The 72,089-nt window shown below is 42.8% G+C and overlaps 2 protein-coding genes and 2 pseudogenes across 3 annotated transcripts; 3 read left to right on the plus strand and 1 right to left on the minus strand.

The window, feature by feature from the left end:
- Positions 1-227: 227 nt before the first annotated feature.
- LOC102915620 (cytochrome P450 4F4) lies at positions 228-14,612 on the plus strand. Of its 2 annotated transcripts, XM_006991287.4 has the most exons (13): positions 228-428; positions 633-831; positions 2,529-2,673; positions 4,278-4,331; positions 4,423-4,550; positions 6,389-6,510; positions 8,545-8,815; positions 10,824-10,890; positions 11,085-11,214; positions 13,097-13,230; positions 13,320-13,384; positions 13,540-13,622; positions 14,013-14,612. In XM_006991287.4, the coding sequence occupies exons 2-13, from the start codon at positions 634-636 to the stop codon at positions 14,182-14,184; spliced, it is 1,569 nt and encodes a 522-aa protein (XP_006991349.2). In that variant the 5' UTR covers positions 228-428; position 633; the 3' UTR covers positions 14,185-14,612. The 2 variants fall into 2 exon arrangements, with proteins under 2 accessions (XP_006991349.2, XP_042122878.2); XM_042266944.2 differs by lacking the exons at positions 228-428; positions 633-831 and adding an exon at positions 975-1,109.
- Positions 14,613-20,050: 5,438 nt separating this feature from the next.
- On the plus strand, positions 20,051-30,905 carry LOC102924486 (olfactory receptor 10H2-like; annotated as a pseudogene).
- A 31,239-nt stretch (positions 30,906-62,144) lies between these two features.
- LOC102915931 (small ribosomal subunit protein uS10-like) lies at positions 62,145-62,744 on the plus strand (annotated as a pseudogene).
- Positions 62,745-68,119: 5,375 nt separating this feature from the next.
- LOC102924804 (olfactory receptor 10H2-like) lies at positions 68,120-69,118 on the minus strand. Its single transcript, XM_006991308.4, has one exon. It carries the CDS (start codon positions 69,116-69,118, stop codon positions 68,168-68,170), a length of 951 nt encoding a protein of 316 aa, XP_006991370.1. The 3' UTR covers positions 68,120-68,167.
- Positions 69,119-72,089: the final 2,971 nt, after the last annotated feature.

Below are 72,089 nucleotides of genomic sequence, written 5' to 3' on the forward strand. Positions count from 1 at the left end.
CTTACAATCTTGCTCACCCCCAAATCTCACCCTCCCCCCACCGTGAGAGAAGGGCCAAGTCCTAAGGATCTGGCATCCATGCTGTTTGTCCCTGAATTAATTCCACTCTGTAGCCTGCTGACCAACCCCCCTCCCCTTGGCCGTCAGCCCAGGAGGGGAGGCGGCAGATGAGCCGGTGAAGGATTGGCTGACACAGCTGAGCCTGGCCTCCCATCACCTCCTCCAGGGCAGAAGCCTGGAACAAAGAAGCCAGCTCTAGAGAAGGGAGAACTGTGGGAAACACACTGTTCCCGAGAGGAGGTGCCAGGCTAAGGGAGGCAGAGTTAGGGTCCTGTGCCGGGTTAGAGAGAGCTCTGAGCTCTCTAGGTACTCCTTAGGTAGCCAGCTGTCTGAAGCCCCAAAGCCACAGTGACCCTGTTCGCTTCCAGGTAACAGCCCCTGGCAGCCTCGCTCTGATTCAGCTATTTGGGGACTCCTGTCGCTCTTCTTCTTCTTACTGCCCCCCCCCCCCTCCGCGTGGACCAATCCTCCTGCCGACAGCTTTCATTCTCCCTACCCCTGTCTACCATCCCCGAGGACCCCATGCCTCTTCCCGGTCTCTGATTCTCACTCTCTGTCCATCTGCCCCACAGAATGCCACAGTTGGATCTGTCCTGGTTGGGATTGAGCCTGGAGGCATCCTCACCGTGGCCGCTTGTGCTGCTCATCGGAGCTTCCTGGCTCTTGGCCCGGGTCCTGACTCAGACCTATACCTTCTATGGCACATATCAACATCTTTGTGGTTTCCCTCAGCCCCCCAAACGGAACTGGTTCTTGGGTCACCTGGGCATGGTGAGTGTGGCAGCAGATTGTGGGTCTCCTATTGAGGAGTGAATGCACCAGGAATGGGGTTCAGCGGGACAGAGGCCTGAGTCCTCCAGTGTCCTCTAGCTTTTCTCTTCTTCCTGTCTGCCACCCTTCGTTAGCTCTGGATTCATTTCTGCTCTGTTTCTCTTGAACACTGGTGGACACTGAGGGGCTTCCAGGGCGCATCATACAGAGTGAGGACCCCTGGTGTTCCCACATTGTCTGCTGGTGGACTTGGGGCCTCCTGAGAAGTCCCATCCAAGGTCAGTGCCATTTTTTCTGTCAGCCCATCTCTGGGTTTCTGTGTTTTGCTGAGGGTGATCTTTGGTATCCCTCTCCCACCACACACGGAGCAAGAGAACTATGGACTGTCTTCCTGCCTCCTGCTCCTGAAGCATTTTTTTTTTTATGCTTGCGGTTCTCCCCTCAGATGGACCAGTGAGTCCTGTTGCCTGAGCGAGATAAAAGCTGTCCACCCCCGACCACATGCTTCCCTTTGACTCCACCCCTTGGACGTTGGCCAAGCCTATACTCTCCTTTGCGTGACTTGGTCTTGGTTGCTTCATTTGCAAATAGCAAAGCTCACAAAATACATACATACATGTTAGTGACATCACTCACAGGATGATGTCAAAATACTACACATAGGAATTCTTCAGGTCCATGATGATCTTATAGGACCAGGGTCACACACATATGCAGTATGTCAGTGATAAGAACACCATTATGCAGCATGATTTTATTCGTACAGTTATGCAAATTATTTATGTGAATCTATAAATATATACATAACTGATATATAAGCTCTATACAACACATTATGTATATAACATTATGCCATACATCACTATATACATATATACGCATATATGTATGTATGTATGTATACACACACACACACACACACACACACACACACACACACACATATATATATATATATCTCCACATGAGAGTGAGGGTAGAGAGAGGGGGGTACATTGTGTTATCATCATTGGTTTATAGAATTATGGATTCTGAGCATGCTACAGTATGTCATCTGCAAAGTGGAGACTGGGTAGCCAGACTGTAATTAATTCAATCTGAGAGATCAAAGGCTTGGCATCCTGTGTATGGGGGATCCTTGGGGGAGGAGCCAACCTGTGGGATGAGGTAGAGTCCAAAGATCAAGGACCTGTACTGTGATGTCTGTGGGCAAAAGAAGAAGGGTGCACCAGTCTGGAAACGAGAGTGAATTTTCCCTTCCTCTATCTATTGTTCTACACCAGCAGTTCTCAACCTGTGGGTTGAGATCCCCTTGGGGGAGTCACATATCAGATATCCTGCATATCAGATATTTACATTACGAATCATAACACTAGCAAAATTACAGTTATGAAGTAGCAACAAAGATAATTTTATGGTTAGGGTTTACCACAACATGAAGAACTGTATGAAAGGGTCACAGCATTGGGAAGGTTGAGAACCATTGATCTATATGGTTCTTTAGTCGGATGGTGCCGCCCACCCTGTGGAGGGTGGGTCATCCTGACCAAGACTACTGATTCACACATCAATGCCTTCTGGAAACACTATCACAGAGATATCCGTGTCGTATCAGCTGCCTGAGCATCTCATAAGCATAATGCACTTGACTCCTGACAAATCACCCCAGGAAGTGACTGCTCCTGTCTTGCTTATAGATCACTCCCACTGAGCAGGGTCTGAAGGAGGTGACTAAGCTGGTGGCCACCTACCCCCAGGGCTTCAGGACATGGATGGGTCCCATCCTCCCCATCATCACTCTGTGTCACCCTGACATCATTCGATCTGTCCTCAATGCCTCAGGTACTTGGGGGAAGCTGGTAGTGGTGTGGCTATGGGAAACGGAGGGCTTCTAGTCTTCACATTCATGCTTCTGTGTGATTCCTGAAGGAGCCCCGTCATGCTTTCTCTTGGCTTTCTCTACTTTTCACTGAAGTTGTCAGGATGAAGCCCAGGCAAGGCTCAGCACAGAGGCTGAGAGAGTGCTGGACAGAATTCTCAGGGCTCATTCTGGCCCCCTGTCTTCGTAATTTTTTACTTGGAAAGCCTAGAGAAGGTGGGACCCCTTTCTTTTCATCTCCATTCAGAGCTAAGAGGAAGGTATCCTGTGCACCCATGGCATGGTGTGCAACACTGGGGGTGGGTGGAGACCTGGCAGGTGGTTATCTACATCCTCCACCAAACCGCAAGAGGCTCCTGTTTCTGATCCAGGTGGACTTTGGACTAGACTGTTTGCCCACTGCTAAGATCTCTGTGCTCCCTCCAGCGGGTGCACATGACCGGAGTGCAGCAGATGGGCTCTGGTGATTCCCCTGCCTCTGCCTCCTCACCTGTATTTCAGTATGAAACTTGACTGATGTGGCCATCTCCAGATTACACCTGGTGGAGCAGCTCTTTTTGTTGTTATTGTTAGCACAATTTAAATGAGGGAAAGGTTGATTTTGATGTGTGGGTCAGAGTCCATCATGATAAAAGAGAGATAGACACATAACCATGGAGAGAAGGAGGGAGGACATGGGGGAGGAGGGAACGCAAGTCAATATATTTCAAAGGGACTACTCAAAGGACCTTTCTCCAGTTAAGCCCTGCTTCCGAAGATTTCTAGAATCTCCCAAAATAGAGGCAGCATCTGAGGACTAAATCTTTCAAAATACAAGCTGGTTGGGGTGTTTCATACTGTCCCAGGTATGAACCAAGTGTAGTCATGGATATGGCCCTATCTGGGCTCACACAGAGCTATGGACTCTTGGAGCACATTTGTTTCTTGCCTGAGCGGTTGTTTGAAATTACCTTTTTTCCCTGTTCAAAACACCAAGGTGTTTGGGAGGTTATTTGGCGTTCATCACCTAGAGTCCCACTGAAATAGAAATATGGCTGAGATTTCTTGTTTGAGGCAGGTCTGATGTCTCATTGTACCACACTGATGCCATATCTATGAAACTGCTGTGACTATTTTAAAATCTTGTCTGGGACCTGCCTGTGGAGCATACTGAGATGTATCAGACCATCTCTGTCCATTTTACAGCAGATGGTGTCATTTGGGGCAGGTCATGTGTATTTCAGCTATGTTAGCCCATATTACCCCATATATGTCCACGACTATGTCAGGAGATGGTACAGCATGCTGGGGTGGACAGCTATGCTAGGTCTGTAGAATGTTGTGCTGCTCTTGAAGGGCAGACTTGGTAGACTATGTTGAAGCCAAGTGAAGGGATGGTGAGTTGAGTTGATGCTGTCTTATCTTGTATCCTGTTTCCTCCATCTCCTCTCTGCTTCCTATATCCATTTCTCTAACCCTGTCATTCTGGGCTTGGGGCAGACTTGCACATACCTCGCTGAGGCCCCCACACTCTGCAAGTTCATTTCCTAGTCTCTCCATGGCTCCTGATCATCCTTGTTCATATCAGTTGCGGTTGCCCTAAAGGAAGTAATCTTCTACACTTTCCTGAAACCCTGGCTGGGTGAGTAGCTACAGATGAAGGGCCTAAGAATATCCTCGGGGGTGGGGGTGGGGATATGCTACCATTGCTTACTGCCATGCTGCTCTACCAGGGGACGGGCTCTTGCTGAGTGCTGGTGACAAGTGGAGCCGCCACCGTCGCATGCTGACACCCGCCTTCCATTTCAACATTCTGAAGCCCTATATGAAGATTTTCAATGACAGCACCAACATCATGCACGTGAGTCCCTGGAACCCAGCTTATCAGGAAAAAGGGCTCAGATAGATGTGGTCCATACTCTAAAGGGTGATGCTGGGACCATGTTTTATTTTATTTTCCTCTCCATTTTGTGTCCAAGAAAATCCTATAGAGCCATATCTTCCCACACAGTGCTTATAAAGAGTTAGTTTCTATTTTTAGAGATGGTTGCCTTGGAAACTAGATATAGATAAGACTATATCGACACTGCCGATAAGGAGCAGGGCCCTGCCACACACACCAGTTTGGAAACAATGAGGTCTGATGTTGCTAATAAGGGTGTAGGTCACGGAGCTGGTTCTTCTGGACAGGGTTTGGGTCACTCATGGCATATGATAAGCCATGGGTCAGCTTTCCTGATACCAGCATAATTCTCTGATGTTTGGGACTTGACCAAGCTAATTTAGTGTGGTCTCAGAAAGACAGACTGGACTCTTGTCTCTAAGCTTCTCTCTCTTCAGAAGGCATCCTGGGTTTCTTCCTATGGCACACATTTCTGTAGGAGAGAATCTGGAAGTCAGCTGAAGCTTGGGTTTCATTGAGGTTATAGCTCCTTCCGTTTTCCTAACCTATATTAGTCAAAGTCATAAATCTAACACAAAGCAAAGAGTGGTAGAGTAAGCTCAACTTTCTCATAGACATTGCTGAAAACTCACATTCCACTGGGTTGAGGAACAAGACAGGCACAGGGGTGAGTCACATGAAGGGCCAGCAGTTTTCTTCTCTACTTGTCAGCTGACTGCTCAGCTTGTTTACTTGTGGATTCTGCCAGACCACACAGATCCGTGTTTAAACACAAAAGGCAGTCACTCACTCACTGTGCATCATCTCGGCTTCTGTTCTTTCTTGAAAGCATCTAAATTCCATGGGTGGGCTTCAACAGATGCAACCCATGACCTACATTGTGTTGCTTAGTTTTAGGGAATTTGCTTTTATAACAAGGTGGAATGAGTCCGATATTTGCCCAAGGAGAGACATCACTGGATCTCTCAAGGGTTTCTGCAAGTATCTATGAAATATTCCAGGTTAAGAATTGGAATGAGCTGTGGGAGTGGTGACACATGCCTTTAATCCCAGCACTCAGGAGGCAGAGGCAGGCAGATCTCTGAGTTCAAGGCCAGCCTAGTCTACAAAGAAAGTTTTAGGACAGCTAGGGTTTTTACACAGAGAAACCCTGTCTTGAAAAACCAAAAAGAAAAAAGAGTATTGATATGATTTATGTTTGGAATACTTAGTAAGAGTGCTTAGAAAACATGGAGGTCAGCCATGCTTGACATAGAGATAGCTGTAAGTCCAATTTATGATACTCAAGAAATAATACCATTTATTGCATTCATAACATGTTCTGGAACTGAGGGTTATGACCCAATTCCATAATTAATGCTGCAAATTTAATTTTCAACAAGCCTGTGAGATAGAGGTTACTTTTTTCTTGTTAGGGATGAACCTGAAGTTTGGAAGCATAAAGGAATTTTTCCACTCTGTCCAGGTAGTAATTGATCTAGAAATAGCGGCACATGGGCTCCATCGTGGTTTATCAGACACAGTCAAGACATGGCAAGTGAGACAGAGGGCAGTGAGCTGACTGAGGGTTCACAGGGCATGGGAGTCAGAGATGAGGCTTAAACTCAGGGCTCCCAATCTTCAGCCTTGGATCTGCATAACAGTATTGCTCCCACTCAAGTCTGGTTATTCTCGGGGTTAAGCGTCTGGAGCAGAGACTTGGGAGGCTGATTTAGGGTATCCATTCCTGTGGCTGTGATTGGGCAGAGTCTCAAGGATCTGAGACCCAGTTATGATACTGTTTCTTTTCTGTAAAGGCCAAATGGCAGCGCCTGGCCTCAGGGGGCAGCGCCCGTCTGGACATGTTTGAGAACATCAGCCTGATGACCTTGGACAGTCTGCAGAAATGTGTCTTCAGCTTCGATAGCAACTGCCAGGAGTGAGTTCCCCCACTAGCCTGAGAACCTAGATTATGGACCTAAGGGAGGAGATACAAGAGTGATGGCTGGCCAGTTGGAAAAGAGGGGGCTCCCTGGAGGAGGTGATTTAGAGCAAGATCAGGGATGCAGATGTAAATCATGTAAATCTGGCCTGGAGGAGGCACCTTAGACCTGAGATCACCAGGTTAACGCTTCTGAATTAGGTACTTTTTTTCATTGCTACACAAAGTAACTAGTAAAAAGCCATTTAAGGAAGGGTTTATTTCAGCTCACAGTTTGAGGGAAACTCCATCGTGGTGAGGAAGGTCAGCAGCAGGCTGGCCACACTGTGTCTGTAGTCAGGAAGCAAAGAGTAATGAACCCTTATGCTCAATTAGTTTTCTCTTTTTTCGTGTTGTCTGAAACGCCCTTTTCATTGTAGATATGAAAAAGGGCAGAGAACAGTAGCCATCCCATATCCTGAATGCTATGCTGTCTTGAAATTTTCTTCACTGGAAAGGTCTACCACCTTTTAATTCAGTCCCAAGCAAGTTCTTAGGACATGGGGAGAAAGAAGCCAAATTTGTTGCCAGAAAAGCATCAAGAATGGGCTAGTTCCTGACAGAGCTCCCCCCCCACACACACACCAAAAAACCCCACATGATCTAGGTCTCTATCTGCATTTCTTTTTGATATTCTGGTCTACCAAACTCCCATTAGAATTTTCCTTTAAGCTCTTCTTACAGAATTTAAGGGCTTTTCTGGTTCATCATTTCAGATTCTTCTATGTTTCTTCTACAAACAAGTTTCAAAGGCCCAAGAACCACATATTCAGGATTATTACAGTTACGATCCCACTTCTGGCACCAATTTACATATTACGTGTCTTTCTTGTTGACACAACAAAACATGAAGAAGGAAGGATTTGTTTTGGGTTAAAGTTGAAGGGAAGTACACCAGTGTGGGGAAGTCACAGGTACAGGAGTGTGAGACTGACGGCCACATTGCATCCACAGTCAAGAAGCAGAGAGCAATGAACAGTTATGCTCAGCTAACACTTTCCTTTCTATGTTATCTGAAAGCCCCAGGCATGGCGTAATGTTCCCTTATTAAGGCGGGTATTACCACCTCAGTTAACCCAGTCTAGAGAATCCAGATGTGCTCAGAAATTTGTCTACAAGGTGAATCTAGATCTTGTCAAGTTGACAATCAGTATACAACAACATAGTGGCTAAACCATAAGGACACGAAAGCCGGACAAAGGTTGGAATTTTCTCCTATAGTTTCTACCAAGGGTATTTGTACTTGTAGTCACTTCTGTTTCTGTGACAACATTTCTGAGGGTATTGACTTAATCAGAAGATGCGTTTATTGTGCTTCCTAGTTTCAGAGACTTTTGTTGATGGTTCTTTGACTTTGTTGTTTTGGTGGGAGCATGTGTTAGGGAAAATGTTTACTTCACAGCAGTTGGGAAATGAAGAGAGACAGGAAAGGGTCAGGGTATTAACATCCTCTCCAAGGCACACTTAAAATGGCCTAGCGAGCCTCTATTAAGCCCTATCTCTTAATGGTTCTGTTACTTTCTAATAGCCCCAAAGATGGACATTTCGGAGACAGCCCCAAACCACAGTAAATGGACATGATCATATCAGAGCTCTGTAGACACTGACTGACTTGTCAAAACAAGGTTGAATTGTCACTGAATGCAGAGACCCTGTAGAAGAGACTGGGTAACTGGAAGAAAATGAGATCTTAACTAGTTGAAAGTGTTTGGAATCAGGTGGGTCAGAACTAGGTTTAGGTCAAGAGAGAAAAGGGATGGGTGATGTCTGTGCTGCAGTCCAGATGCCTTGACACACTGAGGCTCATGAGGATGGGATAGAGAGATAAGAGTCCTGAGTCAAATCTCACGACAATGGCAGCCACGTATTTGTGTGGCTGTTTCTGACTACTGTGTATCCTTTTGGCAAGGTTCCTATTTGTTGCTGAGAGGTGCTTCTTGGGCTTCAGTTGCATTGAGTTGTTTTGCTTCTCTTCATGCTCTGCTCATGCAGGAAGCCCAGTGAGTATATTTCTGCCATCTTGGAACTCAGTGCTTTAGTGTCCAAACGGTACCAGCAGCTGCTTCTGCACCTAGACTCACTTTATCAGCTCACCCCTAACGGGATGCGCTTCCATAAGGCTTGCCGCCTGGTGCATGACTTCACAGATGCCATCATCCAGGATCGACGACGTACTCTCCCCAGTAAGGATATTGATAATGTCCTCAAGGCCAAGGCCAAGTCCAAGACTTTGGACTTCATTGATGTGCTGCTGCTGACCAAGGTGGGTTCTCAAGAGGTAGAATGGAGTTGTTTAAACTTGATTCACTGAGCGTGATGGTGCACACCTTTGATTCCAGTACTTTAGAAGCAGTGGCAGGAAGATCATTGTGGCCAGCCTAGTATATATATTGAATTCCAGGCCAGTCAGGGCTACATGGTGAAACCCTATGTCAAAATAATTATTAGTTAACTTATTGAATAGCTATTTTTGTATTTGCAAGGGTAATTTTTAGATAGAGTCTCACTAAACAGCCCTGGATGACTTTAATCTCATATTCTTTCTGCACTCACCTTGCACATTCTGGAATTACAGATGTATGCTACATCACTTAGGTCTAGTTAGCATTTTAGAGATCAGTCTCATCGTGTTTCTAATGAATGGATTCGCCTGTCCCAAATTTCCAAGTCATGGGACTACATGCTTGTACCACATTCTTGACTTTAAGTGGTAGGATAAATAATGGTATCAAATATGGGATCAAAGACAGTTCAGATTTGGGGCTTGATGTAGAGATACCTATGGGCCATGGAAGGCATGTGAGTAAAAGAAAGACAAGCCAGAAAGAAATGTTAGAGAGAGAACACCAGAGCCCAGTCATCACATCCCTGCTAGATCTGAAACTGAAGGATCTAAGGCTTCACTCTATTTATAACTTAATATGTTATTGAGAAATATACAGATATCTATATCTGGATGTGTGCCTAGAACTATGCACTTGCATGGCCAGGGCAGCCCATCTGTCATCCTCTACAACAACAGCAGCAAGACTAGGATTCTAAGAATGGCTTCCTATCCCCAGCTCCTCCCTTCTCAGGTGATGTCATGATTTTATCTGTGTGTCCAGATAAACCAGATAGGTTTTCCATCACAGGAGAAAGACCCATACACTATGAGTCTTGCAAGTTTCACAGCAGAGATGGCACATCCATGTCTTCTTTGTTTCAGGGAGAATGAATAGATGGAAAATATTATGAATAGTATGAATAGATGAAAAATAGATGGAGAGAGAGCTAGACATCAGGAAGTGAATGGGGAGAAGGACGTGGAGATAAGGAGAGGAGAGGGGAATGTAGGGAAGAAGCAATGTTGGGAGAGTAAGAGATCAAAAGACAAATGAGCAGGAGAGGACATTTTTAATTAATTCTTGAGTGTGCAAACTAACTCGTTTCATTATGGCATTTTCATGAACATAAAATTTTGCACTTTGAGAGAGGACTTTATTCTGGAATGTAAGCAGGTTTTCTCCAATCACAGGTAAATTCTACAGGTATGCAAGCCTAAGAGCCTCCAGAGGAGATAAGATACATTTTCTGTGTGTAGCACCCAAGAATGGAACAAACGAAGACAGTAGGGATTGGGGTGCAGGATAAAACAGTCAGGGGGAAAACATGTGAAAAATATTTGAAAGTGAAAAGAGAAAGAGGAGAAGTCTAGTCACGGGTCATGTGTAAGAAGACATCATCTGCGTTCACACGTTGTCATATTGTTACTGTTTCTCCCGTAGTCCAACCCTTCCTGTCCCAAAGTGTGCAGTGTTGTCCTTGCCGACAAGGCAGACACTATTCCTATCAAACAGTAGTGGAAGAATTGACAGAAAGTGTTCCACTCCCCTCCTGGGAGAAGATCCATACAGTGTCTTGAGGGTAATGTTTGTTCTCCAGTTTCAAAGGAATGCTGCTGCTGTGCAAGCATCCTATACACAGGATTCCTTGTTCCTTTGTTTCCTAGAAATCACTTATCATAGAGACACTGGGAAATAGCCAGTGGTCACCGTTTCCTCCAACCGGGAGAAGCACACACACACACACACACACACACACACACACACACACACACACACACGAGGTGGGACAGTCAAGAACTGTACCTGGGGCAGGGAGGGGAGGGACCGGTGATGATGATCAAGAGATGCAGAGGCCTGGTGGGCTTGGTGTATGGATCTGAGAGAGCTGTCAGGTTAGGCATAGACTCAGAACTGTTGTGGTCTGGTCTCTTGCCTTGTCTCCAGGATGAAGATGGAAAGGAGCTGTCAGATGAGGACATCCGAGCAGAGGCTGACACCTTCATGTTTGAGGGTGAGGGTCCCACTGTGGGACTACAGAGGGAGCAGAAGTCTCCATTCCAGGGACGTGTTGTATGGACCCTGAAATCCCACTATCATCCATCTTCCCCTTTCCTCATTCTTCTGGGGGTACCTCCTGTCTGGCTGCTGCCCACTTTGTGGTGCTAAAGTAGCTCTGAGATCCCAGCTCACCTGTCTGCCCCTCAGGCCATGACACCACAGCTAGTGGACTCTCCTGGATCCTGTACAACCTGGCCAGGCACCCAGAATATCAGGAGCGCTGCCGGCAGGAGGTGCAGGAGCTGCTGAGGGGCCGAGAGTCTCCAGAAATTGAGTGGTGAGCGCAGGTCCTGGTATGTTACTAGGTCCTTCTCCTGGCTCCGCTCCTCAGGTGGCGGAGGGGATCTTTTTGCTGACTCTTCCGTTATTGCTTGGTGAGTTAGTATCTACCTCATTAACAAGAGGAAGTTTTGTGCTTTGGGACAGAAAGATTTGAACTTCCAAGAGAGTTCCTGACAATATAACAGTGTGTAAGGGCAGATGATGCCACTTTGCAGATATTCATTGTATACAAACTTTCCTTCCTCTTTCTTCCTTGTCTCATGTAACATTTGTTTTCAATGTCTCCCTTCCCGGACGGTTTGCTCTTCCATTCCCTATTTCCTGCCAGAATAGGAATTCATAAGTGACACACGGGGGCAAAAGTCACTGTCCGTGTGCTGTGCAATCTGTTGCATCATCCATGCCTCCATCCAGCAAATCCTCCCATAATGTCTTCCCATGGCAATTTTACGGGCAGCTCTCCTGTGCTAAGGATACAGCTGAGGGAAGTGATGTCAGGAGCTCCAGGCCTGATGGGAGACCAGTCCTGCATCAGGACACACTGGCAGGGGTGAGGTTTAGAGTAAGAGAAGCAAGGCTGGGGTAAAGAATGAGTTTCAATCTAGAACCCTGAATGAGGATAAGGAGATATCTGGTTGGGACTGAGGTCAGGGCTGTGGATCCGAGGGAGGAGAAGAAGAGTTGGTGGGAAAGAACAGAGACAAGAGGAGTAGTGGTGTCTGACTTTTCTTGGGGAGATGTGAACAAATGTCTATTTGCCCTCCTGGACAAGAGACCAAAGAAATGAATCCATGAAAGGCCAATTTAGTGAAACAGTGAGTTTATTAGAATTTCTCACATCAGTATGGAGAGGGGTTATTTACAGATGTATCCCTGAAATGCCACGCTAATGTGGGTGAGGATTCAAAAAAAGCTACATCCTTAGAGCCCCTAGAGAGTCTCTGTCCAGCAGTTATTACCTTTTATTTAACCTTGAGGATCTTTTAGGTTTCAGGAATTTCCTAAGACTTGTGAATTGTTCACACTTTGAGCCTTGTAAGTCTTTTGGAGCTCCCCCTCAGATGGAACATTTTAGTTTGGACAAATTTGTTACACAATGAGGAGTAGGAAAGAGGAGAAATATTAACGAAAAGTTGTGTGAGAAAAGGAGAGGGAGAGTGTAGGAGAAAGAAGGAAGAGTGATGAGGATAAGGAAGAGGAGAAAAAAGAAGTAGGAGAATGAAAGGAAGGAGGAGGGAAGAGGGAAGCTATGAAAAGAGAGGACAGAAAGTTTGCATGTGAGGGAGCAGAGTGGGAACAGAGATAAAAAAGAAGACAGTGTGGAGGGAAGGGACAGAGGATAGGCGGATGCGAGGGAGGGAAGGAGAGACTCAAATAGAGGCAGCAGAAACAGAGAAGGGTGGTAAAGAATGTCAAACACGCCGGGCGGTGGTGGCGCACGCCTTTAATCCCAGCACTCGGGAGGCAGAGCCAGGTGGATCTCTGTGAGTTCGAGGCCAGCCTGGACTACCAAGTGAGTCCCAGGAAAGGCGCAAAGCTACACAGAGAAACCCTGTCTCGAAAAACCAAAAAAAAAAAAAAAAAAAAAGGATGTCAAACACTATGTCTTTGTTGTCTCTTACTTAGTGTGTTTTGATTTTGCCCTTACCAAAATATTCACTTTTTAAACAATTTTGAGTTCCTTTTTATGGTTGACATTTATATGTGTTTACTCAGAAAAAGCTTCTGAAGATACCTGGCTGAAGTCTCTCCAGTACTTTCCTACTTCTCTTCTTTCCATGGGAATGTTTTAACACCGTGGGGAAAGGTTACGTGGGCAACACAGGGGCCGGCAGCCTCTGTTTCGCTCCGGGATAATTGTGTCACGTGTTCCTCAGGGACGACCTGGCCCAGCTGCCCTTCCTGACCATGTGCATCAAGGAGAGTCTGCGGCTGCATCCCCCGGTCACGGTGATCTCCCGCTGCTGCACCCAGGACATTTCCCTCCCAGATGGCCGGGTCATCCCGAAAGGTGCCCACAGGACAGGGAAGAAGGGTCCTGGGCACACGGCCAGGTTTATTCAGCAGCAGGCTCACACTCCTGCCCCCACTTCACCACAGGTGTCGTCTGCATCATCAATATTTTCGCGACCCATCACAACCCAACTGTGTGGCCTGATCCCGAGGTGCTGTAACCGCTCTCCCCATTCTTTTGCGTCATCACAATGATCCTAGCGGAAGGAGCAGGTTTTGGCTGGGGAAATCAGACCTTCCCTTCCCTACCACACACGGGGCTCTGTCTCTGGCTGTGCTGGGAGATGCCACTCACTGTCTCTTTCAGGTCTATGACCCCTTCCGCTTTGACCCAGAGAACATCAAGGACAGATCACCTCTGGCTTTTATTCCCTTCTCCGCTGGGCCCAGGTGAGGCCAGAGGGCTTGAAGTGATGGGGCAAAAGTTTAGGAAAGATGGAGAAGGTGGAAGTTGGGACAGTCAGGATCTGGGTCTCCTTCCTGCATCTTCGCAGGTTAAGCAAAGATGTGCGGTACCGGGGTTGGGAAAGTCCAAGAACTGCAACCCTGTGCTCATGCGCCTCCCAGCTCATGGTTTCAGTTGGGCTCTGAGGTCTGACTGAGGTTCATGGGATACAGAATGTGGATGTATATGAGGGATCCCGAATAAATTAGTTCCCCTTGGGTGCCCCTCCAGGTGGCTGGCCAGGTGGGGAAGGTACCTAGGCAAGGTTTCAGTGATAGGTGGGTCCTGAATGGGATATAGGACACAGTCAGAGTCCCCACCCCGCCCTCCCGCAGGAACTGCATAGGACAGACTTTCGCCATGAACGAGATGAAGGTGGCGCTGGCGCTCACCCTGCTGCGCTTCCGCGTCCTGCCGGACCACAAGGAGCCACGCAGGCAGCCGGAGTTGATCCTGCGCGCAGAGGGCGGGCTGTGGCTGCGGGTGGAGCCGCTGAGCGCCCAGTGACCCCTGCGCTTGGGCGGACCATCGCACCCATCCACCTACCTCTGCGGATCCCAGAATAAACAGAGCTGTGCGGGAGGCTCGCCGAACACCAGCCGGGGGGCGCTGGAGGACAATGGGGAATCAGCAGTTGGGGTTTGGGAGCGAGTCGGGGCTGAAGTCCTTGGGCGAAGATCATCGACTTCCTCGACTGTTCACAGGCCCCTGCATTGTCCCCCAGCCTAGCAGGACTTACTCTCCTGGACAATAGAGAGCTAAGGGGAAGTGTCTGGGCGGGATGGAGGCCAGGCTGGAGCTCAGGAGACATTTTAAATTGAGGTACATTTCCATTGCCTTGATCTCCGTTCTAATCTCAAAACTTTACTCATTTTGGGATTCTTCAGTGTTTCTGTGAAAACTAAATTTCTAGGTTTATTAAACCTAAGAAGCCAGGCATTTGTTACTGGGTTTTATTTTTTGTTTGTTTGTTTGTATTTTGAATAGGAGTCTCACTACACTGCCCTGGGTGCTCTCAGATTCCTACTCTTTTTTTTTTTTTTTTTTGCTTTTGACTGTTAATGCCTCATTTTATTTTATTTTTTCTATCATTTCCTTTGTTTTTTTTTATTTTTCCTTTATCGTTTATTGACAATAGATTTTTTTTTCACACAATATATTCTGATTATGGTTTCCCTTCCCCCTACTCCTCCCCATCTTCCCTCCCATCCAGTTCCACACCCTTTCTATCTCTGAATAAAATATAATAAATAATATAAATATAATATAATAAAATAAAGTAAATAAGATGAAACAAAATCAAATTGGAATAGGACAAACAACCAAATAAGAAAAAGAGTCAAAGAAATAGCACAAGAAACACACACACACACACACACACACACACACACACACACACACACACAGGAATCCCATGAAAACGTAAACCCAGAAGCCATAATATTTATACAAAGGACCTGTAAGGTGAAAAAATGCCCTGACTTAGCATTATGGAACAAAGAACCTCCAATGTTCTGTGGTGTTCCTTTGGTATTGGCCATCTACTGCTGAACCTGGGCCTTGCCTTTAAGAGGAGTTTGTTTCTCCAGTGAAACTAAACTCCCAGTCTTCAAGGGACCTCTGTCCTAGCCTTCCAAACAGTTGGAACTGTAACCTATAGGACAGTGTACTGGGCTAGCCCTAACTGCTATGCATCATTGAGGACAAAGGGCTTGGGGAGATGGGTGGTTGTTTTGAGACTTTTCTGGGGGAGTTTCACCCCAGGTAGAGCACCAAAGAGACCAATGAACCTGCACAAGCCTAGCAGAGTGAGCTAGTGAGTTTGTTGACACTACTTACACAGTGTAGACAAAGGGTTCCTTACAGAAGCAAAGGCAGCTACATCACAGAAAAACCCTCCTAACTTTGGACAACTTATGAAAGCTGCATCCTGGCACTCCCTGAATGACTTACAAAGTCTTAAGTCTCTCTCTGGCACTCCTTACTACTTATATAACCTTGTGAATCTTGTAATTTTCAGGGATTTCCTGAGATTTGTAAGGTGTTTACTTTCTAAACCTTGTAAGTTTTGTTTTCTTCTTAAGTCTTACGCCTTTTTTTAGACTCTAATGTTTGGTTTAAAGGAAACACTCTTCAGTGCTATATTTATACCTGGGCTGCTCCCTCTGTGGCTATAGGGGTCTTAAGACCTTCAGGTCACAGAGTATCAAAAATTATTATGGTCCAGCCTTAATAATCTTCTTCCCAGAGGCCCAGAAGAGAATCTACGAACAGTGGGAATGATTTTTGGGAAAAAGAATCTGAGTACACCAAGCTCTTAGTCCATAGATTTATTCTTCTCCATCTCCTCTAAGTCTCTTAGGTTTTTATTTATAAACCCAAGCAATAGTAATCCTCCCCCTCAAGCCAGGTCACCAGGCTTGAAATCTTACAGGGTCATAAAGGCAAATATAAGTTTTCCTCAGGTAGTGACTTTCTTTTACAGGCTTTCTTTTATAACCCCAAAAGGGAGTGGCTAAGGAGGAGGTCAACAGAGAGCTATGATCAGTTAATATACCAAAAGGGAATTTGTATGCTCAATCTACATTCCTAAAATGTTAGGAGTCTATAATATTAGTATAAATACCACCAAGGCTGTATAAGAAAGGAGGGTCTGAGCTTAATTTGTACAAGAAATAAAGATATGCACTTAGCTGTCCCCTAGGTGGTGTCTCCGGAAGTGTGTTTACCTTAAGTCAGGTGACTGTTTGCCATTATGGCCTAGGATACTTGAGAAGTATATCAGATAAATACACTGTTAGGGGTTCTTGGAAGTATACATTGCAAACAAGAAAACCGTTGCAGGAACTGGCTAATATATATAAAAAAAGCTAAAATATCACCAAGACTTCTTAAGCCATGGCTTGACCTTTGGAAAAGTCCTTGACCTTTCCAAGTCGTAGCTTTTGTGATAGTAGCTGAATTCCATTACATTTTCCTGTGGCTTGCAGCAACACAGTTCAAATCTTCCAGGTGATAACATATTGGTGGATAATTGGGATTATTGTTAGCTATAATAAGGAAGATAGTTCAGTGGTTAAACATACTGACTGCTGAGGGAGTTCTCACAGGTGTCCAGGCAGGGAATCAAACTGGTGAAGAGATGAGAATGAAAACTCAGCTCACATTGGCTTTGTCAACCTGCATCAGACTTGGGAAGTCTGATGCCAGGCAGTTCATTGTTGGCATATTTAAACACAATACAATTCAGGAAAACGTTTCCAGGCCACAGTCATTCCCATTCCAGGTTTCCAGGCAATGATTATTCCAATTCCAGGTGCACAATAAATTTTAAGGTATGACTACATAGAAACTTCTTTACAAAGTACATATGACCATGAAGATGGGTTCTATAGCTAAAAGGCCTAGAATCCAGTTTGGTCTCTGACTGATAGATAGCATAAAGGTCAGCAAGCTATAAAATAGATGTGACATCTCCCCTGAGGATGGGTTTAAATGGGAGCTAAAGATAACAGTCTAGGGAGGGAGAGTCTGGGATAAACATCCTGAGGAATTTGGATGAGGCCTGCCTGTATAGCAAAAGGTCACCAGGTCATTAACAAAATCCACTCCAACCTTCTGGGTGGGAAAACGGGTATTTTATATCCTCCAATGAGACCCCCATATGTTTAACATTCCTGGTTCCCTAGTTGTCTGTGGGCAAAGGACCTTTGTGCCCCCAACAAACTGCTAACGCAGAGTGCCCAGGTTCAGTTTCCAGCACTCACATGACAGCTCATAACTCTCTATAATTCCAGCTCCAAGGGCTCTGACTCTTCTGGAATCTGAAGGCACTATATGCATGTAATGTACATACATATCTCAACCCAGTCTAGACACCAAACAGGATTTCATGTGGGTCAGTGGAATCCAACTGACTCATGGAGAAGTATGTACTAGGCATTGACTAAGCCATTCATCTGTAATAATAATCCTCATTTCCATTTATCTCCTACATAGCTAAGTACCACACCATGCTCTTGTCCCTTCACTGAATGGGGTGGGCAATTGCTATTATCTTCACTTTACCGACTAGAGCCTCAATGTCTTAGGTACTTGTGATTTGACTGACCATGTAGACCTTAACAGTGGTTCTTGTAGATGTTAGCCATGAGCCAGTGTACTCAACTCTTCCAGTGGACAATGCCCCTTGCCCTTGATATTCAGTTGTCCTAGTTTCCCTAAGGGACCACCTTACTTCACAGTCGTACCTATGACCCTTTATATTTCCTAACTGAATCTATCATCTCCCCATCCTATGAAATCTTAGACTCTTCATGATGGCACCATCCAATGCTACCATTTTGGGTATCACTCATTTCATATGCTTACTTCCTACACCCTAAATCCTTCTCACTTCTTCATCTCATCTGCTGCCAGATAATTCAACTTTGGGGTCAGTTTCTTCCCTCACAGGCTTCTCTCTTAGCTGTTGCTGTGATGTCTTGTTAATCCCAGAGATGTGAGGAGAAAGACCATTGACCCAAATCATCATGACCAAATTAATTAAAGCAAGCATTTTTACTCATATACACAGGCTGCCTTCCCCCTAAGACAGGGTTCAAGAGATCAGCATTGGACATGGGTAAGATAATATTTTTATAGCTCAGGGATAGGGGGTTTCCAAATGGGGGATTTGGCAGGCAAATAGACAGAGTTACAATAATATAACAAGTTAATAATAATGACTTTCTGAAACAGACATGATTGCAAGATGGTTATAAGGCAGTCATAACAACAGGTGGTCATAATAACCTTTTGAAATAAAGACATGGCTGCCATTTCCCGGAACATGCAGTAGAGGATCATCTGTAGTTAAGGCTATAGATGGAGCATAGCCAAATCTTTGAGAAGCAGAGATTTAATCATAAGCAGGAATGAACCTAGTTTGTCTTTACTATAGGATGGCTTTCAAATCAAAGATGGAGGCAGGCTGGTTCATTGGTCTTCCTAATACACACATCCTTAATTGAAGAATTATAGTGCAGGTGTTGCATTTGGGGGAGGTTTGTCCTCTAATTAGACTGTCTTGTCTTATCACAGATTAATAACCTCACTTCTTTATTGCAGCTCTTTTGAGGTACTTGCGATTGCCTTTCTTTTGATCGTCTTTTGCTCACACTTCCTTCACTATTCACATCAGCGCCCGGGGATGGGGTGCGAGGCAGGGGAGACAAAGAGCACAAGACATTTCTAAGCTATAGACATTTCAGCAGAGTGTTTGGCATCATTGTTTCTAGAACACCTTCAATATCGCAAAGGACAGTAGGCAGATCCTCACTTGGAATTCTCATAGTGACAATGCCATGTCTGGTTTTTGGTTTTCTTTTCTTTTTATGACTCATTGAGTTTTATTAAGGTTGCCTTTGTGAGAATGGGTATGGAGTCATTTATTTATTAGAGCGTGGGTAACTAATCATTGACTACACTATGGAAGACCAATGAACACACTGGAAGAAATGTTCTTGAATGCTGTGTGTTGCAGCCTTTAGTATAGGAATCCACCTTGTTGTAAATCCCTAATCTGATTATTGTAATAATGTCTGACTACTGATCTGTGTTTAAGATCCTGAAGATAACTCAGGGTGTGGCTCAGTAGTAAAGTGTTTGCCAGAATTCTGTGTCCTGAGTTCCATCCCTAACACCACAAAATAAAAGAAAAACATACAGAGAAACACTTCTCAGCCAGGTCTCTTTTTTAACAGCCCCAAGAGAATCCAGCTGAAGTGATGCCATGGCATCCATGTGCCAGGCAGTTACCATGTTTTGTAAGAACCTGCCTTCTCCAGATCTGCTTGGAAACTTTTCATGCCCATCAGTCAAAGCCCCTGGGCTTCTGCCCTGGAGGACACATCAGAAATGAACAAAGTTCAATTGTTTTCACTGGCTTTAAACAGCCAAATGGGACATCTTCTTGCAAACTGCCAAACTTCCCTGCCATAACAGTCCCCAGGAAACCAATTCCAAGTTTTGCCAAAGCTCACTGCAGGGGGATTTTCAGTGACACCTGGGGCCTCATTAAAAGTTGACAGGCAATTCCAGTCTCCACTTCATTTGCACAAATTGCAGAGCCTCTGAGGACCAGCCACAGAGATGCAGGCATCTGAGGCTGATGCATACACAGCCCCAGGCTAAGATGGAGAAACCACCCTGGAGCAATGATGGTTCCCTGGTGGTTTTTCTGCTTAGTTTCAAGCCTAAACTTGAGTGTCTGGTTAGCAAGCAAGACCTAGAGTTAAGAACTGGTGGTGGCTCTCTGTTTCCCCAGGACACAAAAGTCCCAGAGACCCAAGCAGCCAGCTGCTCCAGAAAGCACTGTGACACTCTGCAGAGCATGACCTCCATGAGCAACCAACCCATGCTCCTGGCACACAGGGATGTCCTGCAGGGCTCTGACACCTCTTCCTCCACTGTGGTGCTCAACACCTTATCATGTACATGACTCATTCAGCGATATCCTTCTTACCCCATTAAACCCGCAGTCCTAAGGGGACAGGAACACACTGGGCTTCTTCAAAGATGTGCTCTCTCTGCCTCCGTAGATACCTTGCTCAGTAACTATTGGGGGGGAAACAAGCAAAAGACTGGAGACACAGCCCACTAGGAGAGTTCTTCTCTAGCAGGTACAAGGCTCTGGGTTTAATCCCAGGCATGACAAACACAGCACGTAACAAAGCAAAACAAAAACCCCACCAAGTGGCCGGCCAGAAGACAAAGGAGGTAAAGGCATTTGCTGCCTAATGACATGGGTTCTGTGACCTGAGTTCAATCCCAGGTAACCACCTGGTGGAAGGAGAGACCCAAACCCTGTAAGTTGCCCTCTGACCTTCACACACATGTGGCATGGGAGCCCCCCACATACTTGCACACACTCACACATAAAATAAATGAATGAATACATAAGCAAATAAATGTAATGCAAATTAAAAGAAAAGAAAAACAGCAAACAGGGCTTAGAGAGATAATGAGGTGGTTAGGAGAACATACTTGTCTTGAAGATGACCCAAGTTTGGTTCCCAGAACCCATAGAGAGTAGCTCACAACTGCCTGTAACTCTAGCTCCAGGGGGACTCCAAGCCTCACATTTCCACAGATGCTGGCACACACAGGACCATACCTGCGCCCAGACACAAACATACACAAACACATAACTAAAATTAAAAATAAGTCCTTATTTAAAAACCAACAAACAAATTACTTTTCCATTCAACCTGGGGAAGCTGGTTGAATTACTGTGAATTACAAAATTCCCAAAAATACAGATGCATTTTTCAGGTGTGGATGGCATCATTTGTGTCTTCCTCTCCTGTGCATCATCATATCATCCTCAGTATTCTGCAGACAGATGGTTATGGACTGGACCTGCTGGGATGATGGGAAAAGTCCTTCCGATGTGGAGACTTGTCTGTCTTCTTAAGCATCTTAAGCCATTGTACATCCTGCTGCCTAAGCTGCCTGTCCTAATGACCTTTTCTCTTTCCTTGGATGAGAAATTACTTTTGTCTTAAGGTCTTTGTATGTGCGGGCCCCTCTGGTTAGTAAACCCTTTGCTCTCTCCATGTCTGTATTAATTATTTTCTTCATTACTGGGACAGAATACCCAAACAAAGCCACTTGAGGGAGGAAGGGATGATTTTGGATCACATTTTGAAGGGAATTCTCTCCCAGTTGGGAAGGCATGATGGCTGGAACTTGAGGCGGCTGGTCACATTGCATTCAAGGTCATAGAACTGTGATCACCTCTGCTCAGCTCTCTTTCTCATTTGTGTGCAGCCTAGGGCCCCAGCCCACGGAGTGGTACTGCCCACATCACAGAAATGCTCAAGTGCTTGTTTTCCTGGGGATTCACAATCCCCCCCCCCAATTGAACAAGGTTAGTTGTGGTGGTAATCTAATTGTACTGAAATATTATTTTGATTGTATGTTAATAAATAAAGTTGTCCGGGGGTCAGAGCTATTAGAGCCATAGCAAGAGTGTGGCAGTGGTGGCACACACCTTTAATCCCATAGATCTCTGTGTGTTCAGGGATACAGCCAGCATTGGAGACATATGCCTTTAAGACCTAGGGGGCTGTACATTCAGACAGTGACGAGGCAGTCATGTGTTTGGGTTTACAACCAATGAGAAGGCAGAACAACATACTATAAAAAAAACGAACAGACAGGAAGTAGGTCTCTTTCGTGAAGCTGGGACAGCAGGAGGAGGGGTGAGATTTTAGCTCTGAGCTCTGACCTCTCCGCTTTCTCCTTTACATTGTTTCTGTGTTTCTTATTTAATAAGACGGTTAGTTACATCTATATCTGGCGCCCAACGTGACAAGAATCCATTAAAAACCGCTTGGCTTGACGGCAGGTCCACTTTCCCACAAGGGCTGCAGGCGGCGGCAGGCGGCGGAGGAAGCAGCAGGAAGCGGCCGGCGTCCTAGTCCGAGCCGCCGACTTCCTAGTCCGAGCCGCCAGTTTCCTAGTCCGAGCCGCCGGCTTCCTAGTCCGAGCTGCCGGATTCCTAGTCCGAGCTGCCGGCTTCCTAGTCCGGGTGGCAGCTTCTAGCCCGGGCCTAGGTCTGTGAGCAGCTTGCTTAAAGCCGGTGCTACAAACAACTCAGACCTGCCCTGCCGAACAGGGCCCTGCCTGTAAAGCCAACGCACATGGTCGGAGCTTAAGGAAGCCAGACCCAAGCCTTGACTCGGCACAAGAGGGAACACGTGGCTGGATTTAAGCTTTAGCCGGCTACGCTTTCTTGTGCGTTCTCTCTTCTCTCTCTCTCTCTCTGGATTTACACCTGGGACACTAGGTGGCTGCTTTGAAAATCCCCTCGGATTTCTACTGTTCTACGCAGATTTGGTAAGTCATAACATATCAGATGTTTTAAAGGAAACTATCTAAAAGAGAATTTTTTCCACATTAAAAAACAAATGGGTTTTATGTGTACATTGGAAGAAAATTGGTTTTTGTTTGAAATTTTAGGCAGTCTGATAATGGAACAACTATATAATATTAGTATTGGTGGAATTATGCACCTTATCACTATACTAATCCACATGTTAATATTTAAAAAGATAGTCAATTTAAGTGCCAGGATAACAGCTTTAGAAGAACTTGTTAAACCTGTAAAAATTCAGACAGAAGAAATTAACAGTGAAGTTGTTTCAAGTCGGGATCATAAGGTTGCAGAAAGAAAGCCTGTTTTCACACAGTCACCCTTAATTTATCCTGTAACCATACAGCAGATGCCTGATCAAATGGCTACACAAAATAATTGGGCTCCAATTGAAATGTTGGATTTAAAAAGGTTTAAGGAGGCAATAGTATCTTATGGCATGCATTCCCCATATGTAAAGCAAATGTTAAACTCTTGGTCAACATATAATAGGATAGTACCACAGGACTGGCGGGACCTTGCACAAGGTGTTCTGGAACCCAGCCAGAGACTTCAATTTCTGACTTGGTTTAAGGAGGAGGCTAAAAACATAGAAAAACAATGGAGGGATAAAGGAATACAAGTTTGCCAGGATCAGCTTATTGGCGAAGGCCAATATGCTTCAACACAAACACAATGTTTATATGATGTCCAAACCCTAATTTTATGTCGAACGGCAGCATTGAATGCATGGGACAGAGTTGAGGAACCAGGAAAAAAATCTGAGTCATTTACAAAGGTGAGGCAAGGCCCAAAAGAGTCTTTTACAGATTTTTTTACAAAGACTGGCTTCAGCAGTAAAGAGAATGGTCTCGGATTCAGAAGCTGGTAAGGCAATAATTGAATCTTTGGCCTTTGAGAATGCGAATGCAGCATGCAAAAGAATAATCAGGCCATTAAGAGCAAGATCTGCACCTATGGAAGATTGGATTAGAGAAACAATTAATGTTGAAGCTGATGAGCATGATGATACGTGGGTAGGAGAAGTAATTTCAAAAGGTTTGAGGAGTGTTAGATGTTTTGGATGTGGAAAGCAAGGACATTTTAAAAGGGACTGTAGACAGGTCATTCCCAGAAACAATGTTTCTTCAAGGAACAATGGCAGCAGAATGCCCCTTCCTTCTGGAGTATGCAGAAGGTGTGGTAAGGGAAAACACTGGACCAACGAATGTAGATCAACAAAGGACAGACAGGGTAATCCTTTGCCTCAGTCTTCGGGAAACTCCCAGAGGGGCCTCGCGCAGGCCCCCAGTGCAAATCCAGTTCAAACCTTTCCTGCAGCCATAGAGGAAATGCCTGCTCTGGAGAGCGATTAAATAACCAAATGACTATTGGAATAAATCATGCTGGTCAGGATGATGAAAAAGAGAGAATAGAAAATTCAGGAGAAAACATAAAGAAAATTTTTTGGCAAACTTCTATTAATGAACAAAGACCAAAATTAACGATAAAAATAAATGGTGTTTTGTTGTCTGGTCTGGTAGACACAGGTGCGGACGTTACCATAATTGCACCAGAATTTTGGCATCCAACTTGGCCTCTTCAGGAGGTAAACGTTCAACTGTTAGGAATTGGGACATTATCTCAGGTGAAACAGAGTGCAAGATGGCTCAAATGTATAGGTCCAGAAGGACAGAGAGGAAAATTAAAACCATATGTGGCTAACATAACTATGAACCTGTGGGGTCGAGACTTGTTGCAACAATGGAATACTCAGATTAACATCCCTCCAATCTCAGAAACAAATCATAAACTAGGACATGTTACTGAGAGAAATATTAGAAGATATTGTTCTAATGAGTGGTCACCAGCCATCCATATTATAGAAGAACAGGGCACAATAACTGATGATCTTCCAAAGACACCAACAGCTCTACCTTTAAAATGGTTAACAGACAAGCCTGTATGGGTCCAGCAATGGCCTTTAACAACAGACAAACTCCAGGCTTTAGAAGAGCTGGTAGAAGAACAGTTAAATGCTCAGCATATTGAAGAATCAACCAGCCCTTGGAATTCTCCTGTATTTGTTATTAAAAAGAAATCTGGTAAATGGAGAATGGTAACAGACCTTAGAACAATTAACAAAATAATTCAGCCAATGGGCTCTCTACAATCTGGGATGCTTTTGCCTACTCTGTTACCAAAAGGATGGCCTCTCATAGTTATTGATTTAAAAGACTGTTTCTTTTCAATACCCTTACAAGAAAAAGACAAAGAAAGATTTGCTTTTACAGTGCCTACTTATAATAATTCTCAACCGGTTAAAAGATTTCAATGGAGGGTCCTCCCACAGGGAATGTTGAATAGCCCAACTCTGTGCCAATACTTTGTACAACAGCCATTGGAAGTGATATGTAAAAAATTTCCTAAATCTATAATTTATCATTATATGGACGATATTTTACTAGCTGACTCAAATGCAGATACTTTAGAAATAATGTTTGAAGAAGTAAAGAAAATTTTGCTTTGCTGGGGATTACAAATTGCTCCTGAAAAGATACAAAGAGGAGATTCTATTAATTATTTAGGATATAAAATAGAGCTACAAAAAATTAGACCCCAAAAGGTGCAAATTCGGAGAGATAGACTACAGACTCTTAATGACTTTCAAAGATTATTTGGAGACATTTCTCATCTACAAACTATTGTTGGGGTAAAAAATGATGAACTGACTAATTTGTTCAGAACCTTAGAAGGTGACAAGGACTTAAATAGTCCAAGAGAATTATCACCTGAAGCTGAGAAAGAATTGGCCTTGGTAGAAAAGAAAGTGCATGAAGGACACGTGGATCGTATTGATCCAAAGCTGGATTGCATTTTGGTTATTTTACCTTCTAGGCGTTCTCCTACTGGAATATTAATGCAGAGGGAAGATATTATATTGGAATGGATATTTTTACCAAATAAACCAAATAAAAAATTAAAAACTTATGTGGAAAAAATCTCTGACTTGATTTACAAAGGAAAATTGAGACTTCGTCAATTAGCAGGCATAGACCCAGCAGAAATTGTTGTACATTTAACTAAGGAGGACATTGAAAAATTATGGACAGAAAGTGAACCTTGGCAAAGAGCTTGCAGTAATTTTTTGGGAGAAATTAACAGCAAATATCCCAAAAGCAATAGAATTGATCTTATAAAGAGAGCTGATTGGATCTTGCCTCGAATTGTACGGCAAAAACCCATATCTGGAGTTCGTACATTTTATACAGATGCCAACAAAGAAGGAAAGGCAGGTTACAAATCAGAAAATTTAAGTAAAGTGGTTCAAAGTCCGTATAATTCAGTTCAAAAATCAGAATTGTATGCTATTCTGTTGGTATTAATGGATTTTTCAGAACCTCTCAACATAGTAACTGACTCTCAGTATGCTGAAAGAGTAGTGTTACATATTGAGACTGCAGAATTTATCCCTGATGCTTCAGAATTAACTTCACTATTTATTCAATTACAAGATACAATCAGGAAAAGGAATCATCCTTTATATATAACTCACATTCGATTCCATACTGGTCTGCCAGGCCCTCTAGCACAAGGCAATGATGAGATTGATAAATTATTGATAGGAAATGTGCTGGAGGCCTCAGAATTTCATAAAAAACATCACGTTAATAGTAAAGGTTTAAAAAAGGATTTTTCCATAACCTGGCAACAAGCCAAAGAAATAGTAAAGAAATGTCCTACTTGTTCCTTCTACAATCAGACGCCATTACCAGCAGGATGTAACCCAAAGGGTACTCAGAGAAATTAAATCTGGCAGATGGACGTGTTTCACTTTGCAGAATTTGGAAAATTGAGATATGTATACCACACTATCGATACTTATTCAGGATTTCAATGGGCAACTGCTTTGAGTTCTGAAAAAGCTGATTCTGTAATCACTCATTTGCTAGAAGTTATGGCCATCATGGGTATACCTGCACAAATCAAAACTGACAATGCTCCATCATATGTCTCTGTTAAAATGAAACAGTTTTTTGCTTATTACAATATAAAGCATATTACAGGCATACCACATAATCCTACAGGTCAAGCAGTTATAGAAAGATCAAACAGAACTCTAAAGGATATGCTAAATAAACAGAAATGGGTAACAAAAACCCCCAGAAATAGACTGCATAATGCTCTTCTAACTTTGAATTTTCTGAATGCCAATGAGAAAGGAACAACAGCTGCAGAGAGACATTGGATAATAGAAAAAACTACAGAATTAAATCAGCCTATATACTTTAAGGATGTGCTGACCTCAGAATGGAAACCAGGGTATGTATTACATTGGGGACGAGGTTTTGCTTTTGTTTCTACAGGAGAAGATAAGCTGTGGGTACCATCAAAATTGATAAAGGTTCGATTTGAACAAGAGAGACCTCTTAATTAGAGGAGGTGATAGTTCATCAACCAGCATGAACATCCAATTTAAACTAACTGGTATCAATAACACATGCCTTTTCATTTAATCAGATAATAACTTGTCAAAAGGAAACATCCCCAAAATTAGTCTTGGGGAAAGGTTTTTGTTTTTGTCTTTTAGGAGAATGAAGGTTAAGGAATTTGAAGAACACTGGACAAATGAGACAACTGAAGAAAAGGGACAAATCATCTATCCCAAATAACAGAGTGAAACGGTGTATGGGTATATATTATCTAAAAAATTTTTATGTCTTCCTAAATGTTTGTTTCTGCTTTTCTCTAAAGATTTAACACTATTGGTTTTCTAATAGTCCCAGTTCAATTAAAATTTAAAGCTGACTTTGGAGTTGGAGAATGGCTCTCTCCTTCTTTAAACTCATGCATGTTGTTAAAAGGAAAATGCAAACTCCCTGTATCATGCCAGAATAAGAGCCATCTTCTGCTATGGTACAGGACAAAAGCAAAATTAATTAAGGGACTATTCTATTACTAATCTCAACTCTTTTGATTCTATTCTGATTCTTTAAACTTTTCTTAAAGTATAAATTTTATATCAAAATTTACAAGATTAATATATATATATATATATATACATTTTAAACTTTGTTAAGATATGAATGGTCACATAGTGTACTAACTAATTCTAGAAAAAAGGCTAGATGCATATATATGTTTTTGTGTTCGAGTCTCTTATCAGTTTTCTGCAGGAAATCACGGCCAGGCCTAACATCAACTGAAGTCTCCAGAAAGAAGATGGGGCCCCACAACAACAACAATTCCACGTGGACAATAATAATATCATTAAGCTGACAAACATCATCCACAGATCAGCTTTGAACTACAAGGTGCTCAGAGCAATTTTGAGATGACTAGCTGAGATGATCCAGTCTCAAAGACTACTTGAATAAGGACTTGACATAAACCCTGAACTTTGGCATTATACACAGACTGGATAATGAAGGATATAGTTACCTCTCCTAGAATTTGACAATTAACCGAAAATTTTTCTTTCAGGATAAAGAAAACTTCGCCCATACCCAGCAGGAATCACTTTTAAGAATACGATGCCCACATTCCCAAAGAGGTGGTGTGGGGCGGGTGGTTTTTTGGTCTTTTTAATGGGTTTTGGGTCTGGGATAATTTTCAGTGTTTAGGGGGGTTGGTTACAAGTTATTGTCAAGGGTTAGGAAAAAGGCTAAGCAAAGGAGATTAGATTTAAGGTTCTTGTTTAAAAAAAAAAGAAAAAGAAAGAAAGAAAAGAAAAAGACAATTACTAATTTTAAATACTTTATATTGGATTGGATTGTTTTATATTGTATACAAATTTGAAACTGATATTGTTAGAAAATGCTATATGTATATTTCTAATTGTATTCATACCATTCATTTAACAATGTAATGCAAATTTCTGATCCTTGAATGTTATTATTATCAACTATTAGGATATAAAGAAATGAAAGTTAGTAATTAGACATTATCATAGAACTTGTAGTCATATTAGATATGTTTTAAAAATTGAGCAGAGATGTTTTAGACAGGTCATCTTCAAACCCTTCAGAGATCTAAAGATATGGCATTTAAAATGTTTTAATAACTTAGAAAATTTTTCTTTTTTGAGACATGTCGGCTCCTGGCAGTACCAATCTACTTTAGAGAAAATATGGGCATTGAAGAAACTGCATATGGAGTCAACTTTCATTTTGGCAAAAGTTAGCCACTGGACAACAAAGTATCCTCAAATCAACAGGACAAAATGGACAGACAGATCACGAAACAAGGGACTACTGATTCTTGCCAAAACAAGTGTGGTTATGGCTTTATCAAAAGGCATCTTCTGAGGCCAGGACAATATGGCCCCATCCCTGAAGTGGCCTTCGCATTCGGAAAAGGTACAGTGCCCTTTTCTTCGAAGGCAGCTTAACAGGCAGAGGGCCGATGGATTCTGTTGTACAATGGAACAGCAGCTGAAAGCTCATGCCTCTCAAAAGTAGACTGGCATTTAATAGAGGGATGTGGAGAAGAAGGGGATGCTGAGATGAAGCCATATATACACAGCCAAGAAGAATGGACAGCTGAATTTAAAAACTGTCAACAATTTCCAGAATTTAAAATCCTGAATCATGACAGGACACTAGTGGAATTCAGGTGTTTCTGGTACGTGGACTGCTCTCACCCAATATGAGGTTGAACTATTGACCTTGTGTACATCCTACATCACAAATGAGTCTGTCAGATACACTAAGCCTATAGGCTGAAGATGATGCCCCAACACTTCGGAGAAACCTCAGGCGACTGCCCAGGCAGCTGGCTGTTTCTGTCAACTCACAAATTTTTTGGAAGTTGCTTGCATGCACTTCCTGTTTTTATTTTTGTTAGGTAATATTATTCACTTCTTGGGTCTCTGAGGGAGTTAAAGATTAGTTAGTTATGGTTGAAGATTAGTTAGTTATAGTTGAAAATTAATTAGGATAGAAAGTACATTAGATACATCTTGGAATTACCAAAATAGGATAGATAATGGAATTATTTTCTCTGATTTGTCAAATACCTGTTTAGGTATTTATTACTTGTATATATTGTATATAGTTATTGTGCTTTTGTATATAGTTTTTCTTTTGTTAGTTATAACCTTTTGCTTTTTTTTCTTTTTATTAAAATAGAAAAGGGGAAATGTGGTGGTAATCTAATTGTACTGAAATATTATTTTGATTGTATGTTAATAAATAAAGTTGTCCGGGGGTCAGAGCTATTAGAGCCATAGCAAGAGTGTGGCGGTGGTGGCACACGCCTTTAATCCCATAGATATCTGTGTGTTCAGGGATATAGCCAACATTGGAGACATATGCCTTTAAGACCTAGGGGGCTGTACATTCAGACAGTGACGAGGCAGTCATGTGTTTGGGTTTACAACCAATGAGAAGGCAGAACAACATACTATAGAAAAAAACGAACAGACAGGAAGTAGCTCTCTTTCACGAAGCTGGGACAGCAGGAGGAGGGGTGAGATTTTAGCTCTGAGCTCTGACCTCTCGGCTTTCTCCTTTACATTGTTTCTGTGTTTCTTATTTAATAAGACGTTTAGTTACATCTATAGTTAGTTATCACACAGTCTGGGAATGGAATTCCTTAGCTGGAGTGCCATCTCCTCCATCTCTTCCCCGTCTAGCCTGCCCTGGTCTATAAGGATGGGGTTTCTTAGCCAGTTCTCTGCTCCCTACCCCCACTGAGTCCAGTTAGTGCAGGCTGTTGGAACATTGACTGCTCTTATTGACTTGATCTTGTGCTCTGACTGCTATGTGGCTGGCTGTCACCCACTGTGCTACAATGTACTCATGAGCCTCCTTGACTGTGCCCTCTCAGTGGCTGCAGCCTGGGCTGGCGGCTCAGCAGGTGGATTGGTGGTAACAACTCCCATTTTCCACTTGCCTTTCTGTGGACCCGATCACATCCATTTCTTATGTCATGTGTCCCCTATGTTGAATTTAGCCTGTGGAAGTATGTGCCAGCTGTGGCTCTGGGGGTGGGTCTGGGGTGTATGATAATCCCGCTTAGCTGTTGATTCTTCACCCTCCTCTCCTATGCCTTCATCATGGCTGCCATCTTGAAGATGCCATCGCCTGAGGGTTGGCACAAAGCCTTCTCTACCTGTGCATCCCACCTCACAGTGGTGATTGTGCACTTCGGCTTTGCCTCCATCATCTACCTCAAGCCCAAGGGCCCCCACTTTGAAGAAGGTGATTCTCCCATGGCCACCACCTACACAGTCCTCACCCCTATCACTTTAAGTCTCGGGAACAAGAAGCCGAAGAATGCCATGAAGAAGGCCTTCCTCAGGAAATTCTGCTCCTCAAACACCTGAGTGGTCAGTAGAGGATAATTGGCAGGTGTGGAACTAGGATGGCCATGTCTGTAGTGGGCAGCTGTTCCAGCCTTGCCCTGGAAGTACTACCCCCACTGAGGCTTCTGGATGTGCCGGCTCTCTTGGTTCCTGGGTCCTGGACACTGGAGTTGGATCGAGCAGAGTTCTCCAGAGAACACTGCTGGACTGCACTTCAACTTCTGGGATCCTGTAACCTATCCCTTCACTTGTAAGTTACCCCACAAAATAAACCTCCCTTTTAACTATGTGAAGTTGCCTTAATACTTCAACCAATATCTGGCACCCAATGTGGGGCGCCATTTGTAGCTGCGGTTATCTCCTGGTCCTGCCTGGCCCATGGCCAGGACAAATCTCTCTCACCCATCAATCCCACACCTGCTCGGACCCAAATAAACATACATAGGCTAATATTATTTAAAACTGCTTGGCCATTAGCTCAGGCCTACCACTAACTAGCTCTTACACTTAAACTCAGCCCATTTGTGTTAATCTAGATGTTGCCACATATTCTGTGGCTTTACCTGTGTGTCTGTTACATTCTGCTCCCTGGATGGTGGGCTGGCATCTCCTGACTCAGCCTTCCTCTTCTCCGCAGATACTTCCTACCTGGCTACTGGCCAATAAGCATTTTATTTATACAGAGCGATATCCACAGCAGCCAGATGTTAAAATAAAGTGTTTTGATTAATCTCTTCCACTTTTACTTTTTATTATTATTTTTAACTGAAAAATATTTTTATTGCAATATATTCTGATTATAATTTTCCTTCCCATGACTCCTCCCAGATCCTCCCTAACTTCCCACCTATGCAAATTCATACCCTTTCTTTCTCTTTCTCATTAGGATAAAAACTGGCATCTAAAATAATAATAATAATAATAATAATAATAATAATAATAATAATAATAATAAAATTAGATAAAACCAAAACAAACAAAAATACAACAAACAAAATAGGTCAAGAAGAAAAAGAGCCCAAGAAAAAGCTCAAGAAACACATATAGTCCTATAGACACACACACACACACACACACACACACACACAAAACCACATTTACATGAACAGAAATCCTGTAAAAACAAAACTAGAACCATAATATACATGCAAAAGACCTGTAGGCTAAAAAAATAAAAATAAAGACCTGACAAAACGTTATGAGATAAAGAACCTTCAAACATATCATTGAGTTCATTTTGCATTGTACCTCTACTGATGGGTAAGAGGCCTGCCCTTAAGAGTGGTTTGTATACCTGTAGAAGAAAACTAACTTTTCATTTGCAAGAAGTTCTCAATTGGAAACAGCTTCTGGATTAGGGATATGAGTCTGTGACCACTTCCTCTCTCAATGCTGGGACTCCATGAGGCCCAGACCTGCACGGGCCCTGTGCCTGCTGCCACAGTCTCTGAGTTCATACACACATCTGTTCTGCTGTGCTTAGAAGATCTCATCTCCTGGGTGGCCTCCATCCCTTCAGGCTCTTCAGTCTTTCCTCCTCCTCTTACACAAAGTTCCTTGACTTGGTGGAGATATCCCTTTTAGGGCTGAGTGTTCCAAGACCTCTCACTCTCTGTGCAATGCCTGGCTATGGGTCTCTGTATTTGTTCCCATCTGCCATAGAAGGAAACTTCTCTGACGGTGGCTGAGCAAGGCACTGATCTATGAATATAGCAGAATTCTGGGAAGCAGAATGCTGAGTCAGAACGCTGCCATCTGCCACCATGAGAAGCAAGAGGTAAAGATACCGATAAGCTATGAGACACATGGCAAGGAATAGATTTAGAGAAATGGGTTCATTTAAGATGTAAGATCTAGCTAGCAAGAAGCCTGAGCCATTAGGTCATACAGTTCATAATTAATATAAGCTTCTGTGTGCTTATTTGGGTCTGAGCGGCTGTGGGCATGGGCAGGACTGGAGAAAACTTCAGCTACAATTAGGAGTCATTTTATTGTTATGTTCCTTTAGCAGCAGGGTAGTATTTGGTTTTCTCCTAGGTCCCTGGCCTATCTAGTCTCAGATTCTTGGCCACTCAAGCAGTGTCAGAGATGGGTCCCATCTCATGGAGTTGGCTTGAAATTGGATTAGATATTGGTTGGTTACTTTTACAAGCTTTGTGCCAGAATTTCACTAGCACATTTTATTGAAAACAGATTTTTTTTCTCATGTGATATTTCCTGATTAAAGTTTCCTTCTCCTCTCCTCCCACTTCCTTCCCATGTCCCCTCCCATCCAGATTGATTCCCTTTCTGTCTCTCATTACAAAATTAAACAAGCTTCTAAGGGATTATAATATGAAATGATATGATGTGATTTAAAAAAGACAAAACTAATGCATCAGAATAGAGCAATACAAACAGAGGAAAAGAGCCCAAGAAAAGGCACAAGAAACAGATACTGACTTAGAGACCCATTCATTTGCACACTCGAGAATTTCATAAAGACACAAAACTCAAGGCCATAGTACATAAGCAAAGAACCTGTAGGGTAGAAAAAATACATAAAAATATATAAATTTTAATTTAAAAAATTTTAATTTTAAAAATTTAATTAAAAAAATTTGTATTTAGTCATCTCTCATACAATGCATCCCTGATCGCATCTTCCCTTTCCCCCACTCCTCCCAGTCTCCCTCCACCTCTTCTCCCCCCCAGATCCAACCCCTTCCCCTCAGAAAAGAACAGAAAACCTCCCAGGAACACCAACCAAACATGGCACATAAGACCAGTCACAAACCCTCACATCAAGGCTGGGCAAGGCAACCCAGTGGGAAGAAAAGGGTCCCAAGAGCAGGGAAAAGTCAGAGACACCCCCACTCTGACTGTCAAGAGTCCCCCCAAAACCCCAGACCAACAATCATAATATATATGCAGAGGACCTCTTGCTGACTCATGCAGGCTCCGCTATTGCCGTTTCAGTCTCTGTGAGCCTCCATGAGCCTGCTTAATTGATTCTGTGGGCCATGTTCTTCCAGTGTCTTCAACCACTCTCATCCCCACAATACCTCTTCCCCATCTTCCATGGTGTTTCCCAAGAACCGAGGGGAGGGACCTGATAGAGACCTCCAACCTGGGCCCTCTCTCCACCTAATGTTTGCCTGTGGGTCTCTCCATCTGTTCCCATCAACTACCAAAGGCTGCCTCTCTGATGACAACTGGAATAGGAGCTAATGTATGAATGTAGCAGAACATAACTAAGAATCATTTCATTGATTTTTTTCCTTTTTCTTTTTTTTCCCCAGTTGTGTTTGGTTCTAACTTAGGTCTCTGGGCTACCCAGGCTCTGGTTTCTGGTCATCCCACCAGTGTCAGGCATGGGCTCACTCTCTTGGCATAGACCTCAAATTAGACCAGTCATTGCTTGGTCACTCCCTCAAGCCCTGAGCCACCATTGCCCCAGCATATCTTGCAGGCAGTACAGACTGTAGGTTGCAGGTTTTGTGGCTGTGTTGGTGTCTCAGTCCCACCACTAGAAGCCTTGCCTGGTTATAGAAGATGGCCAGTTCAGGCTCCATATCTTCTATTACTAGGAGTCCTCACTAGGGTCACCATTGTAGATTCCAGGGAGTTTCCACTGCACTAGGTTTCCACATCACCTGCTAAATGTCCTCCAATTCCAGTCATCTCTCACCTTACTCTCTCACTCCATCCCTCTACCACCACCTGGTGCCTCCTATCCACATTCCTACCTACTCTTTGCCCACCTGCAAAATCTATTCTATTTCTCCTTCCAGGGAGATCCATGCATCCCCCCCCCTAGAGCCCTCCTGTTATTTAGCCTCTCTGGGTTTGTGAATTATAGCATGGTTATCCTTTATTTAACAGCTAGTATCCACTTATAAGTGAGTATGCATCATATTTATTTTTCTGGGTCTGGATTCACTTAGGATGAGTTTTTCTAGTTCTACTAATTTGCCTTCAAATTTCATAACATTTTTTTAATGCTGAGTAATACTCCATTGTGTAAATTACCATATTTTCTTCATAATTCTTTGGCTGAGGGACATCTAGGTTGTTTCCAGTTTCTTGTTATTATTAATAAAGCCTTTATGAACATAGATGAGCAAGTGTCCTTATGGTAAGATGGAGCATCTGTTGGGTATATGCCGCAGAGTGGTATAACTGAGTTTTGAGGTAAATTGATTGCCAGTTTTCTAGGGAACCACCATATTGATTTCCATAGTGGTTGTACAAGTTTGGACTCCCACCAGCTCCACATCTTTGCCAGCATGAGCTGTCACTTTTTATTGATCTTAGCCATTGATCTGACAGGTGTAAGATGGAATCTCAGAGTAGTTTTGATTTGCATTTCCTCATGGCTAAAGATGTTGAACACTTCTTTAAGTGTTTCTCAGCCACTTAAGATTCCTCTATTGAAAATTCTTGTTTTGATCTGTACCCAGTTTTATCATTAGATTATTTGGTTTGTTGATGTCTAGTTTCTTGTGTTCTTTATATATTTTGGATATTAACCCTTTATCAGATGTGGCATTGAGAAAATTTTTCCATTCTGCAAGCTTCCATTTTGTCCTATTGACAGTGTCCTTTGCCTGGTTTTATGTTGAGGTGATAAATATGGATCTATATTCATTCTGATATATACAGACATTCCTGATTTCAAGCTGTACTACAGGGCTATGGTAATAAAAACAACTGCATGATATTGGCATAAAAAGAGACATGAAGATCAATGGAATTAATCAAAGACCCAGACACAAATCCACACACCTGTGCACACCTGATTTCTGATGAAGAAGCCAGAAATACAAAATGGAAAAAAGAAAGCATTTTCAATAAATGATCCTGGTCTAACTGGACATCTGTATATAGAAGAATGAAAATAGATCTATATTTATTACCCTGAATAAAACTCAAGTCCAAGTGGATCAAAACCTCAACATAAAGCCAGATACACTGAACCTGATAGAAGAGAAAGTGGATAATAGCCTTGAATGTATTGCCACTGGAGACAACTTCCTGAACAGAAAGAACACAGGCACTAAGATCAACAATTAATAAATGGTACCTCATGAAACCAAAAAGCTTCTGTAAGGCAAAGGACACTATCAATAAAACAAAATGAAAGCTCAAAGAATGGACATGATTGTTGCCTGGAAACTTTCCCCAATTCTGCTGTGTTTAAATATTCTGACAATAAACTACCAGGCATCAGACTCTCTAGAAGTTTAATCCAGCCTGGCAGAGTAAATTCAGCTGAACTGAGTTCTCATTCTCACCTCTTGTTGGTTGTTTACCTGCCTACCATGAGACCTGCAGGGACCTCCTCATATCTTTAATTTTTTAAACACACATTTATTTAAGTTTTGTGTTCTTTCATGTCCCTGTTTGCATGTCACAGTATGCATATGTGTGAAAGTCATAGTACAAGTTGTGGGAGTCTGTTTTCTCTTCACACCTTGTGGACTCTAGGAATCATACTCAGGTCATCAGTCTTGACTAGTTCCCTTTTCTGCTAAACCTTCTTGATGGCTTTCTCCACTTCTTATTTTGAGGCAGAGTCTCTCACCTTTGAGCTCATCAATTCAGTGAGATGGCTGCCAGCAAGCTCCAGAGAGCTACCTTTACCTGCCTACCCACAGCACTGGTGTTACAAGAGCTCCATTGCACACAGATATTTTGTTTTGTTTTTGTTTTTGTTTGCTTGTTTTTAACATGGTTACTCAGTATGGACCTTAGATCCCCATACTTGCACAATAAGCACTTTACTAACCCATGATTCCCCCCTTTTTCATTCTCTGTTTCTCCCAACTTCCTTATCCTCCAGGTGTATATACTAGGAACCCAACTTCTCTTTCCATAGCTTTTCTTGTCCTTGGCATTTCACAAATGTGGGGCCATCAAGGAATCACAGTCTTTCCCACCTGCTTATTTCCTGAGCATAATGTCTTCAAGGTTCTCCTGTATTGTACTTTGTACCCTTTGGTTGCTAAGTCATATTCTATTGTACTGCATCTTTGTTTATTCACTTTTGAACTTTTCAGAATTTGTAATTTTCACTCTTTTGGATTAATGCTGCTATTAGTGACCATATGTACATCTCTTCCTTCTTCAGCTGTATCTCTAGAAGTGGAATTATTGTGTCAATGGTACCTCTAACATTTTAGGAATGGCCAGTCTGTTTCCCATAGTGTTTCCACTATTTTACGTTCCTTCTAGCAGGAGTAGGGATTAAATTTCTCCATAACCTTTCCAATCCTTGTTATTATTTTTTTTTCTCTTTTTTTTTGAGCCAGGGTCTTGCTATGTAGTCTAGGCTGTTTTCAAACTCAAGGTATTCTTCTTGACTCAGACCCCCAGGTGCTATGATTACAGGCATGCCTCAACATGTCCAGATCTTTCTTTTTGACTATAGCCATTTTTTTGTGGCTATGTAACAGTACCTCCTTGTAGTTTTGATTTGCATTTCCCTAATGAATTCACCATGTACCTTAGAGAAATATCCACTGAGATGTTTTATCCATTTTAAGTGGCTCACATTTTTGCTCTTGAGATACAAGAACACTTCTACTTCTGACTTTCAAGTCTCTTATCAGATATGTGATAGCCAAATGTTGTTTCACATTCCATGTGTTGTAGCTAGAGTTTTCCTGCCTGGCCCACAGTCAGGACAAATCTTTGTCACCCGCCAGTCCCACAGCCGCTCAGACCCAACCAAGTAAACACAGAGACTTATATTGCTTACAAACTGTATGGCCATGGCAGGCTTCTTGCTAACTGTTCTTATAGCTTAAATTAATCCATTTCCATAATTCTATACCTTGCCACATGGCTGGTGGCTTACCGGCATCTTCACATGCTGCTGGTCATGGCGGCATCTGGCAGTGTCTCTCTGCCTCCGCCTTCCGCTTCCCAGAATTCTCCTCTCTCCTTGTCTCACCTACTTCACTGCCAAACGGTGTTTTATTTATTGACCAATCAAAACAATTTGACATACAGACCATCCCACAGCAATGTGTTGTCTTTTTATGTTTTGGGGGTGCCTTATTGCCAATTTTTATTTTTGTCTGGGGATCTATTTCAACTGGTAGAGTGCTTGTCTAACATGTGCAGAGCCCTGGGTTCAATTCCCAATTCCACATAAACTGAGTGTAGCCATGCAAACCTGTAATCCCTGCACTTGGTAGGTGGAGGAAGGAGATCAGCTGTTCAAGATTATCCTTGGCTACATAATGACTTTGAGATCAGCCTGGCCTATATGTCACCATGTCTCAAAAAAAGAGGTGGGGACTGGACAGTCAGATAACTCCTTTGTTAAAGGTACTTGCTGCATCTGAGTTGGATACGCAGAACCCATGTAAAGGTGGAAGGAGAGATCCAACTCCTCAAAGCTGTCCTCTGAGCTCCACATGTATACCATGACATGAATGGTCACAGACTAATCATTGCATACACATGTAAGTAAAAATAAAATAAATCAGGGCTTGAAAGATGTCTCAGTGGTTAAGAGCACTGACTATTCTTCTAGAAGACCCAGGTTCAATTCTGAGCACCCACATGGCAGCTCACAACTGTCTATTAACTCCAGTTCCAGGGGACCTAACACCCTCACACATACTCATGTGCAAGCAAAACACCAATGTACATAAAATAAATTATAAAAATAGATAAATAAATAAATAAGTAAAATAAATCTTTAAAAAATTAAACTATAGAAAGAAAAATTGAAAATAATTCAATTTTCTGATGAGTGAATGAATTGACAGTTTTCAAAAAACGACATACAAATGGACAGCAGGCATATGAGAAAACAGTCAACAATGCTAATAATCAGAGATGTATTAATTGTTCTTATTTGATCATATGCAAAGTATACACATACTGAAATACCACACAGCACCCCAGAAATATGTGTAATTATCTGTTGATTAAAATACAAAAATAAAATTACAAAACAGAGAAACCTTAAACTTCAAATAATAACCAAAATGTGCTTAGGGACAGGACACTGTCCTAATATATGGAGTGTGGTTGCCAGTATTGCAAGAAAAATATGTACCTCACAGTAAAAAATTATTTAATAGATTAATTGATGACAGAATAAATTCATAAATATATAAATGACTAACACACTGAAGTCAGGGACCATGGTTAAGAATGTTGTCTTTCTTTAAAACTGTTGCTGCCTTTTTTTAAGTAGTGGCTGTCCTAATCAACCATAACTCTGCTCACTATTAGGAGCAGTTCAGCTGCAAGGCTCACAGCCTGAGGGGATTCTGCTCCTGCAGACACTGGCTCTTTCAAAGCTACAAAGGGAATTTACTAAATCTCTGTCCCTCTAAAGAACTCAAGATTCAAAGGTTGAGGGGGGAATTCTGTTCCTCAGAGAGGGTGAAGAGCAAGTGGCTCCCCTCCTCTCCTCGCTTGAGTCTCCCAAAAAGCCATTCATCCTTCTCCCAGCCCCACTTAAAAGCCCTTTTCCATCTGGTTCCACCCTATCATTTCTTGTCAGGTAGTTGCTGACTCAGCCTCCTGACTGCAGGTTAATTTTATTTAATCAAACAAATATAATACATGTTTGCATCAAAATTTCCAGAGCATAAACAAAGTAACACACCTTAAAACAATATTCTACCACCTTTCATTTTTTTGACTAAACAAAAAAACGAAAGATTTTAACTTTAACATAAGACTGTATACAATAAAAACAATTATCAAGTAAAGATTACATTCACAATGTAATGAATTTCAGTTCATTTGTGTCTGGCAAATTAAAAGCAAACACTCCATTATCTATCCTATCGTAGTGAACCTAAAGTTTTACACCTAATTTACTCTCCATTGTAACTAAGGACAACTGCAACTGTAGCTATCTAGTCTTCAACTCCATCAAAGGCCCCAGAAGGATAATATTATTGGAGTAAACAAAAAGTGCATTTCAAACGACTTCCAAAATTCTGATAATGACAGAGATATCTGACTGCCTGAACAGTCACCCAAAGTTCCTTCTGCAACATTGAGGCATCCATCTTCAGCTTACAGGCCTGGAGTATCAGGCAGACTTCTCAGTGAAACAGGATGTTTGAAGGACTGTCTTGCCTTGTATTGGCAAAGTTTATCAGTCATTTTCCCCTGTGTCCTGCAGAATATCTGATAGACTCTCCTGTCTAGCAGGAATTTTGAAGGACTGTCCTGCCTTGTTTTGGCAAAGTTCAACAGTTTTTTCCCTGTGTGTCCTGCATGTCCAGTCTGCACAGCCCATTGTCAGCAGTCAAAGGCAAGAACAGTTTCTTTGCCCAGTGGATAACCTTGCCATTATAAAAGCAAATTCCATAAAGAGTTTCTTCAGTGCCCATCATCTCTGAAATAAATTGGTATCTCATTATCATGGGAAAACTTTAAGTTAATAAAACGTTTTAAATGCCATATTCTATAGGTCTTTGAAGTATTTGAAGACAATATATCTAAAATATATCTATTTAACCTAGAAAACATACCTATCTACAAATTTGATTGTTTTAAATGACTAACTACTGACCTATGTTTCTTGATTGTCCTATATAATTTATAATAATAGCTTTCAAAAACTAAAATGTTCCCTTATATTTTTAAATGAACTGCATAGGTACAATATTTTAAACAAGAGTAGAAGCATATATACAATTTGTGGTAACAAAAGCAATCTTAAATTTGTATCAATATACAAAAACCCTTTAGACAAGACTAGGAGCATATATACAATACAAGAAAAAGAATTTTAATTTATATCAATAAACAAAAGTCCTTTAAACATTGCTGCAGGCAGGCCTAACTATCAACCCCCATCAGTCCCTGTAACCTAAGAGCCCCACTCTACTCCCCAAATCCATCCATCCTCTGAGACCACTGTCCCTGAGACAGGCTCTGCCAGCTCTGATTGGACCAAGAGCCCCAGTTGTAGGCTAGCAGGCAAGACTCTTGCAGGCAGGCCTGACTACCCCACCACCCCCATCCTCTAGGCTTTAAGCTTAGGGGCACAACCTGCAAGACTCCTTCACCCAGTCCTGATAACTACCCACCCATTGGACCCTGTAACCTACACGTCTGACTCTACCCCCCAACTCCACCCATCCACTGAGACCACAGAATCTTCCTGAGACACAGACTCTACAAACTCTGATTGGATCAAAAGGTGAGTTACTATTCTCCTAACCAATCACCCCAGCCTCTAGGCCTTAGGCTCAGGGGCACAACACATTCCTCCATACCTCCACCCATTGCAGCCCCAGTCGAAGGCCAGTGGGCAAGAATCCTGAGGGCAGGCCTTCTCACACCACCCCCATTGGACCCTGCAATCTACAAGCCCCACTCTGTCCCCCAAACTCACCCATCCACCCCAAACCCCAGCAGCTTCCTGAGACACAAATATTGCCAGTGCCAATTTGACCAAGAGTGGCTCCCTGAGACACATACACTGTTTGCACTGAATAGAGGAAGAAATGAGTAGATGCCAGTGTAAGAATATACTCAATAACACAAAGACCAATATGGCACTACAGAACCTAATGGTTCTACTACAGCAAGACCTGGACATCCCAATGTAGAAGAAGCAGAAGAAAATGACCTTTAAAATGACGTTATTAAGATGATAAAGGTCTTTAAAGATAAAATGAAAAATTCTCTTAAGGAAACTGAGGAAAAGACAAACAAAAAATTGGAAGAAATCAATAAATCCCTTAAAGAAAGCCAAGAAAACCAAGAAAAGGCAATCAAATAGGTGAAGGAAACAGTTCAAGACTTGAAAGCCAAAATAGAGGCAATAAAGAAGACACAAACTGAGGAAATGTTGCAAATGGAAAATCTGACTAAATGAACAGGAACTACAGACACAAGCATAACTAATAGAATGCAAGAGATGGAAGAGAGGATCTCTAACTTTGAAGATATGGTAGAAGAAATAGATTAGTTGATCAAAGAAAACATTCAAACCAACAAAGTCACATCACAAAATGTTCAGGAACTCTGGGACAACATGAAAAGAACAAACCTAAAAATAATAGGGATAGAAGAAGGAGAAGAATACTAGCTCAAAGGCACAAAGGATATATTCAACAAAATAATAGAAGAAAACTTTCCCAACCTAAAAAATACTTATGAAGATATAAGAAGCTTACAGAACACCAAATAGAATGGACCCAAAAAAAGTCCCCTCACTACATAATAATCAAACCACTAAACATACAGAATAAAGAAAAAATATTAAGAGCTGAAAATGGAAAAGGCCAAGTAACATATAAAGGCAGAACATTAGAATAACACCCGAAATCTCAGTGGAGACTCTGAAAGCCAGAAGGTCCTGAACAGATGTTATGCAGACACTAAGAGACTATGGATGCCAGCCCAGACAATTATACCCAGCAAAACTCTTAATCACCATAGACAAAGTAAACAAGATACTTTATGATAAAGTCAGATTTAAACACTATCAATCCATAAATCAAATCCTACAGAAAGGACTAAAAGGAAAAATCCAACCAAAGCAAGTTAGATTCACCCATAAAAACACAGGCAATAGATAATCCCACACCAACAAATCCCAAAGAAGGGAAACATACAACACTATCACCAAAAATAACAGCAATTAACAATTACTGGCCATTAATATCCCTTAATACCAATGGACTCAATTTGCCTATAAAAAGACACAGGCTAACAGAATGGATATGAAAATAGGATCCATCCTTCTGTTGCATACAAGAAACACACCTCAACTTCAAAGACAGACACTACCTCAGAGTAAAGAGCTAGGAAAAGTCTTTCCAATCAAATGGACTTAAGAAACAAGCTGGTGTAGCTATCCTAATATCTAACAAAATAGACTTCAAAATAAATTAATCAAAGAAGATCGAGAACATTACATATTCATCACAGGAAAAATCCATCAAGATGAAGTCTCAATTCTGAACATTTATGCCCCAAATACAAGGCACCAACGTTTATAAAAGAAACATTACTAAAGCTTTAATTCGCACATCAAGCCCCACACATTAGTAGTGGGAGACTTCAACATTCCACTCTCACTAATGGACAGGTCTTCCAAACAGAAACTTATCAGAGAAATAAGGGAACTCATAGACATTATGAATCAAATGGACTTAATAGACATCTACAGAACATTCCACCCAAACTCAAAAGAATATACCTTCTTCTCAGCACCCCATGGAACCTTCTCTAAAATTGACCACATACTCAGTCACAAAACAAATCTCAACACATACAAAAAAATTGGAATAACCTCTTGTATTTTATCAGACCACTATGGCTTAAAGTTAAAATTCAACAACAACAAAAATTACAGAAAGCCAAAAAACTCATGGAAACTGAATAATGCTCAACTGAATCATCACCAGGTCAAGGAAGAAATAAAGAAAGAAATTAATGACTTCCTATAACTCAATGAAAATGAATCCACAACATACCCAAACTTATGGGACACTATGAAAGCAGTACTAAGAGGAAAGTGCATAGCTTTCAATGCCTACATAAAGAAGTTGGAGAAATCTCACACTAGTGTCTTAACGGCACACCTGAAAGCTCTAGAACAAGAAGAAGCAAAGTCACCCAAGAGGAATAGATGCCAGGAAATTACGAAATTGAAGGCTGAAATCAACAAAAATAGAAACAAAGAGAACAGTACAAAGAATTAATAAAACAAAGAGCTGGTTCTTTAAGAAAATCAACAAGATAGACAAGCCCTTATCCAAAGTAACCAAAAGGCAGAGAGAGAATATACAAATTAACAAAATCAGAAATGAAAAGTGAGATATAACATCAGGTCATACTTCAAAAACCTGTACTCCACAAAATTGGGAAATCTAAAAGAAATGGACAATTTTCTGGATAGATGCCACATACCAAAGTTAAATCAAGACCAGATAAACAATTTAAATAGACCTATAATTCCTATGGAAATAGAAGCAGTCATTAAAAGTCTCCCAACCAAAAAAAAGCCCAGGGCCAGATGGTTTTGCTGCAGAATTCTACTAGAATTTCAAAGAAGAACTAATTCCAATACTTTTCAAATTGTTCCACACAATAGAAACAGAAGGAACATTGCCACACTCTTTTTATGAGGATACAGTTACCCTGATAGCCAAGCCACACAAAGATGCAACAAAGAAAGAGAATTACAGACCAATCTTCCTCATGGACACCGATGCAAAAATACTCAATAAAACACTGGCAAATGAATCCAAGAACACACACACACACAAATTATCCACCATGATCAAGTAGCCAGAAATGCAGGGATGGTTCAATATATGAAAAATCTGTCAATGCAATCCATCATATAATTAAACTGAAAGAAAAAAATCATATGATCATCTCATTAGATGCTGAAAAAGCTTTCAACAAAACCCAACACTCCTTCATGATAAAGGTCTTGGAGAGATCAGAAATACAAGGAACATATCTAAACATAATAAAGGCTATTTACAGTAAGCTGATAGCCGACATCAAATTAAATGGAGAGAAACTCAAAGTGATTCCACTAAAATCAGGAACAAGACAAGTCTGTCCAGTTTCCCCATACCTATTCAATATAGTACTTGAAGTTCTAGCTAGAGCAATAAAACAACAAAAGGAGATCAAGGAAATACAAATTGGAAAAGAAGAAGTCAAACTTTCACTCTTTGCAGATGATATGATAGTATACACAAGTGACCCAAAAATTCTACCAGAGAACTCCTACAGCTGATAAACTCCTTCAGTAATGTGGCAAGACATGAGATTAACTGAAAAAATCAGTAGCCCTCTTACATACAAATTATAAACGGGCTGAGAAAAAAATCAGAGAAACATTATCCTTGACAATAGCCACAAATAATATAAAATACCTTGGGGTAACTCTAACCAAATAGTGAAGGACCTGTATGACAAGAACTTTAAGACACCGAAGAAAGAAATTGAAGAAGATATCAGAAAATGGAAAGATCTCCCATGCTCATGGATAGGTAGAATTAACATAATAAAAATGGCAATGTTACTAAAAGCAATCTACAGATTCAATGTAATCCCCATCAAAATCCCAACACAATTATTCACAGACCTCAAAAGAACAATACTCAACTTCATATGGAAAAACAAAAACCTAGAATATCTAAAACAATGAACTTCTGGAAGCATCACCATCCCTGACTTCAAGTTCTATTATAGAGCTATAGTAATAAAAAGCAGCTTGGTATTGGCATAAAAACCAACATGTGGACTAGTGGACTCAAACTGAAGATCCGGACATTAATCCACACACTTATGAACACCTGATTTTTGACAAAGAAACCAAAACTGTGCAGTGGAAAAAATAAAGCATCTTCAACAAATGGTGCTGGCATAACTGGATGTCAACATGTAGAAGATTTTGAATAGATTTATATCTATCACCATGCACAAAACTCAATTCCAAGTGGATCAAAGACCTCAACACTAATCCAGCTACACTAAATCTGATAGAGGAGAAGTAGGAAATAGCCTAGACAGGAGACCACTTTCTAAATATAACACCAGTAGCACAGACACTGAGAGCAACAATTGAGAAGCTTCTGTAAGGTGAAGGACACAGTAAATAAGACAAAACAACAGCCTACAGAATGGGAAAAGATCTTCACCAAACGCACATCTGACAGAGGGCTGATCTCCAAAATATATAAAGAACTCAATAAACTAAACAGCAAAATACCATATGATCCAATTAAAAAGTGGGCTACAGACCTAAACAGAGAATTCTCAACAGAAGAATCTCAAATGGCTGAAACACATTTAAGGAATTGCTCAACATCCTTAGCTATCAGGGAAATGCCAATCAAAATGACTCTGAGATACCATCTTACACCTGTCAGAATGGTGAAGATCGTAAACACTGATGACAGTTTATGTTGGAAAGGATATGGAGCAAGGAGAATACTCCTCCACTGTTGGTAGGAATGCAAACTGGTACAGCCACTTTGCAAATCAGTACAGCGACTTCTCAGAAAATTGGGAATCAATCTACCTCAAGACCCAATGATACCACACTTGGACATATACCTAAGGGATACTCAATTATACCACAAGGGCTCATCTATGTTCATAGCAGCATTATTCATAATAGCCAGAATCTGGAAATGACCTAGATGCCCCTCAACTGAAGAATGAATAAAGAAAATGTGGTACATATGCACAATGGAGTATTACTCAGCTGTAAAAAAAAATGACATCATGAAATTTGCAAGCAAATGGGTGGAACTGGAAAATATCATCCTGAGTGAGGTAACTCAGACTCAGAAAGACAAAAATCATATGTACTCACTCATAAGTGGATACTAAATGTAAACCAGAGGATAATCAGACTACAATCCACAGCTCCAGAGCAGCTAGGACTCTAAGAGGGACATATGGATTATCTTGGAAAGAGGAAACAGAGGAGATCTCCATGAGTAAACTAGGGATGGGGGGCAAGAGGAGATAGGATGTGAGATGAGAACATGAGGGAACAGGATGGTCAAGCTGGGTGAGGAATGGAGTGAGAGAGCAATAAAGGAGATATCTTGATAGAGGGAGATATTATGGGGTAAGGGAGAAACCTGGTGCTAGGGAAATTCCCAGGAACCCACAAGGATGACCCCCTACTGGCAATAGTGGTGAAGGCGCCTGAATTGGCCTACCTCAGTAATCAGATTGGGGAATACCCTAACTGTTATCAGACGAGCCCCGGGATTCCAGTCAAAGAGAGGGAAGAGGGATAATATGAGCAAGGGGCATCAAGATCATGATGGAGAAATCTTCAGAAACAACTGAAACAAGCTCATAGAAACTCACAAATTTAGACTGACAGCAATGGAACCTGCATGGGACAGGACTAGACCCTCTGTATACGGGAGACAGTTGTGTAGCTGGGTCTGTTTGAGGGGCCCCTGGCAGTGTGATCAGGATCTATACCCAGTGCATGAGCTTGTTTTCTGGAGCTCATTACCTATGGTTGGACACCTTGCTCACCCTTGATGCAAGGGAGGGGCTTGGTCCCGCCTCAACTGAATGTACTAGGCTTTGCTGTCCCCCCATGGAATGTCTTACTCTTTTGGGGGAGGGGATGGGGGTTGGATAAGAGAGAAAGGAGGGGGGAGTGGAAAGGAGGGAGGGAGTGGGAGGAGGGATGAGAGGGGGATCTGTGGTTGATATGTAAAATGAATAAAAAATTTTTAAAATAAAATAGGAAAAAATCCTTTAAACAAAAGTAGAACTATATATACATTGTGTTACAAAAAATTACCTTAAATTTGTATCAATATTCCAAAGTCCTAACAAATACAAAATATTTGAGATCAATAGTTATCCCTTAGTTTATAGTAGATTCAATAGTCTACCCTATTATTTAAAGTAGATTCAACAATCTACCTTTCCATCCTATCATTCCTATATTCCCCCTCTTTCTTTTTCTTCCCTTTTTTTCTTTTTTCAAAGAGATTCCTGAATTTAATGTCATTTGCATAATTTCCTCCCTTGCCAATACCAGTAACAATTAATGAACAACCCTGATAAATGATGACAAGCATCCACAACCCACCAAATGACCAAATATCACTCTCCCCACCTCTTAGGATGTTGTGTCCCCAAAATTACTTCCTGTTGCCTGGGGATGATGATACCCTTAAAAACTGAAATGTTGGCCAAGTCCTGAGAAAACCAGCTGCAACATTCATTGTCCAGTCTTTGTGTAAAGCTTATCTGAAATTCTAGCTAAAGTATCCTATGAGGCTGGACCCTCTCAGCAAACAACTTTAGGGTTGTCCTGAGCAGTTTGTAGTCCTATACTGATCTTTGGGTGGTGCTTGTCCCCTTAATGGCATTACCACAGTCCCTATACAATCACTGTTGTGGGGCCCCATCTTTTATTAGAGACATCAAAGATCACTGTTACAGCTGGTTATGGTTCATTGCTGAAAACATAAACATTTTAAATATCATATACAGACTAATCATAAATTTAGAATTAATATTTATGTCTATGAAATGTTTTAAATAGTTAAAATAAAACCAAAAGATTAAGAAATTATTGGCAATAGAAAAGTCCCTAAATTTTGGTTTTCTGTTCCACATCAGGTGGCTCTTCTGACATGAGACAGAGATTTTGGATTTTCCTTTAACAAACATGCTTGGGTTTAGCAAAGGAGAGAGCCATGCTCCATCCCTAAAGGCAGCTTTAAATCTTAATTAAATTGGGACTACACAAGACCATTTGCCTTTTATAGTTGTAAAGGACAGCAAAAAACAAGTATTCAGGAAAACATGAAATTTTATTCTGTTGGAAGTATGACTATACCATTAGGCCAATTTGACTCTTAACTATCTCCTCTAATCAGGAAAGTTCTCCTGTTCAAATCTAATCTTTATCAATCTTGATGGTATCCATAGTTTTCCTTCTCTTTTGGAAACAAAAGCCAAACCTCTCCTCCAGTATAACACACATCCTGCTTTCAATTCTGAGTTTAATACAGCTTTAAAATACATAGGTTGATTTAATTCAGTTGTTTTTTTCTATTATCCAATGTGTCTCTGTAGCTGTTGTTCCTTTTTCATCGGCATTTTAGAAATTTAAATTCAATGAAGCATTATGTAATCTATCTCTGAGTGTCTTTATTACTCCCTTCTGTTGACTAATCATTTCTTTTAAAGTTCAATTAGACCTTTCTATAACTGCTTGTCCTGTAGGACTGTGTGGTATACCTGTAATATGCTTTATGTTATATGCAAAAATTCTTTATTTTAATAGATACATATGGTGGAACATTGTCAGTCTTAATTTGTACAGGTATCCCCATAATAACCATAACTTCTAATAGATGTGTAATTACAGAATCAGCCTTTTCAGAACTCCAAGCAGTTGCCCATTGAAATCCTGAATATGTATCTATGGTATGGTGTATGTATTTTAATTTTCTAAATTCTACAAAATGAAACACATCCATTTGCCAAATTTCATTTCTGTGAGCACCCTTTGGGTTACTTCCTGCAGGTAATGGAGTTTGGTTATATGAGGAACAAGCAAGACATTGTCTTAGAATTTCCTTGGCTTGTTGCCAAGTGATGGAAAAATCCTTTTTTAAACTTTTGCTATTGACATAGTGTTTTTTAATGAAACATTGAGGCCTCCAGCACATTTCCTATTAATAACTGATCAAATTTCATCATTACCTTGTGCTAGAGGGCATAGTAGACTTGTATGGGATCTGATATGTATTTTATATATGGGATGATTTTTATTCCTGACTATTTCCTGTAATTGTGTAAATAACAAAGTTAATTCTAACTTACCAGGAATAAGTTCAGTGGTTTCAATATGTAAAACAACTCTTTCTGCATATTGAGAGTCAATAATTATATTAAGAGGTTCTGAAAAATCTAAGAATACCATGAGAATAGCATATAATTCTGATTTCTGAACTGAATCATAAGGGCTTTGAGACACATTACTTATTTTTCCTGACTTATAACCTGCCTTTCCTGATTTATGTGTATCAGTATAGAGTTTAGGGGCTCCAGAATTTGGAGTACTTTTACTATATGAGTTAAAATCCAATTAGTTTTTTTTTTATACACTGAAATCTCTTGCTTTTTGGGTAATTGTTACTTACCTCTCCCAAAAAAATTACTACAAGCTCTTTGTCAGTGCTCATTTTCTGTCCATAGTGAAACAATTTCAGCATTAGTAAAAGGTACTACAATTCCATTACTGTCAATTGATGGAACTCTTGATTTTCCTTTTAGAATAAACTCAGAAAACTTTTCCACATATATCTTTAAGTTTTTACTCTGTTTGTGTGGTAAAAATAACCACTCTAAGATAATATCTTCCCTCTGCATAAAATATAGGGGATTACATGGAGGGCAAAATAACCATAATGCAATCAAGCTCCAGATCCAAATGATGTAATTTCTGTTTGGATCTAAAATCTGTTTGGATACAGATCCAAACCTGTAATTTCTTTTCCACCAAAGCCAACTCTCTCTCAGCTTCAGCTGATAATTATTTCTCTTGGACTATTTACATCCTTGTCACCCTCTAAGATTTGAAACAAATTACTCAGTTCTTGAGTTGTTACTCCAATAGTGTGCTGTAGACAGGCAATGTCTCCCAGCAATTTTTGAAAGCCATTAAGACTCTGCAATTGATCCCTCCTGATTTGTACCTTTTGGAGTTGAATTTTTTGTAAACCTATTTTACATCCTAAGTAATTAATAGAATCTCCTCTTTGTATTTTTTCAGAAGCAATTTATAATCCCCAGCAAGGCAAAATTTTCTTTGCTTTTTCAAGTTTTTTTTTTCTGAAGTATCTACATTTGAATCAGCTAATAAGATATTGTCCATATAATGGAAAACTACATATTGAGGAAATTGCTTATCATACAAAATGATAAGCATACATACAGGATGGTGATTTTCAACATTCCTTGTGGGAGAATCTTCCATTGACATCTCTTAACTGACTGAGAATTATTATAAGTAGGCACTGTGAAGGCAAATTTTTCTCTATCTTGTTGTTGGAATGATATAATAAAAAAGCAGTCCTTCAAATCAATCACTATAATAGACTATCCCTTAGGTAATAAAGAAGGCAAGGGAATTCCAGGATGTAAAGAGTCCGTTGGCTGAATTACCTTATTTATGGTTCTTAGATCTGTTAACATTCTCCATTTTCCAGATTTCTTTTTAATAACAAATACAGGAGAATTCTAAGGACTGGTTGATTCTTCAATATGTTGAGCATTTAACTGCTTCTGTACCAGCTGTTCTAAGGCCTGTAATTTTTCTGATGTCAAAGGCTACTGTTCCACCCAAACAGGTTTGTCAGTCAACCATTTTAAAAGTAGGGCTGTTGGTATCTTTGAAAGACCAACAGCTTTTGTGCCCTGTTTATGTACAGCTTGAATGGTCTGTTACTGTCCTTGATAGTATCTTTTGATATTTCTCTCAGAAGCATTCCTTATTTTATAGTTTGTTTCTGAGATTGGGGGAATGTTAATCTGTGCTTTCCATTGCTGTAATAAATCACAACCCCAAAAATTCATTATGTTATGTTAGCCACATATGGTTTCAATTTTCCTATCCATCCTTCTGGCCCTATGCATTCAACCCATCTTGTACTTTGTTTTATTTGAGACAAACTGCTAATCTCCAAAAGCTGAACATTTGCTACCTGAAAAGGCCAACTGGGATGCCATGATTTTGGTGCAACTTTTGTTACATCTGCACCTGTGTCTACCAAACCTTCAAGTTCTATGCAACTTATTTGTATTTTTAACTTTGGTCTTTGATCATTTATAGAAGTTTGCCAAAATATTTGCTTAATGGTTTCTCCTGAATTTTTTGTCTTATTTTCTAAAGCTGCTCTGGCATCCAGACCATATTGTTTTTAAAAACAGGTGTTATATCATGTAATCATTTTGTGGAGGGTTTTCCCCAATGCTGGCAGGGAATGATTGTGTAGCTGTAACCAACTGTCTTATTAAATAAGAAACACAGAACCAATGCAAAGAAGAAAGCCAAGAGATCAGAGCTAAGAGCCTTACCTGCCTGTTGCAGCTGGCCTCTTAAGCCAAGAGACCTCTCTGAAAGAGACCTACTTCCTGTTTGTTTGTCTTTATATAGACTTTCTGTTCTGCCTTCTCATTGGTTGTAAACCCAACCACATAACTGCCTCATCACTGCCTGTCTGTACAGTCCTCCAGGTCTTCTCTGGTATTGTGATTAAAGGCGTGTGTCTCCAATGCTGGCTGTATCCTTGACCACACAGAGATCTACCTAGCTCTGCCTACCAAGTGCTGGGATTAAAGGTGTGTGCCATGAATGCCCAGCTCTGCTATGGCTTGCTATTAGCTCTGACACCCAGGCAACTTTATTTATTAACATACAAATAAAATCACATTTCAGTACAATTAAAATATCACCATATGATTGAACTGCATTTGCCCCACAGGGTGTTTCCCAATGGCAAAGGGTTACCTTTCCTGTCCCCTGTTGATCTACATTTATTATTTCAATGCTAGCCTTTGCCACACCTTCTCTATATTATTTCTATAATAAACATTGTTTCTAGGAGGAGTTTGCCTACACTTGCTTTTCAGATGATCTTGTCTACCACAATTAAAACAAGTAATACTTTGGTTTTTCTTTCAAATTTTTAGAAAGCGGTGCTCCTATCCAATTAGCATCATTAAAAGTATGGGAGCCAATGTCAACTGTATTTCTGATTCATTCTTCTGTGGGTACTGATCTTACCTTAAAAGGCATAATCACCCTTTTGTATTCTGTATTAGCATTTTCAAAAACCAAAGATTCAATTAATATTTGTCTAGTGCATGGATCATATATCATTCTCTTCACAGCTGATATTAATTGTAGGAAAAAAATCAGTGAAAGCTTCTTTTGGGCTTGGTATAATTTTAGTAAACGATTCAGTTCTCTTTCATGATTCTTCAACCCTTTCCAAGCATACTGAACCTCTTCAAGAATTTTGTCTTGGGAAATCTCATGACCTCTAGCCCTTCCTCATTGTTCCAGGGCCCTGGCTTCCTCTCTCCACCAAGTTCTCTATCATAGTTGAGAATCGGCTTCTAATACCACTGAATCTAAATCCTTCCACTCTTGTGGAATAATTCTATTTCTAGTTGCCCATGAATTTAACATCTGTCTTACAAAAGGTGAATACATACCATATGAAACTACTACGTCCTTAAATCTCTTTAAGTCTAACATATCTACGTGATTCCAATTAACTTCTGCATAGCCTTGGGGATGCCCATTATCTGGTGATTGTTGTTAAACAGCAACTGGATTATTAAAGTTGGTGTTCTAATAGCCTTAGGCTATTTCTCTCCAGTTTCAAAATGCAATGGTACGGCAAATTCTGCTCCAAATTCCTCTGCCTGTGTCTGAGCATTTTTATTTTTTTCATTAGTATATCTTTCTAAGGCCTGCATCCTATTAATCCACTTGTCACATTTAGCACAAAAAAAAAAAAAAAACACCAAGGCTATTATTGATAAGATATTAATTACCATACTGGTACTATGTATTATCAATATTTTATCAGTTTCAGTTAAATCATAAATCTTTCCATATTCTGATTCTAACTTCAAGCCTTTTAAGTTCCTAGTACCCTGCATTGTTATATTTCCCATTCTTAATGTAGAAAAGACATTTCTTTTCAATATTATTTCTCTCTTACTATCCTAAAGGATTTCCCAAGTCTCTTGCCAATTCTGTTGACTTCTCTGGGCAACCAATAGCTGACTGCTAGTGTAGAGATGTCTAGACAGCAGATGCTGCAGATCCAGGGGTTGAGAACCCCAGATGGTAGTACAGCAGTGCCGGCTGGCCTGACCCCTCCTTCTGAGTGCTTCTACCACCTGTTGGAGCAGCAACTGCCTTTCTTTAAAACTGTTGCTGCCTTTTAAGTACTGGCTGTCCTAATCAACCATGACTCTGTCTGCTACCAGGAGCCATTAGACTACAAGGCCCACAACCTGAGGGGATTCTACTCTCTCAGGCACTGGGTCTTTCAAAACTACAAAGGGAACTTATATAAATCTTCTTCCCTCTAAAGAACTCAAGATTCAAAGGTCGAGGGGGAATTCTGCTCCTCACGGAGGCTGTGTATCAAGTAGCTCACCTCCCCTCCTTGCTTGAGTCTCCCAAAAAGCCATTTGTCCTCCCAGCCCCCACTTAAAAGCCCTTTTCTATCTGGTTCCTCCCTACCACTTCTTGTCAGCTAGTTGCTTGCTTAGCCTCCTGACTGCAGGTTAATTTTATTTAATCAAACAAATGTAATACATCTTTGCATCTTTAAACAAATGCTCCAGAGCATAAACAAAAGTGTCAGGGACAAGGGCAGAATCTCTAGTTAGTGGAAAAATACAGACCCCCCCCCATAAGACAGGAAACTAGATCAGCTTACAGTCAGGTTGCCTAGCAACAGGACATTGAGTCAGAGCCCTTGACCCTCTCACCCTGTAAACATCCTATACAAACATCCTGTTAGCTTGCCCCACCTATGCAGATGACAGCTTCTTGCTCCCCCCATCTTGCAGGAACTATATAAACCTTTCTGGAAGAAAATAAAGTTGCACCTTGATCAGAATCTTTACTTGGTGTATTTCCTTTGTATCTCCTGTCCCTACATTCCCTCCTTAGGGTGGTTGAGAACCCGTTGTAGCCCTGCAGGAGGGGCAACTGGCACCCAACATGGATGAAACCACCCCTTGAGGATTCTGAACATCATCTCCTGGAGGAAGACCAAGGCCTTGGTGAAGTTGTTGGACCCCCCTGAAATGGCCTGGTTCAGGACACGATCCCGGAGGAGAGCAGAGATGACGCAGGTAAGAAAGTGACGAGCCATGGGACAGGCAACTTCGTCACAAGATTTATTCATTTCTGGCCTAAATGAGCCCCTCAAGATACAAGGAACTAGGGTAAACAAAAAAGACCTGAAAGCTTTTTTTTTTTTTATTAATGACATTCTTAGGGTCTGTAAACATTCCCCTGACATACAAGAAGTTATTAATATAGGAAAAAAATCTTTAAAAAAAAAAGCTTTTCACTCCCCCTCTACCTGCCCTAAGACCCTCCCTGCCTCCCCCACCTCCCAGCGCTTTCTCAAGCACCTTCAGTCTGTCCCTTGGATCACGACCTGTGCTCTATGGAAGAGGGGACACTCACGACTTTTAAACCTAACAATCCCCAGGAGTCCGCTCCTGCCCATCTTTATCCCTCTGCTAATAATTTTACCTACAACTCCCCTCCAGACCCCACCAAGGAGGCTTCCCTAAAGAAAGGGGTGACTCGTTACCATAATCCAGACTGGCCTCCCTGCAAAAATCTCCCCTTAAAAGAGGAGTCCTTGGGCCCTTTTTTTTTTTTTTTTTTTTTTTTTTTTGATTTTTCAAGACAGGGTTTCTCTGTGTAGCTTTGCGCCTTTCCTGGGACTCACTTGGTAGCCCAGGCTGGCCTCGAACTCACAGAGATCCGCCTGCCTCTGCCTCCCGAGTGCTGGGATTAAAGGCGTGCGCCACCACTGCCTGGCTTTTTGGGCCCTTTTTTTTACCACCTCAAAAATCTCCGGCGGTGCCCCCTCCCTATGTTTTGTCTTCCCATTTTTGCGGGCCATACTTGATGAATTGGCTCCCCCTGTCCCAGATCTTGGCTCCAGGCTTGCAGGGAACATGTTGAGCTTTTAAGGGCATTGAAAACTCTTGACAAAAAACTTAAAGATCTTGCCCTTGAAGTGGTGGCTCCTGGCCTGCTAAAAACCATCTCAAAAATCTAGTAAATCAAAAAGTAAGCCTCAGCCTTACTTTTTGTAAGCAAAAGCACCTTTGTTAATAGCATTTTCTGTTACCCGGAGCCAGACCTCTGGGGACTCATCCAAGGCAGCTGCCCAGAGTGGCCCCTCAGGGGGTTTGGAAGATCAAAATGATGAGGGTAGGGAGTGGAAGAGGAGGAGGAGCCGGAGCCATCTTCTGAGGATCCCCCGCCAGGACAGACTTATCACAAATTAAATTTCTGCCTTGTTGAAAAGCTGAAATCTGCCTGTGCTCAGTATGGTCCTACAGCTCCTTTTACACTGGCCTTAGTGGAAAACCAGAGCGAACATTGGTTGACTCCTAATGACTGGTATTTTCTTGCCCATGTGACTCTTTCTGGGGGTGACTTTGTCCTCTGGAAAACAGAATTTACAGAAAATTGTCGAGAAGTTGCTCAAAAAAATTGAACAGCCGTCCTCAAAAACTTGGACGCTAGAGAAACTCTTCGGCAATCCCCCTTATGATACAAATGCAGCACAGGCAAAATTCCCTCCTGGCCTCCTGGCCCAGATTCAAAACGCGGGGGTCCGGGCCTGCAAACGCCTGCCCCAAAAGGGTTTGGCTACCAACTCATTAGCAAAGATTCGTCAGGGCCCTGATGAATCTTTTAGTGACTTTGTTTCTCGCTTAAATGATGCAACTGAGAGACTTTTTGGGCCGAACGAACACGAAAGCACCTTTGTTAAACACTTGGCCTTTGAAAATGCAAACCCTGCCTGCCAGGAAGTCCTCCGCCCTCATAAGAACAGAGTGGACCTGTCTGGATATGTCAGACTCTGTTCGGGTGTTGGCACAGCCCATGCCATGGGATTAGCAATAGGTGCCGCCCTGAGGTCTTCACAACAGCCTGGGGCCCGCACCTGTTATTTCTGTAAACAACCCGGACATTTCGCTAGGAAATGCCCCCAGAAAGGTCACAGCCTCGTGCCCTTAGCCCAGCCGGCTCAGGAGGTCGCCTCTATGAGGCCCCTGCCTTCCACTCTCTGCCCCCACTGCTACAAAGGCCGCCACTGGGCTACACAATGCAGGTCAAAAACCAATTATCTCGGCCAGCCCCTTCCTCCGTGGGTGCTGGGAAACTTCCAAAGGGGCCAGCCCCTGGCACCAATGCCTCCAAGAGCACACCCTGGGGCCTTGAGGTCCGCTCACCTCCTGCTTCCCCAGCCTCAACAAATTCTCCAGCCCCAGTTCCATTCTCCTCCCTCGAGAGAGCAACTCCAGGCAGTGCTGGATTGGACTGGTGTGCTGCCACTGAAACAGTATTAAACTCCCTCGAAGGGGCTCAGGTCATCCCTACAGGGGTGACAGGACCCTTACCTCCTAATGTTTGCGCGCTTGTCCTTGGCCATGCTTCTGCGGCCCTCGGAGGGGTCCAGGTCTACCCTGGCATAATAGATAGTGATTTCACAGGTGAAATTAAGATTCTGGCCACTGCTGTAAACGGCATGGTCACGATTCCTCAAGGTACAGGTCTGGCACAGCTAGTTCCTCTACCCTTGTCTGTCTGTGACAATCCCTCAATTACAAACACCCCTCAGGGGTCAGCTGGATTGGGCTCCTCGGATGCCTACTGGGTCCAGCCTGTTACTCAGGATCACCCTACTCTCACCCTTACTATAGAGGGAAAGAAGTTTCAGGGGATCTTGGATACAGGGGGAGATACCACAGTCATCTCTCAGTCTCACTGGCCATTTGCCTGGCCACTGGTTCCATCCCTCACCGATTTAAAAGGAATCGGTCAGTCTAATAATTCTTTAATCAGTGGCCCCTTACTCAAGAAAAGCTACAGGCCACCACTATGCTTGTACAGGAGCAGCTTATGGTTGGCCACATTGAGCCCTCCAACTCCCCTTGGAATACACCTATATTTGTTATCAAAAAGAAGTCAGGAAAATGGAGGCTCCTTCAAGACTTAAGGACAGTAAATAAGGTAATGAGGCCTATGGGGGCACTTCAGCCTGTATTGCCTTCGCCTGTGGCCATTCCGGCTAAATTTTACAAGATGGTCATTGACCTCAAAGATTGTTTCTTTACTATTCCCTTGCACCCTCAGGACAGAACCTATTTTGCATTCAGCCTTCCCTGCCCCAATTTTCAGGGACCCATGCTTCGCTATCAATGGAAGGTATTATCCCAGGACATGGCCAACAGCCCTACTCTCTGCCAGAAACTCGTGGCTCAGGCTGTGGACCCTGTTAGACTTCATTGGCCCCAAATATATATCTTACATTACATGGATGACCTTCTCCTCGCTGCACCTGACCCCATCTCCCTTGAGCGATGTTTTTCAAAACTCAGCAGAGCCCTTAATGGATTGGGACTACAGATCGCTCCAGATAAGGTCCAAACCCAGGACTGTAGCTAGAGTTTTCCTGCCTTGCCCACAGTCAGGACAAATCTTTGTCATCTGCCAGTCCCACAGCCACTCAGACCCAACCAAATAAACACAGAGACTTATATTGTATACAAACTGTATGGCCATGGCAGGCTTCTTGCTAACTGTTCTTATAGCTTAAATTAATCCATTTCCATAAATCTATACCTTGTGGCTGGTGGCTTACCGGCGTCTTCACATGCTGCTGGTCATGGCAGTAGCTGACAGTGTCTCTCTGCCTCAGCCTTCTGCTTCCCAGAATTCTCCTCTCTCCTTGTCCCACCTACTTCCTGCCTGGCCACTGGCCAATCAGTGTTTTATTTATTGACCAATCAGAGCAACAGATTTGACATATAGACCATCCCACAGCACAGGACCTTTTCAATTACCTGGGTTTGGAACTCCATTCAAACCGGGTCCTCGTTCCTTGCGTCCAGTTACGCACTGACCATCTCCATACCCTAAATGATTTCCAACAATTGCTCAGCCATATCCAATGGCTTAGGCCTTATCTTAAACTTCCTACGGACTCTCTCCTTCCCCTCTACGAGATCCTCCAGGGCAGCCCTGACCCCACATCACCCCGTGTGCTTTCCCCTGCAGCCAATGAGGCTTTGATTCAGATAGCCATTGCCATTAACCAACAGTCTTGTTTTCAGATTTCCTATGCCATACCTCTATATTTTATAGTTCTGCTCACACCACACACCCCCACAGGAATCTTTTGACAACATGCTCAGGAACCAAAACTTAAAGGCAAGATACTCCTCTGGGTCCACATGCCCGCTGCCCTTTCGAGAGTCATTTCCGTCTACCCTGAACAGGTGGCCTCACTCATTATGAAAGGACGACAGACCTCTCACCAATATTTTGGTAAGGACCCTGATATCATACTCACACCCTATCCCAAGGATCAAGCCCAGTTTTTGTTCCAAACCTTAGATAAGTGGGGGGTTGCCTTGGCAGGGTTTATGGGGACCTTGGATAATCACCTCCCAGATGACCCCTTGCTCCATTTTGCCCAGCTACATCCCTTCATCTTTCCAAAAATTACAAAAACTGGTCCCATTTCTCGTGCACTTACAGTCTTTACTGATGGTTCCGCTAATGGTGTTGCAGCCTTCGTGGCCCAAGGCTGCTCTACCTCCTTCCTAACGCCTTTCCGGTCAGTGCAGTTGGTTGAACTTTCAGCAATTTTAAAGGTTTTTCAGACCTATTCTGATCAACCTATTAATATCTATACAGATAGTTCCTATATTGCCTTTTCCATCCCCTTGTTAGAAACCTCTCCAGCCATAAGGCCTACCTCCAACGACACCCCACTTTTCTCCCAGATTCAACAGCTTGTTCTGACTCGCCAACACCCATTTTTTATAGGCCACATTAGAGCCCATAGAGAGCTTCCTGGACCGTTAACCGATGGCAATGCACAGGCCGATGCTGCCACCAGGTTAACTTTCCCTGTCATGGTTGGCTCAGTCCTACAGGCCCAAACTGCCCATAAGATCCACCATTTAAATTCTCAGACCCTCTGTCTTCTTTTTAAGATCTCTAAACAACAGACCTGAGAAATTGTCAATGTCCCTCTTGTGTTGTTTCTCACCCTGCCCCACACTTGGGAGTCAACCCTCGAGGCCTCCTTCCCAACCAAATCTGTCAGATGGATGTTACTCATTGCCCCAAATTCGGCAGACAAAAATTTGTCCATGTCTCTATAGATACCATTAGTGGCTTTATCTTCGCCTCTCCTCAGGCTGGGGAAGCCACAAAGGATGTTCTTTCTCACCTGATTCTTGCCTTTTCTGCCTTGGGAAAACCAGCTAAGATAAAGGCAGACAATGGCCCTGCTTATACCAGCATAGGCTTCAAAAATTTTTGTGATAGTCTACAAATTATTCATACCACAGGGATACCTTACAATCCCCAGCGACAGGGCATAATAGAACGAGCGCACCAGACCCTAAAGACCTGGTTGGCTCGCCTCAAGTCTTCTAACCTTCATTTTACCTCCCCCAGAGATCAATTGAGCCATGCTCTGTTTGTTCTCAACTTCTTCACTTTAGATGCTGCAGGGCACTCTGCTCCTGACAGGCATGGGCACCCTTCTCTAGATGGCCCCCAGCCACTAGCCATGTGGCGAGATCCCCTCACAGGGTGTTGGAAGGGCCCTGACCCAGTCCTTTTATGGGGATGAGGTTTGGCCTGCATTCTTGACCAGATACACTCTGCTCCCAGATGGTTACCAGAACGCCTGGTTAGAGCTGTAAATATACCTGGTCTGCCCAGGAGAGATAACCCCTCTCCTGAGGAAACTTCTTCTGTTTTAAATGCTGTCCCTCCGGCAAACAATCCAGGCTATTGTCTTCACCCATAGCAACCCCCACTAGCCCTTCAGCTCTGTTATCACTCTGCTCAGAGTTCCTGTGGGGGGACAGCGGGAACTTTACAGCAAACTGTGCTTGAGACCTTTCACACAGTATACAAGTCCTATAGTCAATCATGTTCTGGGTTGAGCAGGGACACTGCTTGTCACAAATGCAGTCTAACAGCAGGGGTCACGTTTCCAAGGACAGTGCTGAATTTTCATCCAAAGTGTCAGAAAGGCTTGTCAGACTTGCTGGCCTTGGTGTCACAGGTGGTTATAGCCATGTTGGGCCAGCTTGACACAGCCTGTGGCTGGCAGGTAGCACAGCAAACAGGGTAGCACCAGAGATGCCACTTAGGGCACTTAGGTCCCTTCCAACTAGACTAACCTATTATTCCTCAGATCAATTCCTAGATCTCTAGGAAGAGAAGCCGCGCTGAGACGACTGCCTTGATGGGAGCCTGTTACTGCCATTACCTTAGCAGTCCTTCTGGGGGTTGGAGCAGCGGAAACAGGCACAGGAATCTGGTCCTGTCCAACCAACATTACTCTGAGCTTCACCTGTCCATAGATGAGGATATTGCCCAATTTGAACAGGGAATTTCTGCCCTCGAGTCATCCCTTTCCTCCCTAGCTGAGATAGTTTTACAGAACAGGAGAGGCCTGGATCTCCTCTTTTTACAACAGGGTGGCCTTTGTACTGTGCTCAAAGAGGAATATTGCTTCTTTACAGACCACACCGGGGTAGTCAGGGATAGTGTGGTAAAGGTTAGAAAAGGACTAGAAAAAGAGAAAAAGAAAAGGAAAACAAGAGCTTGGGTGGTTCTAGAATTAGTTTTCCAAACTCCCCTCGGCTAACGACCCTTCTTTCCTCCCTCCTAGGACCTGTTTGTAGGCTTCCTCCTGGTCCTTGCCTTTGGGCACTTTCCTGGCTCACTCGGTTCATCCGAAACCAAATAACAGACCTGCCAGCCAGGCAGATCCAGGTTCATTACCACTGCTTTGATATGTAGGACTCCAGGGTTGAAATTTCCCCTGACAAGAGATGCCCCACACAGACCCCTTCACTCTGGGGAGGCTGCACCTGTGTGTGGGGAAAAGGCTCACTCAAGGCATGATTGGAATGCAGCTGGGACTGCACAGGCTGGGGACCATGGTACCCCAAAATCCCGAGAGCCTGTTGCATAGTGGTTGTACAGTAACAGCCTTTGCTCTTACCCATTTCCGCTCCCTCAAAAAAGTGCACAGTCCACTGATTCCCGTACTATGGGGACGCCTGTGGTGCTTCAGTCTGGAGAGACATTCCCTCTCAGACCTTTTCACAACCTTTAGAGGGATAGGGCCTCTGTAATCCTCCATGCAAAGCCTCTTTCAGAGCACTCCTTTTAGACCATTTGAACCTGGTTTATTACTAAGAAGGGGGAGATGTCAGGGACAAGGACAGAATCTCTAGTTAGTAGAAAAATACAGACCCCCCCAATAAGCCAGGGAACTAGATCAGCTTACAGTCAGGTTGCCTAGCAACAGGACATTGAGTCAGAGCCTTTGACCCTCTCACCCTGTAAACATCCTATACAAACATCCTGTTAGCTTGCCCCACCTATGCAGATGACAGCTTCTTGCTCCCCCTACCCTGCAGGAACTATATAAACCTTTCTGGAAGGAAATAAAGTTGCACCTTGATCAGAATCTAGACTTGGTGTCTTTTCCTTTGTATCTCCTGTACCTTCATTCCCTCCTTAGGGTGGTTGAGAACCCGTTGTAGGCCTGCAGGCGGGGCACAAAAGTAACACACCTTAAACAATATTCTACCACACAAGAATCAACATAAGTGTTGAGGATGTATCTCACATAGAGATGGCTTTCCTAGTGTGCACAGGACCCAGTGCCAGAAAGAAAGTGAGAGGGACAGAGAGAGAGACAGACAGACAGACAACAGAGGGGGAGAGAGAGAGAGAGAGAGAGAGAGAGAGAGAGAGAGAGAGAGAGAGAGAGAGAAAGCTAAAAAAAAAATCAGGCAGCAAAATGGTTTTCCAAGCTTTCTGAGGCATGGTGGTGCATGCATTGGAGCTCTGGTTTGCTCCCATCCTGACTCAGTGCTCTTCACCCCTGCTGAGGAACAAGCCAGTCAGGAAGTACTGCTGCGGCCATGGCTTTTAAAGATACCAGGAAGACATCCGTGGAACCTGAGATGGCAATTCACCAAATTTGAATCATGCTAACCAGCTGCAATGTGAAGATGCTGGAGGTGTGTGCTGACTTGATCAGAGGTGCAATAGAAAAGAACCTGGAAGTGAAAGGACCAGTGCACATGCCTACCTGGACACCGAGAATCACTACAAGAAAAACACCTTGACATGAAAGTTCCAAGATGTGGGATCATTTCCAAACAAGAATCCACAAGTGGCTCATTGACTTACACCGTTCTTCCAAGATTGTTAAATAGAATACTTCCACCAATCTGGGAGGAGGGGACTGGACCTGCCTGGACTGAGTCTATCAGGTCGATCCCAGTCCTCGGAGGAGACCTTGATCTGGAGGAGGTAAGAATGGGAGGTGGGCTGGGGGGAAGGGGGAGGGGGGCAGGAAGGGAGAGAACAAGGGAATCTGTGGCTATTATGTAGAACTGAATAGTATTGTAAAATAAAAATTAAAAATAAATAAATAAATAATAAAGTAAAAAAAAAAGAATACTTCCATCAATATTGAGCCAGGAGTGGAGGTTGAAGTCACTATTGCAGATGCCTAAGTCAACTATTTTAATAATTTGACTTAATCAGTTAAAAAATAGACTTCCAAATATTTAATGTCATTAGATTTATTCTTTCATTTGAAAAAATTACATAACATAATGACTGAGCAGGAGATTTGAACTTTCCTAAGACTTTACAAAGAATGAATGTCACTTTGAAGACACTCTTAGTAGTACTACTAGTCTCCTGAAAAACAGGATGTGGAGTATTCCTTTACACTGTGTGAATATAGGTCACTGTGATTGGTTTAATAAAGAAGCTGACTGGCCAATAGCTGGACAGGATAAGGTTAGGGGGACAGCCAGACAGAGAATGCTGGGCAGAGTCAGAGGAGTATCGAGGAGATGCAAAGAGAAGCAAGATGGGCATGCGGTACTTAGAAAAGGTACCCAGTCACATGGCAAAGCATCGATAGGAAATATGGGTTAACTCAAAATGTGAGAGTTAGCTAGTAACAAGGCTGAGCTATTGGCTGAACATTTGTAATTAATATCAAGTCTCAGTGTCAGTTATTTGGGAACTGGTAGGCAGGAAATAAACATCCACCTACAACAGGAGAAATATCTGGGGTAAATTTCCAAATAGACAAAGTGTCCTAACCATGGATCCCCATAAGTTGTTGGGTCCTTGTGAGTCAGGACTGACCTGAGGTGAGAGTTAATTAAGATGCATTCCCAGGAAATAAAATTGGTAGTGAAGTGATGGAGTAGAACAATAAAGAAAGGGGGACAATTTGATGGTGTATCCCTGTAATCCTGGAACTTTGGAGGCTAACATGTGGGGCAATGGAAGTTTGAGATCTGTGTCTCAAATAATGAGGCCAATCTCAGAAGAAGAAAAATAGGAGCTGGAAGAGGAGAAGAGGATGAAGGAGAGGAGAGGTGAAAACAAAAGAAAGGGAAGAGAAGAAGAAGGAGCAATGAGGAGAGAGCAGGAGAGAAGGCTGTATTGAACACCCTTCCCTCGTGACAAGAACAATGTACGGGAGGAACGGCAGACCAGCTTAGTTCTTGATGGAAGGAGTGTGTGGCAGAGGCTAATCATGTCATGTATGCACTGGGAAGTCGAAAGCAACATAGGAAGTAGGTAGAGATGATACACCCTTGGTGACCTGCTTCTTCCGGCAGGTCCCGCCTCTCAAAGTTTCTGGAACCTTACAAAATAAAGCCACCAGCTGGGAGCCAAGCATTTAAAGCATGAAAGTGCCTGTAGGAGACATTTCAGATTCAAACTGTAGCAGAGGGAAAACACAGGGTCACATTAGGCAAGATCCTTGAAGCCTCAGGTGGACTGAGAAACTCAGGACAGAAAAGTTGGCTTCGTGGAGAACACCTGTGGAAACTTCTGGTAAGGTGGCCAACAAGCCACTCCCTGCTGGTATCTGCCACTTTGAGACAGGAGGGGAGATGACCTGCCCATGGAATCTTCCATCCCAACAGTCCCCCTTTCCACCCTATAAAACTGCAAGCCCCCTGCACCTCTTAATCATAGTCCCTACTCTGGCAGAAATACTGGTGTCCTTGAGCTGCTCTGATTAAAGGATCAATTGTGCTTCTGCAGACGCTGTCTTCCTTTAGATTTCCAGCCGCCTCCACCAGTCCCCATCTAATAGTGCTTAGAGGAGGATTTTGGCCTGAGCCCTCCAGGACTCCTAAAAATTCTGAAGACCACACCTCACAGTTGTTTCAACTAGAGGCAAGAAAGAAAGATGGGGTACATGTCCTCCCCCAGCTTATCAGTCATTGGTTAATGTCTGTTTCCAAGGAAAATGTGAGCTTCCTGGCACTCCTGGCCTTCAGAGGCCAAGTCATGTGGATTCCAGTAGGCCAGAGAGACCATGGTAGATGCTAGAGGCTGCAGCCACTTATCAGTATTTTAGATACAATGAGAAGTCACCAAAAAATAAAGAGTCTCAGATGAAGTATGTTTCCTTCCATTTTTTTCTAATGGAAGATATGGATATAAAGAATCCTTCCTAAAAAATCTCATGAAATGAAGCCTGGTGTTCAGGGAGGTTCCGGAATCCTTAGGAGGTGGGGATTGGCTGGAGGAAGTAGGTTATGTCACAGTCGGAGAAGGGGATAGGGAGTTGGAGGTGGGGGCAAGTATATCTATCTTTTCCTAGGTCTCTTTCCTCTCTTCTTCATCTCTAAAACATAACAGAGGAACACAGAAAGAAAGGTAGATAGATAGATAGATCCATAGATAGATGATAGATAGATAGATAGATAGATAGATAGATAGATAGATAGATCCATAGATAGATGATAGATAGATAGATAGATAGATAGATGATAAATACACAGATGATAGATACATAGACAGATGATGGATAGATAGATAATAGATACATAGATGATAGATAGGTAGATACATAGATAAATGATAGATACATAGGTAGGTGACAGGTGATAGATAGACAGATACATACATACACGATAGATACATAGATGATAGTTGTCCTTGAGCTATATTAAGGTTGTTAACAGGCCCAGCAAGGTTCCAAAGAAAGGCTTCAGTCCCACCAGACAGAGCAAGGCATCTCTCTTCTCAAAGGTTTCTGAGGAGGGGATAACCCTCAGTGTGAGGCAGCAGACGTAATGAGTTAATAAGCAGGCTACACTAAGGTGCCAGCTGTCAGCTTACTTGTGCCTACTGCATGGCACCAAGAAGGAGAGAAAGATCGTGTGTGTGTGTGTGTGTGTGTGTGTGTGTGTGTGTGTGTGTGTGTGTCCTAATGTGTAGTTCTGGCTGGCCTGAAACTCTCTATGTAGACGAGGCTTTAAACTCACAGAGATTCCCCTGCCTCGGCCTCTGACTGCTGGGATTAAAGGTGTGTGCCATTAAGGCAACATTTAAAAAAAGAGTTTTAAAAAAGAAAATAAGAAGAAACAGAAGTGGTCTGTTGCTACTATTCAAAGGGTGGTTAATGGACTGCTTTGCTCTCAGCCAGTTTGAAAGAGCATTGAGTTCACGCCCTGGTACCCCAGTACCCCACAGGCTCCCAAAAGCCTCCTGAGATTTAAGGGAAAGTCTGCTTTCTCCACGAAGGGCAAGGTGCTAACTGTGACAAAATTCCTGGCAGAAAATCTTAAAAGGAGGAGAGATTGAGTCTTGATTGCCTACAAAGGTTCCAATTCATAGTCTGGCTCTTTGGATTTCCGAGACCGCAGTGCAGGGGAGAAAAAAGTGACAGATTCTTACCTCATGTTAGGTGGGGAGATAGTGGGAGGGGAGGGAGAGTGGGAAAAAGAGGAGGAGGAAGGAGGAGGAGAGAGATCGACTGCTGTTTCATAGATCAGGCTGCACACGCCTCCTCCACCCTCTCAACCTCCTCTTTCAGGGCTGTTACAAAGACCCGACAGGCGGGGGGGGGGGGAGCACGTGGCGCTGGCGACTATGTACCTGCCTTAAAAAGCAGGACCCGGACCCCACCCTCTCTCTTTGCTCTCTGCTCTCTACTCCTTCGCCCCAGGCCTGGCTCTCCTCCCCCCCATCCCCTCCTTCCTTCTAATAAAGTCCTCTGTTACTCTAATAATCATGGCCGTGGCTGGTGACTTTTCTACGGGTAACCAGTGCCACCAACCAGCACCGTTCACCTTCCAAAAACAAAACAAAAAAACATAACCACTTGCACATGGCCATACACAGCAACATTAATCAAAGCAGAAAAAAAATAGAGATGCTGAAATGTTCATCAACAGTTAATGGATGACTTTCTGAATGGAGGAGGAGGAGAGGATAGTGGGGGTAGATAGGAGGTAGAGGGAGGGAACAGGAATAGAGGAGGGAGGAGAAACTGTGGTTGGTATGTAAACTAAATGAAAAATTAATAAAAAATAGTGAATGAATAAAATATACTATAGCAGTGCAACAGAATATGAGTTAGCCATTCACAGGACAAAGAGCTGACACAGGAGAACCTTGAAATAGTATGCTGGAGAAATAAGCAGATTGGAAAGACTATGATTCCTTTTATGGCCTCAGATGTGTGAAATGCCCAAGAGATTTATATAGAGAGTGTGTTCTTGGTATGAACAACTGGAAGGTAAGGGAGTTGGAAGAAATAGAGAATAAAGAAAAAGATGGGAATCTTGAGAGATGGATCAGTCAGTAAAGCCCTTGTTGTACAAGCACCCATGTAAAAAACTGGGTGCAATGGTACTCTTTTGTAACCCCAGTGCTGTGGGTGGGCAGAGAAGTGTGGACCTCAGGAGTCTGCCAGCAGACAACCTAGCTGATTTGATCATCTCCAGTCTTCACAAGAGAGTAACTTTCATCTCTAAAATAAGATGGAAGTGACCAAAAAATGTCTGAGCAAGTAATAGGCATTTCTACTAAGCCTGATGACCTCAGTTGGATCCCAGAACCCAAAAGGTGGAGAGAGTAGACACATAACTTTCCCATGGCTTTCACATGGGCACACACACAAAAAAATTTAAGTTAAAATTTTGTTTAAGCCAGGCATGATGGCATATACCTTTAGTCACAGCATTCGGGAGGCAGAGGCAGGTGGATCTCTATGAGTTTGAGGCCAGCCTGGTCCACAGAGAGAGTTCCATAACTAGAGGTACATAACAGAAAGCACCTTTCTCAAAAACAATAACAACATTTTTTGTTCTTGTTCTTGTTTAAAATAAGGTGAAATCAGATTGAGATAGAAACCCAGTTTTTTGTTTTGTTTTGGGGGAGGTTCAAGATAGGGTTTCTCTGTGTAACAGCTCTGGCTGTCCTGGAACTCACTCTATAAACCAAGCTGGCCTCAAACTTCCAGAGATCTGCCTGCCTCTGCTTCCTGAGTGCTGGGATTGAAGGCATGTACTACCATGCTGGGCTATATACCATTTTAAACACTGACTCTCACAGATACTTACATACCTGCATATACATTCACATACAAATATGTGCAGACATAAAACAAAATGAACATACACATAGAAAAAAAACTGAGAAACAACTGTTAACCATATAATTATCTTTCTTTTAAAAATATTTATTTTTTATTTTTATTTATAGTTGTATGTATGCATGTGTGTCTATATAAATATATACCAGTGCCTAAGGAGGCCAGAAGAGTCTGGAGTACCAGACAGTTGTGGGCCATTTGACAGTGGGAACACAGCTCAGGTACTCTGGAAGGGCAGTAAGTGCTCCTAACCACTGGGCCATCTCTCCATCCTGATTTTCTTTTTAAGTGATGAACATTTTCCTCAAATTAATTGTATTGATGGTTGCCTAGTTCCAAACATACTAAAACAGTGATGGGTAAACTACACAGTATATGAACTATATCCCAATGAACATCTTACCTCCCAGTAAACACTTAATGAGAACCCATAAATCAAAGAGAAGTTCTATACATTTACTGGGAATCTATAAAGTGATGTTCCACACCTGCCAATCATTCTATACTGACCACTTAGGTGTTTGAAGAACAGAATTTCCTGAAGAAGGCCTTATTTATGGCATTCTTCAGCTCCTTGTTCCTGAGACTGAAAATGATGGGGCTGAGGAAAGGGGTGAGGACCGTGTAGGTGGTGGCCATGAGAGTATCACCTTCCTCAAGGTGGGGGCCCTTGGGCTTGAGGTAAATGACAGATGCAAAGCCATAGTGCACAATCACCACGATAAGATGAGAGGCACAGGTAGAGAAGGCTTTGTGCCGACCCTCAGCTGATGGTATCTTCAAGATGGCCGCCACAATGAAGGCATAGGAGAGGAGGATGAGGAGAAAGCATCCCAGGAGGGCTGTGATGCACACCATCCCTACACCCAGAGCCACAGCTGGCACATTTCTTCCACAGGCCAGCTTCAACATAGGGGGCACATGACATAAGAAATGTTGGATCTGATTGGGTCCACAGAAAGGGAGGTGGAAAATGGAGGTTGTCACTACCAGCCCAACAGCTGAGCCTCCTGCCCAGGACCCAGCCACCAAGAAGGCACAGCCCCGGGGGCTCATGAGCACATTGTAGTGTAGTGGGTGACAGATAGCCACATAGCGGTCGTAGCCCATGATGGTGAGCAGCAAGGAGTGGGTGAAGCCAAACATGAAGGAGAAGAACATCTGGTTGGCACAGGCCAGGAAGGCTATGGAACGATGGGTGGAGAGCAGGTCAACCAGCATCCGTGGGATGAAGGACAAGGTATAGAGGATCTCAGAGATGGAGAGAGCACACAGGAAAAGGTACATCGGCGTGTGGAGGCTCCGTTCACTCCAGATCGTGGCCATGATGAGCAGATTGCCCAGCAGTGTGAAGAGGTACATGAGCAGGATCACCACAAAGAAGACGGGCATGAGCTGCTGTGGGAAGTTGGAGAAGCCGATGAAGATGAATTCAGACACTGAGGTGTAGTTTGGTCTTAGCATCTTGGCTGCACCTGATAGAGGAGGAATTGAACCAGATGTTTAGAAGCATGTCATTCCCAAGTGCTGTCTGGGCAGGTTTCCTGGAGAAAGTGACATACCTGTCCAAGTGATCAGTTAAAAGGATGGGTTGCTGCATGTACATGTCTATACTCTCAGAACTTGGGAGGTGGAGGCTGTAAACTCATAAGTTCAACGGTAGCCTAAGCTGCATAACAAGACCCTGGAATATAAAATAAATAATTAATGTGTTCTGATTTAAATAACATCACACAGCTTAAGTGATCAGGGCAGATAGATCCTGGCACACTGAGAATTTAAATAAACAATGTGAATAATTATTATTCTACACTACTTCTGGTGTTACTATTATCAGTCCCACACCGCTCCATCCCCTCCAGGCCTTTCTGCCTTCACTCATATCAGGCTCTCCATTCTTCTCCCCATTTTCACACATTCAGATCCTTCAAGGCCTAAGGGCCAGCTCCTTCCTTCTGACTGGCAGCTTTGCTGGGAAGTCACCCTTCACTGAGACATGGAAAGGGGTGCAGGCTCTGTGTGCACCACTTCCCCAGCTCTGTGTCACAGAGCTGACTGCTCCCATCTCTGAGGCGCATAGCAATGAGCAAAAACCTGTGTGCCAGGTGTTGTGGGGTGTGTGATGGAGGTGATGAGCACTAAGTACTGGACTGTGGTGTGGTGTGACACACAGGACACTCTCAGTGACAGCAGCACCATGGAGCTGTATCCTCTGACACGAGCTCAGCCTCTGGCTTCTTGTCAGTGCTGTTCCCTCTGTCTGTGGCTTCTGTTTCCTTATGCTTTCAAGGACAGAGTCTCACCATACATGGAATTTGGCATCTAGCCCACGCAGACTCCAAACTCCTGATCGCTCTCACAGATGTTCATCACCACCCTACAGCCAAGCTAGTCTCTGCTTCTCCCCCTTCTCCCTGATCCCTACCAGGATCCCCCCATCACCAACCTGCTTGGTGCAGAAGAGGAGGATGCTGGCAGCAGAGGTTCTCTCTTCTCTGTCCCCAAGTGGCAGCCGGTCACATCTGCTGCAGTTTTCAGGGGGTGGAGGTGGGGCTCTCCTTCTCTGTGTCCTAACAGGATCCTAGGTCTCGCTGTGGTGTTCCCCAGGCTGGCTCTCCATGCTGCTAACAGTCCTGACACAAAGCACAGTTATTTTAAATTGCAAAACGAAGCAGCAGGTGAATGGGTTAAAAAGGCGGCCCATCTGAACAGGGTAGTCCAATAACGGAATACAGTACAGACCCTGCAGCAACGTGAGGACCCTAGAAAATGAGAACTGAGTGAGAGAAGCCAGACAGGGGGAGCACATAGTGTGTGCTCTATTTGTTTGGAATATTCTCACTAGGTAAGTCCACAGGGGCAGAAGATTAGTGCCAGGAAATGGGGGTAAAGTAGAATGAGGAGTGATTGTTCATGGGTTTAGACTGTCAGAATTGAATCTTTAAAATTTCTGTTGTTTTATGGCTTTTTTTGTTTTGAATATGACATTTTCTTTTGTATTAGCAAAAAACAATCTTGGGAATAGTAAATTTCATAGTTAGATATCATTGTGAATGCCAATTAAATGCCTAATTGTTTCATTCATATCAAGTGCTTCATTGTATACTAAGTGAATGACTTATGGAATACTGAATCCAAAGACTAGAATACACGGTACAACGTGACCAAGCTGGAAAATCTAATGTTAAGTGAAAGAACACAGAAAAGAGGCCGCGTGAGTTCTGGCTCTGTCCCTTGGACATGTCCTTCATGGGCAGTGCACAGAGATGGAAAGCTGATTCCATGGCTGCAGGGACAGAGGAAGGGGAAGAGACTCCTGTTGGCACCTCAGGGGTGATGCAAAGGTTTTAAAACCAGATGGAGATGATGGTCACCAAACACAGTGAGTCCAGTACATACCTCGGGGCGGTTGCGTTTAGAAAGGTGAACTGTACATTGTGTGACTTTTACTTCACTTTTTACAAAAGCAAAGTGGGAATCTGGCTTTTATACCTGAAATTTCAGCACTCGGCGTGGGAGGGTGGAGGCAGGAGGATAGGAAATTCAAGTCCTTCCTCGACTACATAGTTTGGAAAGGTGGGGGAGTAGGGGGCTTTTGAGGAGAGAAATGGGAGAGAACCAGAGAGATAGAGAGGACAAGAGAGCTAGAGGTAGAAAAAATGAGCGAGAGAATAGGGAGAATGAAAGACATGGAGGCAAAAATAGGAGAGAAACAGAGTAAGAGAGATGGAGAGAGAATGAAGGGGGAGGATTAAACAGAGAAGAGGAGAGAAAAAGAGCGGAGACCCTGGACCCATTTTCGGTGGGTGGTCGCGGTGGGAGGACTCTCAGGAAGCGCTTTTCAGAGTTGTGCAGCCTCAGGAGCACGGCTCTCTCCCCCACACACCGGCACCCACTTCCCACAGACTGGGCTGCAGACTGTTAGAAAACTGAGTAGCTCACAGGGCTGGCGTGCACAGGAGCTACGTTCAAACCCGAGCTCTTACACAAACAGCAAGATCTCGCCCGCCGAGATACACGCACACCTGCACAGTGCCAGCCCCTGCACGCACTTGGCGCTGCACATAGGCACGCGCACTCTGGGTGCAACACAGCGATTGGTAGCTTATAGTCCTCTCGTGCAAGGGTTACGCTGCCACCCGCGACGGGAAGCTCAACGCTATCCAGGGTGCAGGATCCTGGAATGAGGAACCACACCTTTGGACAGACCTCAGCTTCCTACTGGGTCCAAGGCTCACACCCAGCAGTCCCTGTCTCCCCAACCCACACCCTTCTTGCTTCGGCTCTTGCAAGAGGGCAGCCTGGAAATCACACACTGACCTCTGCTGGCGATAGCAGGGGCAGCATTGAGGGGTAGCAGAGAAGATGCTACCCCGGCAGGTTGAAGGCGGAGCCCTGGCTTTATCCTTGTACTCTCCAGAAATTTCTCACAAAA

The sequence above is a fragment of the Peromyscus maniculatus genome, chromosome 22 (assembly GCF_049852395.1).
Source record: "Peromyscus maniculatus bairdii isolate BWxNUB_F1_BW_parent chromosome 22, HU_Pman_BW_mat_3.1, whole genome shotgun sequence".
Lineage (NCBI taxonomy): Eukaryota > Metazoa > Chordata > Mammalia > Rodentia > Cricetidae > Peromyscus > Peromyscus maniculatus.

What these genes read in the sequence shown, in the direction of transcription:
- LOC102915620 (XM_006991287.4), top strand. Translation starts at nt 634, where the DNA reads ATGCCACAGTTGGATCTGTCCTGGTTGGGATTGAGCCTGGAGGCATCC. An exon ending in TTCGATAGCAACTGCCAGGA is followed by an intron (nt 6,511 to 8,544) that starts GTGAGTTCCCCC and finishes CTGCTCATGCAG; the next exon opens with GAAGCCCAGTGAGTATATTT. An exon ending in TGACACCTTCATGTTTGAGG is followed by an intron (nt 10,891 to 11,084) that starts GTGAGGGTCCCA and finishes TCTGCCCCTCAG; the next exon opens with GCCATGACACCACAGCTAGT.
- LOC102924804 (XM_006991308.4), bottom strand. Translation starts at nt 69,118, where the DNA reads ATGCTAAGACCAAACTACACCTCAGTGTCTGAATTCATCTTCATCGGC.